The following is a 70,267-nucleotide window of genomic DNA, read 5'->3' on the forward strand; positions in this document are numbered from 1 at the left end:
GAACGCCGAGGTGCCCAAGAGGTTCGCGCAACCAAGATTCGAGAGGTATGATGGGAAGGGCGATCCGGCGGACCACTTGCACCATTTTAGGCAGCAGATGCCGTTATGGCAAGAGAGCAAATATGACGGACTCCGATGCATGATGTTTCCAGCCAGCCTAAAGGATGGAGCGTCGGACTGGTACTATCGGTTGGCATCGCAGAGTATAACTAAGTTAGAGGAGTTGGAGCAGGCATTCGTGGACCATTTTATCCACCAGAAGAGGAGGGTAGTGGATATCTGTTTAACGTCAAATAGAAGTCCAGTGAGACGCTCAGGGAATTCCTGTGTAGATTCAAGGAGGAGACTTTGAGGGTGGAAAGTTTGGACGAGCATACCGCAGTCATTGCTTTCCAACATGGGTTGAAGCAAGGAACCAGAGTCCACGAATCTGTATCCAAGATCGAAGTCACAACTTTGCATGCGTTGTATCCGAAAGTTGAGAAATACATCCGTTATGAGGATATTTTACAGAGGAATGCTAAGGAGCCGAGAAAGATAGATAAGTCGATACAGAATGTAGAACAGGAGGGACGGAAAGACAAAGGTAAGACTGCGACAAGAGAGGAAGGATCTTATAAGGAAGAGTCACGGAGATCAGAGAGAGGCAGAGACCAAGTTAGGAGGGAGGTTCGCGAACGTAAACCATATCGCGACGTCAAGTCCACACCGTTGAATAAACCATTGGATGAAATCTTGCCACTGATTAAAGAGATGCAACACTACGAAGGTCCGCGAAACATACCCAGGGAATTAGAAGATAAGCCATTCTGTGCTTATCACCAGATCAGAAATCATACTACCAATGAGTGTTTCACGTTGCGATGGTTGATCGAGAGGATGATAGAGAAAGGGTCTTTGAGGGAGTTTATGAAGGAGATACGTCCAGTGGAAAGGGCACCAGCCGTGGCCAGAATTTTAGGTACAATCAATGTCATATTTAGTGGGGAGACAATGGGGAGGAATGCCCATTGGGACAAAATAAAAAGAACTGTCAACTTACAGCAGATAAACGAGGTTACGTGTGTTCCGCGACCAGTATTAGGGTCCGTCATGGGAGACGGAAGGATAGAGTTCACCCCGAAGGATTTGGAAGCAGTAACTGCGCCTCACGAAGATGCATTGGTGATTACGGTAGCAATGGGTAATTATATGGTGAAGAGGGCTTTGATAGACTGTGGGAGTTCGGTGGATTTGTTGTTTAGGGGCGCGATGGAGGAAATGTGCATCGAACAGAGGCAAATGAAGCCACCGAGGACTAATTTGTTTGGGATCAATGGCAACATGACCGAACCTATTGGGGAGTTATTGTTACCCGTAACTGCGGGACCAGTGACTGTGTTTACTCGTTTCATAATAGTAGACGCCGCCTCACAGTACAATGTGATCTTGGGAAGAAGGTGGATCCACGAAATGAAAGCAGTTCCATCCACATACTATCAGGTGATCCGCTTTCCGACTAATGGGGGAACCTATGAGATAAGAGGGGACCAGGTCGTAGCTCAAAACATTCACCAGGTGGTGGTTAGAGAATTGGTCCGCGCACCAGAGGAGGGAGTGCATGGGGAAGGCAAGACGACGGCATAGCAATTAAAGTCTGCGGCGTCTGAGGAAGACAGGTCGGTGGGGGGAAAGACACTGGATGAGACTGAGATCGTGAATCTGGGTGAGGGGGAAGAAGAGAGGCTGGTGTCTGTTGGGGCTGAGCTGCCGGAGGGTTGGAAGGCAGAGTTAGTTGCTTTGTTAACAGAGAACAACGATGTGTTTGCATGGTCGATTGAGGATTTGATTGGGTTGGATCCAGAGTTCGCCTGTCACAGGTTGCATATGCGAGAAGGGGCCAAACCCATTAGGCAGAAGATGAGAGGGGTAAGACCGCAGTATGCAGAAGGGATAAGAGAGGAGGTGCAAAAGTTGAAGGCCGTAGGAATAATACGCGAATGTCAGTTTACTAAATGGCTTTCAAACATCGTCGCAGTACCCAAGAAAAATGGGAAGGTGAGGATGTGTGTCGATTTCACCGATGTCAACCAGCAGTACCCGAAGGATTGTTACCCAATGCCGCGGATAGATGAACTGGTGGACCGAACAACAAAATTCAAGTTTTTTTCCTTCATGGACGCCTTGGGGTATAATCAAGTGGTAATGTACGAACCGGACCAGGAGAAGACCGCGTTCATAGTAGAGGGAGGGGTGTATTGTTATACCCGAATGCCTTTCGGACTGAAGAACGCAGGGGCAACTTTTCAAAGGCAAAATCAGGAGGAGTATGGAAATATACATAGATGATATGGTAAAGAAGAGCATGACTGAAGAGGAGAATCTGGAGGGATTGAGGGAGACTTTCGCGATACTGCGCAAATACAAGCTGAGATTGAACCCTGAGAAGTGCACATTTGGGGTGACATCTGGAAAGTTTTTGGGATATATCGTCACGTACCGCGGCATATAAGCTAACCCGGACCAGATCAGGGCGTTGGTGGAAATGCAGTCACCACAAAATGTGAAGGAGGTTCAGAGGTTAGCGGGAAGAATCGCGGCACTCAACCGGTTCATTTCCAAGTCTTCGGACAAATGTAGACCTCTGTATCTACTCTTAAGGAAAATAGCCGACTTTCAGTGGACCGAGGCATGTGAACTAGCTTTCCAAGAGTTGAAGGTGTATTTAGGAAAGGCTCCGATCCTGTCACGACCAGGGCAAGGGGAAAAGTTGTATTTATATTTAGGGGTGTCAGAATACGCAATCAGTTCGGTGTTGATAAGGGTGGTGGACAAGGCAGAGAGGCTGGTGTACTTCCAGAGTAAAACAATGTTAGATGCAGAAACCAAATACAGCAAGATCGAGAAGTTTGCGTTGGCCTTGGTGTTTTCAGCATTGAAATTGAAGCCTTACTTCGAGGCTCACGCTGTGGTCGTGGTAACCAACTTGCCTCTCAAGCAAGCGTTGAAGGCTGACAAATTAGGGAGAATACTGAAATGGGCCGTGATGTTAAGTGCATACGACATTGAGTATCAAATCCGAACTACGAAAAAAGCACAAGCTATGGCAGAGATTTTGGTAGAGTTCCCTGTCGAAAACCCAACTTGGGGGGAAGAAATGATTATGGAACGGGAGGGCGAGGTCAGCCGGGATTTGTTAGACCCTTGGGACATGAGGAATGGATGGAGGGTTTTCGCAGATGGGTCCGCAACTGACACTGGGAACAGAATTGGAGTGGTATTAGTTACCCCATATAATAATTGCCTCGAATTGTCGATGAAGTTGGGTTTCGCGGCTTCAAACAATGAATCAGAATATGAAGCGGTGATTGCTGGGCTAGAATTAGCCGTGGACCTTGGGGTAAGAGAGCTGACAGTGTATTTCGATTCCAACTTGGTGATTTGTCAGATGAATAGAGAATTCGTTGCCCGATGCCCCAGGATGGCGAAGTATCTGGAGGTATTACAGAGGAAAGCGAGTAAGTTTGACAACATCCGATTCGCTCATTTAGGACGCGGCGAAAATAGACATGCTGATGTATTGGCATATGTAGCCGCAGTACTTTCCGGATCCGAGGGCAGATCCATTGAGGTCAGGGTGTTGAACAAGCCCAGTACCGCTGAAATTGCAGAGGTATGGGTGACCGCGGAGGAAGAACTGGGATGGATAGAGCCCATAAGGAATTTCTTGTTGGGGATAGAGATCGAAGATAAATGAGAAAGAAGGAGAATGGAACAAGTATCTCAAATATACACTTTGATGGATGGAGACCTGTACCGATGGAACATTAGTGGACCTTTGTTGAGATGTCTAGGGTCGCGGCAGGCGCAAGAGATATTGGGAGAGGCTCATGAGGGGGACTGTGGGAGCCATTTGGCTGGAAGAACGACTGCGCATTGGGTGTTGTCCCAAGGGTATTTCTGGCCACACATGAAGAGAGAAGCAACCGAGTATGCCAAGAGGTGCGAGAAATGCTAAAGATTCGCGCCACTGATACATGCACCAGCTAAGTCCGTGCATAAGGTGTGTAATCCTTGGCCATTCACGATGTGGGCACTGGATATTGTAGGACCGCTACCGATGGCCAGCGGTAAACGAAGGTATATGCTAGCAGCGACAGATTATTTTACCAAGTGGATAGAAGGTGTGGCGCTCCAACATATCAAGGAGGAACAGGTGAAGAAATTCTTGTGGGAGAATATAATATGCCGGTTCGGGTTGCCTCACACCATAATTGCAGATAATGGCACTCAGTTTACCGGTGGGAAGGTGCGAGATTTCCTCCAGGCATTCAAAGTGAAACAAGGATTCGTGGCTCCTTATAACCCAGAAGGGAATGGGCAGGAGAATCCTCCAACAAGACAATTATGGATAATCTGAAGAAGAAATTAGAGGATAAAAAGGGAGCGTGGGCAGACGAGTTAAATCATGTGTTGTGGGCATATCGTACCACTCCGCGAACCTCCACTCATGAATCACCGTTTGCCATGGCATGTGGGGTAGAGGCGGTGATTCCATTGGAGATGGTGGCGGCCACAACCAGAACCAGAGCGGTGGAAGAGGGGGTCAATGAGATTATCTTGGCCGCAGACTTGAATCTCACAGAGGAGCGGAGAGACACAGCTCACATTAAAATTCCTTAGTGGTGTTATTAACAATGCTGCTTATCTTGTTCTTTGTGCTGATTATATGAAGCGTCTTTTCCCAATTCTCAAAAGTGGTATGCTTCGAACACTCTCAATCACGGGATCAACATTGGTATTATCTTTTTTTAAGAAAAGTGATTTGACTATATATATAAAAGATTATTTGATTTGTACTTGACATGTTATATCAGTAATGGCCATGTTAGAAATTCATCAAAGCTCATTCTGCTAATTGGATATTTATTCAAATGGATTTTAGGTTTTTGAGTCTTTAGCTATCTATGTAGCAAGTCCGGCCATAGGTCGGGCCAAATGGCTAGTAACAACCAAACAACCGAACATATTTTTGTTAAATGAGTTCTTTGAATTCAATTCCAGTTGTTTTTTATTTCCACTTAAAACAAAATTCTGCGAACCAAACACAGCCAGTTCAATTACAAGTTTTCAATCATATGACTTTGTCGTCAGTTTTAAATCATCCGTGAATCCAGGATGAGCGTTTGTGAACCTACACGTTAATTTCTCAATATGTGAGGCGGCACTTTATAGGAAAACTTGTGGGAGTAATTATACAATTTCTAGTTGTACAGGATCCCTCTTACTAAGTCTATTGACTATTTCAGTAATTCTCTATACAAGACAGAAACGCGTTACGTAACTCCCACATTCACAACAAGAGAAACAGCGCAAAATCTAGTAAGTTTGATTAGTCAGGCGTCAAACAAAAGGCCAGGTGAGTAGGTGACATGGCTAAATTCGTAGTGCTATATAAACACAACAAAACTGCTTATTCCTCAAAACAATCTCAGCATACATTTCTGTCTCTCCTTCAACAACTAGCAAGCATAAATAAAATCATTTTGATTCAAGTCTCTTCAATTTCTCCAAGTATCATTCTTACCTCCAATGGGATCTTATGATCAGAAACCTACATATGGCTATGCATATGGATATGGTTATTGGAATGGCTATGAAGTAGCATCACAATTTGAAGAGGCCAGTAGTACTGCCACGGCTACTCCATACCAAGTCTTCTCACAAGAGCAGAAGCAGGATTCAAACTATATGCCATTTCAAACGGCGCAGATTAATTCAGGTGGTGAATATGCTCCAAGGCCTTGGGAGGACCTTCACAGTGATTACAATGGAGACTCCACAAATGAAGATTCAGAGATTGGCATTCTTCTAGAGTTTTTGGACGATCTCTATTTTGAAAGTCATGACTTGTTCAAGAAAGTTGTTTCGGAACTTCAAGAAAAGTATCTGTCCAAGAAATCCAATAAGAAAGAAGAAAAAGATGCTAGAGCAAAAGCTTTCTCAAAGTTCATCAAGAAATTGCCTAGGCGATTACACAAGAAAAAGTTGAATGAAACGAGAGCCCAAACAATGAGAAGAAGTTTAAGTCTCGGTTCACCTCGAACTCCTAAATCGGGAGATGATGATCAGTCTACGTTGAAGCTATTCCGCTTCAAGGTTAAGACTCTACATTTAGGAGGAAGCGTGATTCGACCACCAGTTGAGCAGGGTGCTCCTAAATTCCAAAATTAGGGAATTAAACTTTGTTAGATATACTCAAGTTAAAATTTTAGTTTTTGATTTTCAGTATATAGTCTTGCTTCAACTGTCTTAGACCTTTGGGTGGATGAGTTGTGTATCTTAGCTTAATTTTTATGGTGCGACTGTTGCACAGTATCTTTCCTATAGAAAAGAACAAAAGTCAAAATAAAAGAAAAGAGAGAATTATATCCTTCCAAAACTGACAACGCATGACTGTTAGTAAACTTTTTCATTAACCCCCCACTCATTAATACACCTCCAAGTTAGGGGCGGATGCAGGATTCAACAATAGGGGGGGCTACTAACACTAATTCTCACTACTTTTTTTTTTTTTTTTTTTTTTTTTTTGGAGTGAATAGTTACCACTATACTTTTGGGTTTTGAGCAAAGTTTGGGGGGGCTACAGCCCGGGTCAGCCAACTCATAGATCCGCCCTTGCCTCCAACGTCACACCTTCACTTTCTAAACTTTTACTCTTTTCTCTGCTCTCACCGCTTAACCAAATGGAGTGAGAGAGAGAGAGGAGAGGAGAGGGTTATAAGTTTCCCATAAGTTTTATAGGGTTTATTAGGGCATCTCCAATGGGGAGTGTAAAATTACACCTCCACCTAGGCTCCACATAGGTGCCATTAGGATTTTACACCTCTAATTGTATAGTATTGTATGACTCATAAATATCCACACTCTATACTCTCCAATGGAAGAGTGTAAAAAAAATTGATTTTAAACTCGGACGTCACTCCAAGTGACGTCCCTCTTTAATTTAAAACCTGGGGCGTCACTTGGGTGGCGTCCGAAGTTAAAAATAAAGCTTCAAAACGTGTGTTGAAGTGGCGTCCGAAGTTTTTAAGTTAAGCAGGCGTTATTTTAAGTGGCGTCCGGGCTTTTTATTAACTAATAGCGAGAGGGGATTCCCCACCCTCTCTATTAGCTAATACACTATTACCTACGGTTTAGCACCCCCATTGGAGAGAGTTTTTTGATATTTGAGGTGTAAAATTTCCACTCTATACGGTTTACACCTCCCATTGGAGATGCCCTTAAGAATTAGTAGGTAGAAAGTAAAGAGGGAAATAATGTTTAGTTCAGGGGTAAATTGGGTAATGACAGCAATAGGATTTGCAGTGAGTACTATATGTCCCTCTGGCAGACTGCCTGAAGCTGTTCCAGCTTAGGGTCAGTAGTGTGAAGAAGTTATTTATCTATGGGAGAAACATTGAGCATATCTAACTCCTGTGTTCTTGATTTGAAGTTGTAATTATTGTAATATGTCCAGCTTTTAATAAAGCATTCAAGGTAGTGGTGCAGAGACCCAGGTATCTTATGGTTTGCCACTATAAATAGTTTTCTAAAACAAGTTATTTCGTTATGATTTTTTTTTTCACATACATCCTACTTTTATCTATCCAGCTTTTAATAAAGCATTCAAGGTAGTGGTGCAGAGACCCAGGTATCTTATGGTTTGCCACTATAAATAGTTTTCTAAAACAAGTTATTTCGTTATGATTTTTTTTTTCACATACATCCTACTTTTATCTATCCCTTGATATAGTATTATGAAGAATTCGGTAAAATGAGGTATTGGTGTCTTCAAGTTTTGAAGTAGGATGCTTGCAGATATTAGACTCATGTATATTGCTCTGTGTTCGATTCGACATAAATTATTCAATTCGAAGAGTATATGATAAAAAAGGATTAAGAATGATTCTGACAAAAAGCATGGAGCAAATCAACTATTAATGTAGCATAAACACTTATAATAGGTAGGAGCAAGTCAACTATTAATGTAGTAAGCCGGTCACTGGCCGGCATATTGGCTAGTTATTATCAAACAATTGAGAAAATTGATACTAAGGATATTTTTAATCTCGATATTTATAAACAAATCAACTCATCCAATCAAAACATATAAGATTCAACCACGGCAATAAATTTACTTCTTTTAAAATTAAATATAAATCAAAATTTTAGTAAAAATATCAACGGAAATAAATTAAAAAAAAATCATGTATCATCTAATAAAAAAAAAATTGCTTGAATTTGAAACTTTGGCATATTGTTTTGATTGGATGGAACTGAATAAAGTAATACTAAATTGGCCCATACTGAATTTGAAACTTTGGTTTTTGCCAGAATTTGTGTTACTTTATCATGCATATAAGATTCAACCACGGCAATAAATTTACTTCTTTTAAAATTAAATATAAATCAAAATTTTAGTAAAAATATCAACGGAAATAAATTAAAAAAAAATCATGTATCATCTAATAAAAAAAAAATTGCTTGAATTTGGATTAGAGAATAGAAATCAAGAAGAAAAACAATAGTAAGTCCCCCTCGGATCAACTGCGCAAAACCAAAATAATCTCTCTTAACCATGTGATTGCATTGGTATAATGTGGTAATAGTGGAAATATTCTTTGGTATAATGTAACCTTTAGCTAGTCTAGCACCAAGCTTTGCTACAAAGTCTGCTGTAGAATTCCTATTTTTAGATGCCCTAATTGATGCAAAAGCAGCGGACATTATTGACGGCATAAGGATTCTCTTTTCCTTCTTTGAAGATGTATCTCTCATACACATCTACATAGACATTTTAGCCTCTTATGGCATTGTAATAGCCACAAACATGGCATAGTAGACTAGGGGTGGAATTCGAGCTAATCGAGCCGAGTTTCACTAAGCTCGGCTCAACTCGTTTATTTAAACGAGCTTTAATATAGGCTCAAGCTTAGCTCATATATTATATGAGAACGAGTCCGAGCCGAAATTAAATGAGCGAGCTGAGCCAAACCCGAAGTAGCTTGGCTATTTTTTAATCGCGGATGAAGGTATTTGAGCTTATTGAGCCGAGCTTCACCCTGCTCGTTTATTAAGCGAGCTATAATATGGGCTCAAGCTTGGCTCATTTAGTTAAATGAACGAACTTGAGCCAAGCCCGAGCCAAGCCCAAGCTACTCGGCTCAAATTCCACCCCTATAGTAGACCACCAGATTTCCTTCGTAAAAACCTGTACTTAGACTCTATGGGTGTTTCCAGTTTCCACAACACGTTTAGTATAAATAATATTGCAAACCTTTGAAGAAGAAAAAAATTGATGCTACTAGATCCTATTTCTAGGCGTTTCGGCAGACGCGCAGTCATCTAGACAAGTTTTCCCTTCTTCGTTTTCTTTTCTTTAATTTCTTAAGCGTATTGACTGGAAATATCCACTAAGAAATCGATCTGACAGTAACAGTTTTAGCTTGTCTAGCGCAAAGCGACAAGGTCTGCTCCAGAATTGCACTACCTCCATGTATGCTCTCTTGGCTTATTAGATAGACTTCTTGTACCCTCTGCTAGTTATGAATGTTTTATATGAAGTAACATTAAAAAAAATATGAAAATAGCATATAAAAGCAGCAGATTCTGTCAAAATTTGAAGTAAATAATATAGCATACATAAACATGCTTCAGAAACGACAGTTAGAATCCCCTGAAGCAGCACTTGTTGACCCTGTACAAACTGAGCTGAAAAGAACCAACATGATAAACAGGGAACAACAACATTAAGATGAGTTAAGTCAATCCGCCACTTCAATTGCAGATGACTTGAGTAGGCAAGGAGAATCGAGACAGCACTCAACATTTTGCAACTCCCAGCACTCAACATTTTGCAACTCCTTTTCTGCACCACTTCCACCACCAATCAGCTTGTAAAGCTTCAGACAGGTGAGACCAGCAGCCACGGTACAACTAGTTGATAATGGCGGAGGAAAGCAACATCCTAAAACCTCCTTGGCGCGATGCTCGTTAACTTTGAAGTCATGTTGTGAACTTGCAAGAAATAAGTCAAACAAAGGCATTGCAAATGCCATATTGTAATTGTCATCCTGCACATAAGTTTTTGAAAGGGTAAACAAATCAAAGAGTGATAAGAGATAAGTGATTAAGTGAATGTAAACTTGCTCCAAGTTGGCATGGTCAACTCCTTTGCCTTGGGGAAGGAGCAAGAAGAGTTGCAACATGAACAAAAAGTTATTTTTTTGAGAAAACTATTTGTGAAAAATAACTTCCCTAGGAATTTGCAGAACAACAATATGAAGGACAAAATTGTAGTCTATCCAAACCAGCTGATTACCGACCACATCAAAAGGCACAGGCACCATCTGAAATCCAGAGGGAAGCTTTTCCACAAGTTCTTCTACTCTACAGAGTAAAAATTCAAGAGTAGTAATATCAGAGGCCTCCTGCTCGTCCACAACTTTGTTGCGAGAAAGGTCTTGTACACTTTCCACCTCCTTAACCCAATCCACACTAATGGGTATGTTGATCCCAAATGTTTTCGCCCTCAAAACTGCAGCCGACTTCAAAAACTTCAGGTGCTCTGCATTACTGGCAGAAAATACTAGAGGTTTTGGGGTTCTCATTCTGCCGCTACCCAGGTCAAAAATTCTATCTTTCTTCTGACTTTCAATATTTAGCTCCTCAACAGACTTTAGAAAGTAATTAACAAGCTCGACAAAGTAGACGTCAAACCTGCACCATATAACAGAAGTTGTTAGGCTAATGAAGAAAGATTAAGAGCACTATATATATTTGTATGCACCTATTTTTATTTAATTATAATAGAGTATTAACTCTGTAATGAAAGATTAAGAGCACTATATATATATTTGTATGCACCTATTTTTATTTAATTACTAGGTATAACCCGTGCCTTCGGCACGGTTGTCTTTAGGTTTCTTAAAAAAACAAAGTTAATATATATAATTACTCAATATAATTTGTTTAATGTTCACAAAAAAAAACATATATTCCTATAAGATATGTCAACTTTAACATGTGTAGTTGCAGTTTTTTACTTAATTGAATAATTTTTAATTATATTAATATGAGCTCTTATGGTCAACACAGTACATATTTTTATTTAGATACTTTAGCAGGATTTATTTTAAATAAAAAAAATATAGCTAATTGTTAATGATGTTATTATATCCAATTGATCTACATCTCTAGTGGCCATGCTTATTGGTATAGTTTTTTAAATCATGGAATATGTCTAGAAACTTGACAATGGTATATGTATTTTGCAAAATAGACCTCTTTAATTAAATATATTGCATACAAAGACACAATATATGGTTAAGGAGCTACTTAATGCTTACAATTTGCAAGCAATGCAGCTTGTACAACTATGACTCCCACCAAATATCACCTTCAATAAACTTCATTAAAGATGTGTCTACTCTTTGTACAGATAAAAGTAAAAAACTTTGATAAAATAAAATACACAACAATACAATATTAACCAAATGTGCATTAAGTTAAACCCACTCAATTTCCACAATCCACTTGTATTTGATGGACTATAAGGTTGGTGGTACCTTGTTGTCAAGCCAATGCAAACACCTTATACTAATTTCTCTTGGGCATTCTTGACTGAGACGTGTGTTCGATTCAACTGGGTGAATGCCCATTCCAATATATGCATTAGCTAGGTGTTGCAGTCATGTGGAAAAGAATAATGTTAGACTTTAGGAGGCTAAATTTCTCATCTAGGATTATCCGGAAAAAAAGAGCAATTTAACATCGCTCGACTTTAAGCTCGATCAAGTCGACTCAGCTTAGTGAAATTTCCACTATTTGAAAGTACTTATAAAACCAGATCTAGCCATCAACAATAGTGTTGTCTTTGTTCCTAGCCATCAACTTAGTCAAATCTCAAAAAGTCTGCACTACAATAATAACTGTTTTTGTTCCCAGTTGATTCAAAATTGTATCGATTTCAAATACCATAAGAATTCTATAATTCATAGATTTTTTTCCCGGCTTTCTTGAGAAGAGTCATAGGGATTCTTATTGTATTGTGAAAAAGAGATGCAAATGTGTACCTTTAGTCCCAAATTAGGTATGGGGATTGTGAAAACCTATTTACGCTACCTTCTGAAAATTTTGGTTCTACATGACACCACTCATGAAACCATTTAATCCAACAATGGAGGATGAGTAACGACAACAACACAAAAATGAAATCCTTTCAACAAATTAGTTAGCATATACGATAAAAAAAAAACACATTCATTCTATTTCAAAATCTATAAAGAAAAGAAAATGACCCTTATCTTGGAAACCACTATTGTGGAAGTCACAAACTTACCTTTAAAAAAAAAAAAAAAAAAAAAAACTGACTTCAAATGGTGAAGAGTGACTACAATGAATACACACAAATCATTCCCGAACCAAAAATTGGTTTTATAGACATGTTGCCATTTCTAGCTTCTTATATACCTCTGGTCCATATAATATTCTACTACTCAAAAAACCCTAGCAAGAATCATTAACACCTACCATGCTAGCCACTACTTCTTCCACGAACAAATTCTAACTAAATCAGGGCAAACCATTATGCTTTTATGATGACCCTCAATGCAATTAAAATTGAAAACGTGCTAACAAAGAAAACAAAAGTGCTTCCTACCATTTTCTTGGATACATGCTATATAAAAACAAAGTCAAAACATTTTCAATTAATTTAGGATCATAACCCTATTCATCAATAATAGGTTGGTGCTAACCTCGACCAAACACGGTATGTCAGCACTCAATGCATGAACACTTCGCGATTGTAATCTTAAGCGCATACATAAACTATTATTCTTAAAGATGTGGACCTGAAAGTATAAGATTCAACAAAAGTTTAGAATGAACATCCACACATAAAAAAATGCTAAACCACAAACACACGAAGTACAAAATTGGTCATATTATGAATAAACAAATTCATTCTTCAACCATATATGAACCACATGAAACAAACTAATATAAATGACACCCAAGTGCCTCAACCCCACTAAGCTATATGTATATTAGAAAATAACATATTGAGATAAGGAACATGAGTATTTCTATCCAATATTATCAGGTGAAAGGGAATGCCTGGAGCTCTAGGCTCCCCAAATTGTGTTTTTGATAACAATTTGCCTACGGAGACCAACCGGTTTAAACATGAAACAATGGCCACTACAATTATTAGGAGATGAGATTGAGTATCCCTTGTACAACAATACTCCTCTCCTATTATCTTCCTGCTCACCCTGCTTAAGCTATTATTGTTTTAAGGTTACCACCCCATGCTTTGTGTTGCCCGCCTCTACTTAGGTAGTATCGCTTGTATGTTTGCCAACCTTTTCAACTACCCACTTGCCTCTCATGAATACACAATTCAGTATGCAAACACGACCACTATATACTATGGCAACCCAAAGGGCATAGTTCTTTTAGTTCAAACCATACTATTTTGCAAACAGATATAATTAAGAAAATCTGACCCATGTAGAAACAACATGACAAACCATGGAAAGTATAGTCTTAAGCATACTGGAAAAGAAAAATAAATATGAAACATAACAAAGTCTATGTAAGGATCAAACAACTGCCGGTTGCAAGACTTTGAGTGTACGTGTGATTGGAACAATTAAAATTAGAAATAGGATGCCCATACCATTTCTATGGAATAAAATAAAACCTAGAAGCCTATGTTTTCTTACAATGCTTCTTGTCTCGTTTTAAGGCTCACTCAACCAACTTCTTGTGTTTTGCGTTCTTTCACGGCTCTTTCCTAAATATATGAAGTCAAACCAATAAATTAAGGAGGAACATCTAAAATTAATGTCATCTTTCACTTTTGTTTTTTTTTTCCAAATCTTTTGGTAAAGTAAAGGCTATATAGTATGTAATTTTTTTCATGAGTAGTATACCTTGTTTAGAAAAAACCAAAGTTTAGAAAAATACTACAAAAATAAAAAGAAAAAGAAAAACATAATTAAGAAACCGTAACTTAAAATGAGCAAGTATGACACTTCACCCCAAAGAAATCTGAGATCCATGAGAACTGATGAAGTGGGATAAGACGTGCTTCAACTCAAATAAAGTACAGTAAGAAACAAAAGTATATTGTCCAATTCATGCCGACGAAACATTAAAAATCTACCGAGCTTAGTCCTTTCAGAAAGAAAAAATAAAAGAAACAGAAAATTAGTGGTTTAGTAACTATGCAAGGGCTTGTAACGTGTGTTTTGAGTTTATTATCCTTGATAATGCTACTTTTCAAGATAACACTATAAACTCATTCCCAATTCATATTGTCTTCTACTCAGTCACCTACACCATCAACATTCATAACTACTCTGAAAATTAGCATGTACTAATTTTTTTAGCTAGATCAAATAATTGCTTATGGATAGTGATGTAAAATAAGTCGTCACTATCACTATCTGAACAATGATGATAAAGATATTCTTAATAGATAAATTCAAACATGCACGATCTAATAAAATTTCATGTGATGTAAGCGAGATACCTCGACAAACGATAGGAACAAAATCGCAAACTACATATTCAAAATTGATATGGCAAAACAATACAACAAAAACTCTATTTAATATCAAACCTGGGTGGATATAAATTATTTGCCATGGAGAGAATACCAGCACCAGTATGTTTCAACTTGGGTTTTATCTCATCTTCAAATTTCGAACCATATATTGATTCGCCACCACGACCTGTACTAGTAGGATCTCCACCTTGCACAACAAAATCCTCAATAATGTGGTGGAATTTGACATTGTCGTAATAACCTCTTTGAGATAGCTCAATGAAGTTTCTACAAGTTCTTGGAGCATGTTTGTAGTACAACTCGATAGTGAATGGACCCATGGAAGTTTCTAGTGTGACCTCAGGTGGTCCACCTTCTACACATGTTGACTGTACTCAATCCCAACGTGTTAAGATCCAGTCCACAAATGCATGGTTCTGCTAGAGTATAAGTTGACCAACAATGGATGACCTCTTAAGCTTATCAATAGTTTCTACACAATGTAGCACTTGTACTAAAATAAATAGCATAATACGACAAAAAAAATGGAAAAAATACAATTGGTAAAGTACACACTTTTATATCAAAAAAAGAGAGAATGGGTTAGAGTAGTTAGTTAGGTAACTAAATTGATGCATATTTCATCGGTGTCGTTGCTTGAAAAATTGTCCCTATGTAACATTTTAGAAAGACATGTAATAAAAGGATGAATCATAGTCCAGATTGCACAAAGTCTGTATAAATAATTGAAGATCAATTTCATCAAATTGATACTAATCAAAGCAAAGGAAGGACTCAAAGACACCATAGTGCTAACCCACAATGATCGCAAAAATCAGAAGAGAGAAAGCACAAGTGCTAGTATTCAACACAAACTAATTAGCCCATCTCTCATTTCTCTCTACCTTACTCTTTCTTTCCTTAAGTTTCTAGTTCCAACCAAACCTCAAGAAAAGGCCACTGATTTCTTGTGTTTTTCTACCAATTTTGTTCCTAATTAAACATACATTTATGTCTCTTTTACTTCTTGTCGTTCTTATCTTTCCCTGTCTAGCTATTTAGGTAACTTCTCTTAGCATATTTCTTTTCTCAATGAGTGCTACATCAAATTATGGCAGAGTGGAAGAAAAAAATATTCGCATTCAGCCCACAAACCACAAAAATAATAAAAATCACATGAATCGCAACCAATACGCACCCAAAAAAAATATATTAAAATGTCAGCCCAAAAGTTATGTGCAATGTAGGAACAAAAATACCTAAATCTATCTGTACACCAGGTTCCCCAGAAAATCGTGTGCAAACATAAAGGCTTATGTTTCTTCTAGAACATCACTACGCATACCAAAAGCAATGGACAGAGGTGACAAATTGCCACAGTGATTTAATCTTCGATGTACAATCCAAGGACTTCCCTGATGTAACTCTCCTTTCCTCCATTAGAACTGAAATTGTTCGGTAAAGGGAATAATGAAATTCCTACTTAATTAGAACAACAAAAAATATAAAAAGGATCAATCATGGAAACGCGTACATTGAAAAACAGTTTTCACATTTATAGTTATGTACTATCTTGAAACTCATTAGAATTTAGAAAGAGCTATGTACCAAAGAAATTCTGAAATTTGGACGAAAATAAAACAAAATCACAATAATTATATCAAATCCCATAATATTGAACTACTTAAATTTAGGGAATACTTTCGCAATTCGTACCTTTTGAAGACCTTTCATGAGATGGTTACAGCAAGTAACTTTTTGGAAATCAAGAACAGATGAAATATCTCACTAAACATGAGAGTGATTGTGTAGAGGCTTATATTTATAGTGGGAGAGTTAAGAGACTCCATTAGAGGCATTTTCGGTTTTCAAGTCAATAAAGAAGAAGTGAATAGAGATTAGAGAGGGAGTTACGGCAAAGAGAGTTTAATTGCCCACGAAGTTCGCGGGTCTTTAAAATTGGGCGTCGGGGTTTCTTTTCTAAAATACATGTTTTACTCTTATCCAAGCCCAAGCCCAAGACGTTCATCTCACTTGAATCTTCCATCATATCTTAGGCCTAAATCCTAATACAATCTTGGCCACCCATTTTTGGAGAAGGTAGTGGGAGAGATGAACAATTTTGGGGCTTTAAACTTGACCTCACCAACTGACCATAGTAATTAGATGGAAAGCATTAAGGGTTCAAAATATATTGTTTGAGAGAAAACTTTTAGATTTCAAAAGCCATTCAATTCATCCACCCAAAAAATTCCATTGTATTATGGTGGAAATGGACATTTCAAAATTTCTTAAATGGTGTAGAAATTTAAATATAACTATTAATACAGTTGTATTTTTTTTAGTAATTGATTAACTTTTTTTAATACAATCCTTAAAAGCACTTAATAAATGTCATTAATACTTTTAAATGGCATTGAATAGGAGTTTCAAAATGTTCTAGATCGTACATCTGCCCCAATTCAACTCAGATCCCCACGCCATCCCGACCTCTCTTTGTCTTGCCATTGTGTTTTATTATAATAGATAATAGAGTATTAACTCTGTAATGCTTAATGCCTTAATTTAAATATTGACTCAGTCATTGTAAGTCAAGGTTGTAAGAACAGGTGTCAATGTAAGAAGGTATCCTATAAATACTTGTAATTAGACAGAACAAACTAATGAAAATTTTCTATTTCTTCATTTCTTGTTTTCATTCTATTATGGTATCGGAGCCCTTTTAGTCTCACGGCGAAAGCGATCCTTCATCATCAGAGATAAGATTTTTTTTAGATCCATCCTCTTTTCTTCAATTACTTGATTGATTTGTTCCACTTGACTGTTGTTCATATGTTGTTGTTGATAAATTTGATCGATTATAGATTTCTTTTCAATTTCTTGATTCAGAAACCCTAATTTTTCATCATCATCAATTTTTTTTATTATCATGGCTTAAAACATCACTTTCCACAACATCAATAACTTCATCTCTATCAAATTAACCAAAGACAATTACATTGTATGGAAGTCATTATTCATTCCTATCCTTTCTAGCTTTGATATGCTCGGTTTTATCGATGGATCTAATGTTTGTCCTGCTCAGTATATTGAGACAACCACTGAAAACAATACAACTCGAGTTGTTAATGATAAGTATCTCGATTGGAAGAAGAAGGATCAATAGGTGTTAATTTGGTTGAATGCTACCATTTCAGAGTCTCTTTTACCTTATGTTGTGGGTATAAGATCATCTTTTGAACTATGGAGTGTTTTGGAAAGGCGTTTCTCTGCCACAGTCACTAGAACTCATGTGTTGCAGCTTAAAAACACACTTCACAACATCAAAAAGGGTTCTTCTACTATGGCAAAGTATCTTCAAACTATTAAAGAGACCTGTGATTTACTTGCTGCTTCTGGAGAAATAGTTTCTGATAGTGATATCATCTACTATACTTTAAAAGGATTACCAAATGAGTACAAGCCTTTTGCAACATCAATTAAATTAGAGAGAGCCACCTATTGTACCTGATGAGCTTTATAGTCTACTCATGAGTGAAGAACTTACTACAAATGAAGAAGGTTCAAGTATGTTTCAAGCTGATTCATCTAGTCCAGCTCAAGCCTTTGCTGCTACCTCAAATCAATTATATTCTAATTCTAACAGAGGAGGAAGAGCTCCATTTCGTGGAAAAGGTCGTGGCAGATCATTCTACAGAGGTTCTAATGGTTTTCATACAAATGGTTCTGCAAGTTCAAATGGTCAAAGTTCAACTCAATATTCTGCAAGTTCTTCAAGACCTATCTGTCAGATATGTAATAAGCCCGACATCCGCTATTGATTGCTTTCAAAGAATGAATCATGCATACATTGGAAGGCATCCTCCAGCCAAACTACAAGCAATGGTTGCAAATAAATCCTCTTTCTCAGATGGCTACACCAACACTTCATCACTTGGTCACACTGGTTATAATCATTATGATGCTGATGTTGATTACAATGGTTATCATGGCTTTACTGATTACAATGGCTCTAATCATTATGATGCTGGCTCTACTTCTTATCACACCTCATCTTCACCTTGGATTGCGATCTGAGGGCTACAAATCATGTAACTCCTCATGTTTCGAATCTCAACACTTATTCTGACTATGATGGCAATGAGAAGATTTCTATTGGCAATGGCCAAGGTCTCAATATAGCTCACACTGGTAACTCTACCCTCTTAACTCCATCTACTATTTTCCAGTTGAAAAATATCTTACATGTTCCTCATATATCCCATAATTTGCTTTCTGTACATAAATTCGCAACAGATAATAATTGCTCATTAACTTTTACATCAAATACCTTTTTTGTAAAGGACAACTTCTCGGGAGGATTCTTTTCCAAGGACATCCCGAGAATGGTTTGTACCCTTTTCATCCTAAAAAATCTTCATCACATCATTCATCTCAACATCCTCATGGTCTCTCACCTTCGCTTTCAAGCCTCCACTTTATATTCTATCGCATTCATTGGAGAGAGAACAACCCCGACTCTCGGCATCAAAGATTGGGACATCCCTCTCTTTCAACTTTGACTTTTGTTTTGAATAAATGCAATTTACTGTTTCATGTAAGGCCGATGTATCTCATTTCTTACATCAATCATGTAAACTTGGTAAAAGTGCAAAACTTCCTTTTAAATCTAATACATGTCATTCCAATCGCTCCTCTTCAACTTATACACATTGATTTATGGGGTCCGCACCTTGCTATTCCATTTCGGATATAGATACTATGTCGATCTTGTTGATGACTATACCAAGTATACTTGGATTTACCCTCTTCAGACTAAATCTCAATTTTATAATGCTTTTCTGGTTTTTACTTCTTTGGTTGAAAACATGTTAAGCACCACCATCAAAACAGTGAGAACTGATGCAGGGGGTGAATTCATTAGTCATGTCTTTAGAAATTTCTTGAAATCTAAAGGCATTTTTCACCAGTTTTCCTGCCCTCATACTCCAGAGCAAAACTCCATTGTTGAAAGAAAACATAGACACATCCTTGATCTAAAGCGAGAACACTTTTGCACAAAGCAATGTCCCTTTTGTGTCTTGGGTTGAAGTCTTTTTACACTTCAGGTCTTTCTCATTAACGGACTTCCCTCTAAACTTCTTTCAAATTCTTCTCTTTTTGAAAAACTCTTTAACCAAAACCTGATTCATGTTTTCTCAAATCTTTTGGTCTGCTCTTGTTATCCATGGATTAAACCATACATTTCAAATAAACTCCAAAACGAAGTCTCAGATTGTATTTTCATTGGATATAGCCATAACCATAAGGGATATATATAGGTGTCTTGACCTTAAAACTGGCAAAGTCTACATATCAAGACATGTAGTCTTTCATGAAAATAATTTTCCCTGTCACACTTCTTCAAGTCCTTCTACAGTTCCAAATTCTTCTACTTCAGTCCCTGTTGTTGTTCCTATTTTTCAACACGTCACCACTCCTCCTACACCCATGGTTCCTACTACACATTCTATTCCCGTTGAAGTATTACAACCTATTATTCCTCAAATTTCAGACCAACCTATTCTTAATAACAGTCCCCAATCTTCATTAAACCCCCTCCTCCTCATCAAATGCATTAACTTCAAACTCCAACTCAAGTCATTCAAACAACAATTTAGTTCAATCATTTGCTCACACCATGCAAACACGAGCTAAAAAATAATATTACCAAACCAACTACAAAATACCCTCTCACCATTATGTGATGAACACCACTCTCACTACTATCTCAACTCCAACTTGTTATACACAAGCCATCAAAGACCCAAACCGGAGAAATGCTATGGCCGAGGAGTTTAGTGCTTTACAAAAATAACAACACTTGGATTCTTGTACCATATGATCCTTCCATGAATCTGTTGGAGCAAAATGGGTTTTAGAGTCAAATACAAGCCAACTGGTGCTATTGATAAATTTAAAGCTAGGCTAGTGGCAAAAGGTTATCACCAGCAGTATGGCTTTGATTATCTTGACACTTTCAGCCAAGTAGCCAAGCCTGCCACAATCAGATTCATTCTCTCAATTGCCCTAAATAATGATTGGTCAATCAAACAATTGGATGTAAGTAATGCTTTTCTTCATGGCTCTTTAAAAGAGCAAGTTTATATGATTCAACCCCCAGGTTTTGTTGATCCTCAAAAACCTTCCTATGTCTGTAAACTACAAAAATCCTTGTATGGCTTAAAACAAGCTCCTCGAGCCTGGTACCAAGAACTTTTCTCTGCATTACTGGAACTTGGATTCATTGCTTCTCAAGCTGACACCTCATTGTTCACAAGGAGGGATTCCAAGTGTACTACTTATGTCCTCATCTATGTAGATGACATTTTAATAACTGGCAGTTCTTCTTCAGTAATCTCTGAAATAATTCAACAGTTAAGTTTGAAATTCCCAATGAAAGATCTAGGACAGCTACATTTCTTCTTAGGCTTGGAAGTAAAGAGAACCTCTCAAGCAATGTTTCTTACTCAGTCAAAGTACATTCTTGACCTGTTGAAGAAAGCAAACATGGAGGGAGCTAAACCATGCTCTACACCAATCTCTACAAGCCAAAAGCTCAATAATTCTAATGGTGATCCATTACAATGTAACTGAATATAGGTCATTGGTTGGTGCTCTTCAGTATCTCTGTTGGACAAGACCTGACATCACTTTTTCTGTAAATCAAGTTTGTCAATTTCTTCACAGTCCAAGAACTATTCATCTTCTTTGCGGTGAAGAGAATCATAAGATATTTGAAAGGGACTATTGATCATGGTCTCAAATTTACAAAAGGATCTCCTCGCTATCATCGCATTCGTGATGCGATCGGCAGTCATTCATCCAATTGAAAAGGTCTACTAATGGCTTTATCATCTTCTCGGGTACAAATCCTATTAGTTGGAGTGCAAAAAGCAAAATCTTGTCTCCGCGGTCTTCTCTTGAAGTCGAGTCTGAGCCTTAGCTCACACTTCTTTATGCTGAATTGTATTGGCTCTGTAAAATCTTGCAAGATCTTGGTATTCCATTACATAATCACACCTATTCTATGGTGTGATAATATTGGGGCACTTGCTTTGGCTTCCAATCCCGCCTTCCATCGCGCGCACAAAACACATTGAAGTTGACTACCATTACACAAGGGAATTGGTAACTAGCGGCACTCTTCAACTCAAGTACATATGCACTCAAGACCAAGTGGCGGATGTCTTCACCAAAGGTCTTTCCAAGATTACAAGGTTTAATTTCACGAAGTCCAAGCTTTCTATTCTTTGCTCAACCAAAAGCTTGAGGGGTGTAATAGAGTATTAACTCAGTAATGCTTAATGCCTTAATTTAAATATTGACTCGATCATTGTAAGTCAAGGTTGTAAGAACAGTGTCAATGTAAGAAGGTATCCTATAAATACTTGTAATTAGACAGAACAAACTAATGAAAATTTTCTATTTCTTCATTTCTTGTTTTCATTCTATTAAATTATAGTTAGTAATATCTTTTCGCAATATTGGAAGCTACCTCCTTCCTATTTCACCTCCTATGATTTATGATTAGGATTTTCCAAGTGTCATGGTTTTTTCATGAAATTTTCCATTTTTTAGAAAATCTTATGAGAATAGGTGCTTAGCGATTTCTACTATTTATAAAGTGCGTGGGTGAGTTAGCCCGATTGAGCTGTCGCTCGGTGCTGCAGTTCTGCCTATGTAATTTTGTGACACGCGGTTTTTTTTTTTTTATTTGACAAACAAAGGTAGGAGAGGAGAGAGAGAGAGGCGCGTGGGATAAAAAAAAAAAAAAAAAAAAAGAGAGAGTACCTACGTAGGAACCACGTGTGCTAAGGCTAGTGACTAATTGACTATATAATGGATGTGTCCAGATGTGATGTATCTTCCGTGTCAAGTAATTGAAATATATAGAAATATCGGAAATGTCCAGTACAAGTGTCATAAATTTAAATATTTTCAATTATATCGCCGATATTTTATGGGCTCCACTAACTTATCCATCCATGGCTGAACGAGTTCTTGCTTTTGCCCTCTGATCAGTCCAATCAAAATTTTAATAATTTGATTGCCTTTGGAGTAAATGGGTGTTCTTACTCTTCTGTTAATTCTCATTTTCACCGTTTCTTCTAATGCATTTCATGAACAGTTCAGTGAGAACTACTCAGTACAACTTATGAACACAGCAAAGGAAGATAAAGAATGGTTGGTTTCAATAAGAAGACAGATACATGAATACCCAGAGCTCAAATTTGAAGAGTTTAATACTAGTGCTCTTATTAGAAGAGAACTAGATAAGCTTGGTATCTCTTACACTTACCCTGTAGCTAAAACTGGTGTAGTTGCTCAAATTGGCAATGGTTCTCGCCCTGTTGTCGCGCTTCGTGCTGATATGGATGCTCTACCTTTGCAGGTATAATAAAGACCATTTGCTTAATTTTACTTGAATTGCTATTTTGTTTGTTTTGAAGTTTTTATTTATAGGAGCTGGTTGAGTGGGAGCATAAGAGTAAAGTGAATGGTAAAATGCATGGTTGTGGACACGATGCTCATGTGGCGATGTTACTTGGTGCGGCGAAATTGCTTAATCAACGGAGAGATTATCTTAAGGTCATTATTTGATTAAGGGTTTTATACTGTTTTATTGATTGGTTGAAACAAATAGAAATGTATTCTTTGCTTTTGTTTTGAGTTGTAGGCACTTGTGATGTTTAGGGATCTAAGGAGTTCCAACAAAGTAACATGCGTGAATGTTGAAATGTAGCATTTATGAATTGTATGATTCTCTTGCAATAATTTTCGGAGTGGTTTCGTTATAAGTTTTGATTATGCTCTTCTTTGTTTCCAATAAGTTAACTTAGTTGCAGGTAGCCTCAGTCAGTTCGATTTGTCTAGCCCTCCAAGAGACTTGCATCTCCCCTGTGTAGCTTATTTAGAGTCTTTGCATATCTGTGGTTGAGTTATATATAACAATGGTGCAACCTTGTATGTAGAATACTCAGAGCATCTTCGGTTAAAAGCATAATATTGAATCCTTATTGTATAGATCTGTCACAGCCATATATATAAGGTTACTCTGTTTCTACATTAAAAAGCTCCCAGTGTGAAGTTTAATTAAAGAGGAAGAAGGATTGAAATTCTTGGTAGGACATACACTTGATCACGTTTTGTCCTAGTGCAACCTTCCTTCACCTGAGATAAAATTGACACTGTATAGTTTGCATTTATGTAGTATAAATTGGCCTTTTCTATATTGCCCGGTCTATTAGAATCCTCAACTTGTTATATTATTTGATGAAGGGAACTGTGAGACTTCTTTTCCAACCTGCAGAGGAGGGTGGTGCTGGAGCGTCTTATATGGTAAGGGAAGGTGCCCTTGGGGATTCTGAAGCAATATTTGGAATGCATGTCGACAACACAAAGCCAATTGGGAGCATAGCTTCCATAGCAGGACCTGCATTAGCTGCTGGATGTATCTTTGAAGTTACGATAGAAGGAATAGGTGGGCATGCTGCCAAGCCCCACTTAAACGTGGACCCAGTACTTGCTGCATCCTCTGCAATTTTGGCACTGCAACAACTCATCTCAAGAGAAATGGATCCCCTCAATAGTGAAGTATGGACATGCAACCAAGTACTTTGAATTTAATGCCATATTTATGTTTTCTGCAACTAATTTATGTGAGAACGCTGTTGGTGCGGTCCAAAAGTTGGTGTCAACGTGACATCATTCTTATTAGCTTAACCTATTTATCCCTTTTTACCACTGAAGAGAAAAATATGGAACTACGTAATTGATTTTACCATGCGTTTACGTAGAAGAAACTAGAAAGACGTTAAAAACCTCTACAGCATGTTGAATATTTGGTCCCAAAGTTTTGAGGAAATGCATAGTAATCATAGTTTATTCTTATGCAGGCTCTTGGCATTCCCCTATTTATTGTACTAACCTGTCGGTGACATTCTGAATACAGCTTCTGTACCACTTCATTGCACAAAAGGACCAACTCTTGGGACCCCTATACTACAAATCTAGAAGACAGATAGAAAATTATCATGATAAAACCTCTCGTAAACTTCTTACTTTGCTCCGCATCGGGATCTGTATTACAATATTTTCTTATAGGCGAGATTGGTGAGTATGTTCCTATGTCCTAGCTTAACGACAATCCTTTGCATACAATTTTGGTTTACTTAGTTTATAAAAGCTTCTAACGTCTTTAATAACCTGCAAATTGGAAATAATGATGCATTGATGCTTATATGAATTGGTTAGTGATAGTCCGGTTTCTTGCCTATATTGGTATGTTTGAAGCCTACTTGTTTAGAGGCCCGAAGCTTAACATTTTTTTTTTTTTTTTCCTTCCATAGGTTCTCTCACATTTACCTACTTTTCGAGGTGGGGATGCAATGAATGTGATTCCCCAATCTGCTCAATTTGGGGCACTTTGAGGTGTCTTACAAAAATGGCCTACACCGACTCGGTGGAGACTGAAAAGAGGTAACTATCATCCATAATTGACCTTTCTATTTAAACCTTAAACACATCTTGATTGATCAAGCCTGTGATGCTTATGAAATATTAGTGTATGACGTTTGCGAAGATATTTGTGGATTCTCTTAGAACGGGATAAACTTGCTTAAAGTTAGTAGTATATTTCTCTCCATTACGTGTTTGTTCTATATAATTGTAAGAAACAACTTCGCATGAAATAAAATTATGTATTAATCATGTTGATATGCATGGAGTTTGGATCGCAGTGGTCACAAAACAGGGCTTGATTACCACGGATGTAAGGCTATTATTGACATGAAGGTGAAGGAGCGTCCAGTCTACCCAGCTCATAAATGGTGAAACCTTGCATGAACATGTGGAAAGGGTTGGCAGGCACTTACTCGGTTCCGAGAATGTCAAGTTGTGTAACAAGGTGTTGGCAAGTGAAGACTTTGCTTTCTATCAAGAAGTGATTCTTGGTGTAATGTTTAGTATTGGAATCAGAAATGAGGAGTTGGGTTCAGTTCACTCGCCACACTCCCCTTATTTTTCCCTTGATGAAGATGCCCTTCCCATCGGGGCTGCTGTCCACACTGCGGTTGCAGAGATTTATCTTGATGAACAACATAATTTGTTGACCAAAAATATCGTTTAGTTGTGGGAGATCAATACAAAACTTCATAATTACTTTTTTCTTTGTGCAATTCTGTTAATCAATACAAAACTTGGTAATTTTTTTCTTGTAATCAAGTTAGCGGAGAGAGCATTCTGGGCCTGGGATATGTGGGGGTTGGTTTCTGTCTGTACTCATTCTTTCTCTTCGTCAGTAATTCCTCTATCTCCCTCTCCACTTTCCACGCCTTTTCAATCTCTCCCTCTCCCCTCCTCCCTCTCCCTCTCCCTCTCCACTCTCCATGCCTTTCCAATTCTTTGCTCACTTTCCCACTGCTATGCAGTATACTAGTGTAACAAGTATACAAACCTTACAACGCATCGGTTTTTTTAAGTTTTAAGTCTTGAAACCGTCCCTCCAGGTCGATAGTTAGTATGGTTTCTTTGGATTCTAATTGTAAATGGTAATTGTAATTATATAGGAGAGGCTGATTTATTTATTTTTTTAAAACAAAATGGGAGATAATTATGTTATTTGAATGAGATTAGTTCTTTTAAATTATCAATAATAAAATAGGACTTGTTTTAATTTCAATGTGGAAAATGAGGTAATTATTTGATTTAAGTGATATTAGAGAGGTGTTTCTAAATTATTAATAAATGAAAGGACCTTATTCAAATTATATTAATAAAAGTAGGACTTATTCTAAATTTAGGGAGGGAGTTCTAATTGTAAATAGTAATTGTAATTATATAGGAGAGGCTCATTTATTTATTTTTTTTAAACAAAATTGGAGATAATTATGTTATTTGAGTGAGATTAGTTCTTTTAAATTATCAATAATAAAATAGGACTTGTTTTAATTTCAATGTGGAAAATGGGGTAATTATTTGATTTAAATGACATTAGAGAGGTGTTTCTAAATTATTAATAAATGAAAAGACCTTATTTAAATTATATTAATAAAAGTATGACTTATTCTAAATTTAGTGAGGGAGGTATTTCTAAATTAAGTAAATAAGAAGATTTAAATTTGCCTATAACCCGGCTTAGGGGTGATAATTTGGCCCTCAGGCCCTCAACCCGGCCCGACCCGGCTCTAAAAAATGCGCGTCAAAACCCTCAAAAGTTGGCCCTCACAGATTTGAGGGGCGGGCTGGCCCGGCCCTCATGCTTGTTAGGGGCGGGCTAGGGTCTAGGTTACGGAGCATAGGCCCGGCAAGATTTAACCCTTCCAAGCCCTCACTTGGCCCTCAGTATTTTTTTTTTCGATAAGATATATTTTATTTTTTTACATTATATATGACTATATGTAAGGTACCACAATTATCCCTATTTGAACTAAATATTTTCACTACAAATAATGTTTAATAATAGTAGTTTACCACATATCATATGAGGTATTTTGTAATTTGAGTAAAATAGTTCAAATATAAAAAGAAAAGTGAATTATGATTATTTTGTGTAAACCCAAAATAGAGGTGATAATTTATGTATTATACTATATATTTGTGTAAACCCTAAAAAGAAAACCATATTTTCTTGTTATTTTTACATTATATTTATGTATTATACTATAATTATCTAAATTGTATAAAAAATTATTAAATTAGTTTTCAATAGGGGATAAATTATAACATAATATAATATATGCACTTTTGTAATTGATTTAATGATATGTATATAAGTCATACATAAAAGCAAATCCAACCTAACAACATAGTTAAGTATTAAAAATATAGATATTTTAAGAATATCATCTCTTCCACCATCTCTATCTATTTTTTTTCTAAAGATATAAGAATTAGTTTTGTATACTTATATACATATCATTAAATCAATTACAAAAAAAAAAAAAAAAAAAAAGTGAAAAATAAATTAGAATAAACAGGGTCCGACCCGCCCTCATTCATTTGGCTCAAAAATGAGGGCGGGGAGTTAAGGGCTTGAGTTTTCATGCTTGACCCTACTCGACCCGGCCCTCAATATCAAATAGGGGCGGGCTGACCCGGCCCTCAATCATGAGGGCTTTTATGGTTTGAGGGCCGGGCTAGCCCATTATTACCCCTTTTCACCCCCCTAACCTGGCTATCATATAGTGTAGAGATATACTAATATGTATGACTAGTTTGCTGATTTGTCATGTTGAGCTGTCACATTCTTCTACTGAATTGGCTGGTGATTGTGTAATTGATCGTTACATTGAGCAACTAATAAGGCCTATATTTCTAAAGCCTATAAAAAAGCCCAACAAAGACGTGTTCTTGTTTCAATTTAAAAATGTTTCACAAACAGAGTCAAAGCAATCTTTTTTTTTTTTTTTAATAGTTCTTGGTATAAAATTCATGCTTCCCATTCAAAATTATTCAATTTGGAGTAATGGGTATTGTTTTAATTCTCTTTTTGCATCTCTTTGCTGTTTGTTGTGTTGCATTTCATGGACAGTTCAGTGAGAACTACTCACTGCAACTTATGAACACAGCAAAGGAAGAAAAAGAATGGTTAGTTTCAGTAAGAAGACAAATTCATGAATACCCAGAGCTTAAATTTGAAGAATTTAAGACTAGTGCACTTATTAGAAGTGAACTAGATAAGCTTGGCATCTCTTACACTTACCCTTTAGCTAAAACTGGTCTAGTTGCTCAAATTGGCAATGGTTCTCGTCCTGTTGTTGCACTTCGTGCTGATATGGATGCTCTTCCTTTGCAGGTATAATAAAGAACCTTTTTTTTTTTATAATCTTGTTGAGTTGTATGTTAGTTTGTTGAATTTTGAGTTTTGGAGTGTTTGTTGATTTTTAGGAGCTTGTAGAGTGGGAACATAAGAGTAAAGTTGATGGTAAAATGCATGGTTGCGGACACGATGCTCATGTGACTATGCTACTTGGAGCTGCGAAATTGCTTAATGAACGGAGAGATTATCTTAAGGTGACTACTATGGACAATGCTTGTATCTTTTCCAGTGCCATTGTTTATGTCATTTAAGTTACATTTCATGATAAATGTGTAGTTAACACACGTTTCTTTTGACCGTATTTGTATGAAATTGTCCCATTGTTGTTCCAAATGTAAGAATGGTCAGTGGCATGTATAGATTTTATATGCAATAATGGACCACTTTCCTTTACTGAGAAAGAGGTTCTGAATTGAAAATAGCAATATTGACAGAAAAAATGGTGGAACTTAAATGAAATGAGGGGATTGTGTTGGTTATGGGAATGTAGGCTTGAGATATGCAAATTCTGCTGTTAGAGTATAAGTAAATAGGTGTGTTGGGTTTTAGAGAAAACTGAAGTATGGGTACTACTAGACTACTAGAAAAACGGAGTTGCTCTTAGTCGTGATAATTGTCAAGCTGTAGGCTGAAATAAAATTACTGAATTTCATGAATCCATGGTGTACAGATTGATCAACCCTCTCCTAGGATGAAAAACACCACCAAAGAAGGCCTTGTTGTCCAACTGCTTCTATCTTGATCTACCTTCTGTTGAGGCATCATTGGATATTTGTTCAATTGGATTGCGACATTATTTTAGAAAACAACTTCAACTGTCATTGAACTTTTAGCACACTCTTTCCTCATGTCTAAATGCCAAAAATCATGCACATTGTTTTCCTCAAAGGTGCGACACTAGTACATGATAGGTCATTACCATATATCCAGGATCTAGGACAGCTTCCTAGCTGATGTGTGACTAAAATTGGCACTACCATACCTCTTGCGGGTTAGGTGCCTTTCCAACACACTGGTCAGAGAGAAGGAACAATGCTGCCAACATGTTGACAAAGAAGCGACACAATTGATCGACTTCCATGTGCAGCATAGTTTCTCTTACAGAAATCATGGTTTCTTAATAAGCGTGCATTGCATTTTGGAGATCATATTGTTCCTTCTCAACTGGTCAGTGCATATTATATATAGAGTGCTTTGAGGGTACTTCAGTAATTTACTACTTTTTACTTCTTTTAGATAAAAGTTAGGATTATATTCAATCTCTCTTTCACCTTGGAGGGAAATCTTTCTACTTTTGAATGGGTTGACGGATCATTACGGTCGTTGATGGAGCCCTTCAGGGCTTCTTCTCTGGTTAAACTTTTACTGTTATAGTGTTAGTGGAAAAGTCTATGTCTTTTTTGCCTTTGGGGTTTCCTAGACGGTAAGAATTGCAACAAGCTATAGCAGAACTCAGTATTATTGGAGGTGTTTTGCTGGAGAAGTATTTGGGGATGTCTGTATGTCAAGGAAAGGAAAGGTCACTAGAATGATGGTTTGTCCAGTGTTGGACAAAATCAAGAAGAAACTCTCTTGCTGGAAGGGTAAAAGCTTCTCTTTTCAAGGAATAAGTATTCACTTCAAATCTGTGATGTGGTATGCCCACAGGTGCATTTACAACCTGGCTGTTTACAAATGGCCTATGTCTGTCATAAATGAATCGGAAAGCATCACGAGGAACTTTCTTTGGACTGGTGATCCTACCAAAAGAAGAACTGCTACTGTGAGCTGGGAGAAAACATGCAAACCACTATAAGGAGGCCTCGAAATTATAAAATTGAGAGAAATCAATCTCTCTATGCTAATGAAATTGGCTTGGTCTGTGCTAGTGGGTAATGATGATTTTGCTCTCCTAATGAGACACAAATTCATGGATATAGATGGAAGTTTCATTCAATATTACAAACCATCCACCATATGGCCGACCAGGTTTAAGGGCGGCACGATTTGAAGTTACTACTACGTACTAACAGCCAATGGATTATTGGCAATGGTAACACAAAAGACTTTTAGAGAGACAACTGGTTGGAGCCCAACTCATCAACAACAGCTCATACACCTAACTTAATTACAATGATCTCAAGGGATGCAGATCCAAGCTCTCAGCGATTATCACAGGTAACATAATTACTATACCTCAGATCCTCGCATATTTTGGAAACAATAGGAGTCAGACCTAGTTATGCTATTAAATGCAACACTCAATGTGAAGCCACTAGAATATGGGGTCCTGACAATGAAGGCACTTTCTCTGTGAAGTCGGCTTTTGAAAGCATACAAAAGGAAAATCAGAAGGTGGGATGGCATAAAAAGGTCTGGAACTCTTATATACACCCAAGGACTGCTGCCAGTGCTTGGAAGCTGTTACATGGTTGTGCTGCCACTGATGCTTACATTCAAAAATCAGGCATAAGACTTGCTTCCTCTTGCAGACTGTGTAAAGCTTTAGAGGAATCACTGCACCGTCTCTTATGGCAATGCCCACTAGCTGTTGAACTTTGGACCTGGTTGTCCACACACTTCAATGTTCAACAACCTTTACAAGGATTCACTGATGCCATACTTATGTCGAAGAATTGGAGTCCTTTGCTAAAACAAATTTGGAATTCTGGTCTTCTTATAGGGATGGCTAGTCTTTAGAAGTTGAGGAACTCGGTATTCTTTGAAGACAAAGCTCCTAACTTCAATGTGTGCAAACCATTCATCAAATTTTAGATTCTCTGTCCCAACTGGTTGAATTGTGCCACCATGTACAACTTGGAATTACAGATTATAAACTTCTGGAATGTAACCCCTAGACGTAAGCAAGCGCCTCAGATTAAGTTTTGGTTTTGGATCCCACAAGAACTCAACACCTCTAAACTTAACACTGATCCTGGAATTTTGAGTATAGGCGTATGTTGCAGAGACTCTGAAGGAGCTTGTCTTTTCACTTTCTGCAAAATTTGGGCATTGGTACTAATGATATAGCTGAATGTCACGCTGTCATGGAAGGTGTGGACTTGGACATCAGCAAAAATAGGCTTCATCTCTGGGTAGAAGCTGATTCAACATCAACAATCTACTCTTACACTTCTGACAATGTCCCTTGGGAGATTCAGGCAAGATGGAAAGAATGCAAACAAAAGCTTTCTTCTATCAGATTTTCTCATGTATGGAGGGAGGTGAATATCTCGGCAGACACACTGGCTAAGGCAGGACCTGCTTTATATTTATATGAATCATTGGTGTTTGAGGGGAGGCCACCATGGCTACATAAATTGGAGGCCCCCGATGAGAAGTTCTCTAGATTTTCATAGTTGTGTTCTTCACTGGAATGTTGTCCATGAGGATACAATGTAAACGAGGATTTGCTTTGGCAACTCCTCATACCAAATTATTTTTTTCACCTTTTTCCCTTTTTAGTACATCTAAACCTTACCAAGCAAAAACAAACAGGTATTTCAGCTTCCCTTCACTTTTTATTATTTTTTTTCATAACGAAATTTACAAACAATTAGGACAAGCGCGCTACAAATTGTGCTGCAATTCCTTTCTAGATAGCAATTTCTATCCTCCTAAATATAAACTCATTAGAGCTAGCAGTCATCATGTTGTTGTCCATGACTTTCTGCAATCTTTTGAGAAGTTCAACAGATTTTGATGCCAAAAACCCGAAAATTTCAACAGATTGTGATGCATTCTTTTATCTTTTTACTTATTTTTATTTTTTTTGCTATCTATTTTTCCAGCGTATGGTTTGGTTGCTTACTTTGACGTTGGATATAGGGTTATTTGTTTCATTCATCTGCTTTAAGCTCCAACTAACGTTTGACCACGTTTGCATCACATGTGCCTAAAAGTCTAGATAAGCCTGTCCTAGAAGGCTTGTGTCAGTCCACCTTTGACGACCTCACAAAAATCATTAGAGTAGTTGTTATGTCCATTTCATATTCACTTTCATTGAATTTTCTGACTTATTTCTTGGTAAAACATGATGGTATTGAGCTTTTAATTTTACTTGTATGGTATTGGCTTAATTGACTGCTATCTTGTAATTTGTTTCCTGTGAATCTTTGCAGCCTTAGTTTACACTTCCTTCGTTTTAGTAATTTTTTTCCCAGCTTGGACATTTATACATAGATGAATCAAATGAAATCCTCATCTTCGTATATTATTTGATGAAGGGGACCGTGAGACTTATTTTCCAGCCTGCAGAGGAGGGTGGTGCTGGAGCATCATACATGATAAGGGAAGGTGCTCTTGGCGATTCTGAAGCAATCTTTGGAATGCACATTGACTACCAAAACCCTACAGGAAGCATAGAGTCCCTTGCAGGACCTGCACTAGCTGCTGTATGTTTCTTTAAAGTCAAGATAGAAGGAAAAGGTGGACATGCTGCAAATCCCCATTTAAATGTCGATCCAGTACTTGCTGCATCATTTGCCATTTTGGCCCTGCAACAAATCATCTCAAGAGAAACGGACCCCCTTCAGAGCAATGTATGTCCTTAATGTATGTGTTTATGGTACTTGTAGCTTTATCTAGCTATCTAGTTTAACTTCAGCAGTGTCTTGTATTTGACGATGCAGAACAAAGTTACTAATGATTGTACTAAAATCAGTATAATTGGTTCCCTATATCTCCTCCTTTTTGGAGGTAGAATCCAATGACGCCATTTCGAAAAATAAAAATAAAAATAGGAAGTTTTGTTTTAACATTCCAACTTTCAGTGGTGTTGCAAAGCCATTTGAAGAGTCATATATTATACCAGGACTTTTCAATGTGTTGGTTTGGCTCTCTAAAAGTAAATTTGCCCTGGTTTAGCTGGAGTATTCTGTCTCAGCTTTAGAAAAATGAGTTTGCTGGCCACTTAAGCATGAAGGATATTTGGCCCCGAACCTTTCAACTCAGTCTTCCTGGACTATTGGCATTTCCATAAATTTCATACCACACTGTTTGATGATATCATTGAACTAGCTCACATTGGAGCAAGCTACTACTTTAGGTGACAAAGGACTGGCATTGATGTTCGCTGCTTCCCCTTAACTTGTTGAACATTGCTTGATTTATGAAAGTCTGTATAATTGGACGCCTGTCTGAAAGTCTGTATCGTCTCTGAGGTTTCTGACACCCTTAATACCCTATACATTTTTATGCATTGTTATAAATAGCTACGGTTTTATAACTGAATTTCGATGTTTAGGATAGACAAGTACAGATGGAGAGTAAGAGAATAGCACTAAACACAATTGTTGATGATAGAATTTTCTGTAGCCTTATATCGGTGTTTCTAAGCCTACTTTATCTGCAATATAGATTAAATATTAACTTATGCAGTTTATTACTGAAGCTTAATTTCTTTATGTAGGTTCTCTCTGTCACTTACTTTCATGGTGGAACAGTAATGAACGTAATTCCGCAGTCTGCTGAACTTGGGGGCACTTTGAGAAGTCTTACCACAGATGGTCTGCACTTACTCCAGAGGAGAGTGAAAGAGGTAAGCAAGATCCAGAATACCTGGGATCTTTCTCTGCTTATATATCTTTGTGGGTGGTGAAAGGCACCAAAGTTGCCGTTAAATACATAAGTCGGAGAACACCATACTTAGAACAAGTGCTATATGCTATAGCACTTTCTGTATATTGGCTTCACTAAACGAATTTGGACTGCCTCCCTTCTTAAATGAAGGAAATGCCTACATGAGATAGCCCCATCTTTTCTACGTTCTTCTTGATATCTATGGAGCTCATTGCAGGTCATAAAGGGACAGGCAGCTGTACACAGATGTAAGGCTGACATTGACTTCCTGGAAGAGGAGTATCCAGCCTACCCTGCTACTATCAATGATGAGATCTTGCATGAACATGTGGAGAGGGTTGGCAAGCTCTTACTTGGTCCGAAGAATGTCACAGCGGCTAACAAGGTGATGGCAGGCGAGGATTTTGGTTTCTATCAAGAAGTTATTCCTGGTGTAATGTTCGGAATTGGAATTAGAAATGAGGACTTGGGTTCAGTTCACTCACCGCATTCCCCACACTTCTTTTTAGATGAAGATGTCCTTCCACTTGGGGCCGCACTTCATACTGCACTTGCAGAGATATATCTTAACGATCAATGGGAATCAGTTGATCAAAAAGATCTTCGTATTGAAACTCAAGGAGCTTTGTAATGAAACATAGTCCACAGTAACTTTTTTGTATATATTATGTAAGATATCTCAAATGAGGCTTTAACTACTTAAAGCCTAATGTAAATTTTCACTACATGACTTGCTCTTTTTTCTTGGTTGGGTGAGTTATTACTTGATAAGAACTGCAACTCTTCCATAATTCCTGTGACGTTTAGGCTAAACATACTAAAACGAAAGCATTTGTGTCTTCCACGAATCAGCTAGTGATAATGAGATGCTGAAAGTATTTGAGTTGGCAAAGTGTATTATTATATAGCGATTAAAATGTTGTATCTGTTATACATTCTTTTATCTTAAAACGCCAGGGAAAAAATCAGAAAAAAACAAAGGAAAAAACTCACTTGTTTTGTTGTTTCCGGCTTCTTGATGCAGTTTTATGGTCGCGCTATAATAAAGTCACATGAGTAAACATTTTGAAAGTTACAAGTGAAACAGGAACAGGTTTTCAGAAAAGAATAACTTAAGGAACAAGTTTCAAGGTAACTACAACACTAAGCAATTATCCTCTGCTTTTGACTTTACTTTGCAATGCATAATTCTCCGGACTGCGCTTGGTATGAAGTACTTATAGCAGAAGTTTGTTAGTTTAGATAAATTTTTTTTGTCATTTTTTTTGGGTTGGTAGTTAGCTCCACAAACCTAACCGTGTTGCCACTTGCCACATTCTAGCTGAAAACACTTTTTTTTTAATTAGCTAGTCTGTTTTAAATGAGATCAGTAATTCTTTGATGCTAGCGGGATTCGACCCCAACAGTTAAACAATAGTTTGCATCGACATTAAAGCGTGAGATAAAGAAAATTGTAACTAATACATTCATAAAGGTGAGTATGGTCACAATCTGAGTACTTTCATGTTGATACCGAAAGGACCTAAAAAAATTATGACTATATTCAGCGGAAAGGCAAAATCAGGATAAGGTTGGATGAGCTAGAAAGGAGAAATGACTGTTACAAAAAAGGAAATGACTGTTCCAGACATCAAGTTTTCGTAGGAAAAACTTTAATTCGACACACAAAAACATTTCTACGTTAAGGCTACCAACCCATGTGAGCTTAAGCTTTCGAACCTCCATACTTTGAAGTCCCCACGCTATATCTAATCCCCATAAACAGACAAAAAAAAAACGTCCATTCAAAATGTGTCACTGCATTCCATGCATTGATGCTGACATTGTTTTGGTGTCTTAAGCCTTAAGGTATACTCTAATTAGTCTCTTTAATCTTCATTATCTAGTTAATCTCTTTAATCACGGCCATGGCATGCATAACAGACATGAGATGTTAAACATAATCTATGATGACATTTGAAGGCATTGTTTTGAAACCATAAATCATATCCGATTTCAGATCAGCCTTTAGATATGTATCTATTACATTACACATTTTCTTTTCGACTTGTGTACTTGTTAACAATGTCGCCAATGCTGTGTGATATGAAGTGGATTACAGTGGAAGAGTGGATGACCTTCAGATGCATGTCAGCATCTAAAATTGACCCCTTCGCGACCACATTTTTGCATAAACAAGAGAAGATGGAAGATTAGTGTACGTGTGTCGGTCAATTTTTACAAAGGGTCATTTTCCATCTATCTACTTATTGTTGCGTAGTTAATAAACAGAAAAGAACCCATAGGCCATATCTGCTATGAAAACATTTTGATTTTCTACAAGTTTCGCGAACATCAAAATGCTACTCCAAGTGGTTGCATAACAAAGCACTACTTATCTCTGTGGCTACAACATTGCATAACTAGCATGTCTCGTGCAGTTGTACCTATAACAGAAACTGTTGTGCAAGAGCAGAAGCACAACCGCGCAGGAGAATCATATGACCATAACTAGTAATTATGCAACTGCAGGAAACAGGGAGATGAAGGTGTTGGAGTTATCCCTCACATGAGGAGAGAAACCGAGCCGGACGAAACGGCAAACTTCGACATCCGAGTCGAGATCCAAGCGCCAGCGGCTCGAAGAAGGCCAGCATCTCGAACTCGATAACATAGAGGCGACCAGCGCTCAAAGTGGCGCGCCAGCGTCCGATGTCAGGAGGTCTTGGTAGCGACTTCGCTCGAGTGGCGCCCGTCTATTTTTTTTCGGGGCTTTGCTCAGATTCCGCGAATTTGGTTTTGGAGATAAAACCAAAATCAAGGTTTTTGAAAACCTAACCTAACCAGAGAGAACCAAACAAGTCGGAAGGATTGGAATCGGACTAAAACAAAGAGAGAACCTTTACGGAGATACAACCACTGTAAAGAGATAAAGAGTGATCTAGTAAGGTGAGAGGCCCGAAAGGAGAGATTGTAATCTTCCTTCCCATTTTATTAAGAAGCGGCTCTTGTGGAAGTAGGCATCATTGGCGAACCACGGTAAATCTTTGTGTTGTGGTTTGCTTTTCTTTGCTTTACATTATTATCATTTTAATAATAGTTGTTTAGCGAGTTGGGCATGTTAGTATAGGTTGTAGTTGATATTTAGATTTTATCCCGAGTTGAATTGTGTTCATACAAGTTATCGTGTAGTGGGGAACCGATTGGTATTGGTGTAATCCCCAACAAGTGGTATCGAGCCTTGGTTAGAATAGCTGGGGTGTTATCGAATCTTTGTCGGAAAGGTGTTTGATGAAAATTCACGAGAGAAGATTTGAGGTTAAATAACTTGTAGAGATGGACCATTCCGTGAACACTTTCGTATGATGAGTCCGAATAGGAAGAACTACACCATCCGGAAAGCCAAGATGGAAGACTTGCTATCTTTGCAAGGACTTGGCACTTCCCATTGAGAATGAGGGGAGTAAAACCGAAAAAAAGGCCCGATGAAATTTGAGTGGAAAAAAGCTTGTGACGAAAAGCTATTGGGTACATTCGACAATGGATAGGCGGCGATGTCTTTCACCATGTGGCCCCGAAGAGACTACGACCTTGATCTATGGAAGAAACTTCGAAGACCTTTATGAGAGGAAGTCGGGTGGAAACAAAGTGCTAGTCGTTAAGAAGTTTGCGAACCACGAAGTACCAAGAAAGGTTCTTCAATGTCGAGCATCTTAATGAAGTACGAATATCATCAATCGATGCATTTGATGAAGATCAATTTGGGAGGCGAAGTTGAGGCTTTGTTTCTATTAGGCTCTCTACCCGAAGTTGGGAGACATTAGCGGTTTCTACATGGAGCGACCAAAGGATGGAATTGTTACCATGGAGATGGCTACCACGTCTTTGTTGAATGAGGAGACTAGAAGGAGTGCAAGAAGCGCTCTTCTTCTTCGAGAGGTCCTTTTCCGCAGAAACGGGGAGAGGTCGGCGAAAAACCATCTCGTTCTAGAGGTGATGGCGAAGTAAATCTAGGGGTGAAGCTAGAACTCCTAAAGCGGAGAGGCAATGTTACTATTGTGCCACCAAAGGCCACTTCCGGATATGAGTCGCGAGAACAACGAAGAGGATAAGAAGAATAACCGTACATGAAGACATGGTGCGGAGGAACTAAACACACAGGCGGAGATACTACCGCACTAGTCGATGACCTAGTGGGAATTGTGTCGGTGTGGTGTGTCTTTGTCGAAAGTACCTCATGTCGGGATCTGAGTGGGTGATAGATCTGAGGAGCATCCTATCCGTCACACCGCGATACGGGATTCTTCACTACCTACGGTATGTGGTGAATATGGTGAAGTGAGGATGGAGTAACGATGGCGTCTCGAAGATTGTAGGCATTGGAGATGTTCATATAGAAACCAATGTCGGCTACACCTTGACACTCAAGGATGTAAGACATGTCCCCGACATACGGTTAAGCCTAATTTCGGTTTGGGAAATTAGATGACGATGGCTTTGTAAACTTCGTTTGGTAGCGGGGTATGGAAACCCGACCGAGGGTTCCATTGTAGCGGCGGAGGGAAAGAAAACTTGCTCTCTTTACAAAACCACGGCTAGTTTGTAAAGCGAAGCGAATCTGTGCGAAAGAAGAAGCTTCATCTGAGCTGTGGCACAAGAGGCGTGTCACATGGGCATAAAAGGGATGGAAGTTCTTGCTAAGCAAAAGGCCATGCCGGACATTAAAGGTACACATTTAAATACATGTACTCATTGTTTGGTAGGAAAGCAACCGCGGGGTGTCTTTCCAAAGATTCCGTCTCCACGAAAGGACAACGTCCTTGAACTAGTGCACCACCGGACTTATGTGGTCCTATGAGAGTGAAGTCCCACCGGGGAGCCGTGCTTCTTGACATTCATTGATGATCGTCAAGAAAGATATGGGTCTATAGTCCGAAGACCAAGGATGAAGTACTTGGCGTGTTTGAGAAATTCCACAAACATGGTGGAAAGAGAGGGAAGTTGTTGAAGTGTATTCGCTCGGATAATGGGGGTGAGTACATTGGGCCATTTGAAGAGTATTGCCCGAGTCATGGGATTAAGTCATGAGCGGACCGTTCCCAAGACACCGCAATGAGAATGGAATAGCGAGAGAAATGAACCGCACCATTGTAGAGAGGATAAGATGCATGCTATCTCACTCTAAGCTACCTAGAAACTCTTGGGTAGAAGCAATGCGTCTGCAGCATGTGATCAACTTTGTCACCAAAGAAAGCCTCGAATAGTGATTATCCGGAGAGTATGGTCGGCCGAGATGTTGATTATGGATACTTGAGGGTATTTGGGTGCGGGGCATTTGTGCATATTCCGAAGGATGAGAGATCAAGCTTGATGACAAAGCCAAGCGGTGCATTTTTACGGGTTATGGAGATGAAAAGTTTGGTTACAAACTCTATGATCCGATTAACAAGAAGGTAATCCGAAGTCGAGATGTTGTGTTCTTAGAAGACCAAACCATAGCGGAGACTTTGAGGAGGGTGAAAGCTACGAGGCTTTCACCAATGATCTTGTTGATTGAAACGAAAGTTCCTACTATGGAACGTCGCGAAGGCATTGAGAATGCAGAGAACCATGAGTTTGAAGCTCATGATGAGAATCCTATTGCTCATGATGGGATAGAACCTATTGGTATAGAAGATGCGGATGAGATGCATGAACCACCACCGAGCAAGCGAAGTGCATCCTCCCCGGCACCGGCCGGATGGGGCAAGGAGGTCCGGACAGAGAGAGACTAGCTTCAACCGGTATCCACCACATGCGTGCGTCTTTACTATCGGATGGTGGAGAACCTATGTACTATCAAGAGGCACTTGAAGGTACGCAGACAAAGAAAAGTGGTTGAAGGCCATGCATGGCGAGATGGATTCTTTGCATAAGAATCACACTTATGAGTTAGTTGAGAAACCCACGGGAGAAAAATTCTCAAGAATAAGTGGATATACAAAGTCAAGCATGAGGGAGAACAATCCTCACCCAAGGCACAAAGCTCGCCTTGTTGTGAAGGGGATTCGGTCAAAGGAAAGGGATTGACTTTGATGAGATTTTCTCTCTGTAGTGAAGATGACTTCTATCCCGGTGGTATTGGGTATGGCCGCAAGTATGAACCTAGAGGTTGAAGCGACTAGATGTTAAGGCGACTTTTTCTTCATGGAGACCTTGAAGAAGATGTCTACATGGACCCGACCCGAGGGGTTTGAGGTCAAAGGCAAGGAGCACCTAGTATGCAAGGCGATAAAAGAGCTTGTATGGGTTGAAACAAGCACCGAGGCGATTGGTACATAAAGTTTGATTCCTTTATGGTGAAGCAAGGATACAAAGTCCGCTTCCGATCATTGTGCGTTTGTTCGAGATTTCGGATAGGGGATTTCATAGTGCTATTCTTTGTATGTGGATGATATGTTGATAGTTGGCCCAAACATCAACAAGATATCAAATTTGAAGAAAGACTTGAGTAAGTCCTTTGAGATGAAGGATTTGGGTCAAGCAAAAGCGGATACTTGGGATCTGGGATCACTCGTCGTGATGAAAAGAGTGGGAAGTTGTGGCTTTCTCAAAAGCTACATTGAAAGGTGTTGAAGAGATTCAACATGGATCAAAAGCGAAGCCCGATCGGTTAATCCGCTTGGTGGCGGTTCAGCATGACCAAAGAGATGTGTCCTAAGGGTGAGCATGAGCGAGTCGGATGGAAAAGATTCCTTATGCATCCGCGATGGGCGGTTTGATGTATGCCATGGTGTGTACTAGGCCGGACATTGCTTTTCGCCCGTTGGGGTGGTAAGCGATTTACATCAAATCGGGTAAAAGAAACATTGGGAAGGTGTTAAGTGGATATTGAGATATCTCAAAGGCACTTCCAAATCATGTTTGTGCTTTGGTGGAAGTAAGCCCTTACTTGAAGGCTACATCGATCACGAGACATGGCGGTGATGTTGACTTCGATGAAGTCCACCTCCGGTTATCACGGTTACTTTTGCGGGGGGAGCGGTTTCTTGGCAATCTAAGTTGCAAAAGTGTGTTGCCCTCTCCCTTCTGAAGCGAAAGTATATTGCGACCACTGAGTGTTGCAAAAGAGTTGCTATGGATGAAGAGGTTCTTCGACGAACTAGGGCTAAAGCGAAAACGGTTTGTAGTTAAATGTGACGGTCGAGGCGCCATCCACTTGAGCAAGAATCCGAGTTTTCATTCTAGATCCAAGCACATACGTCGCGTTATCATTGGATTAGAAAGTACTTTCGAGACAAGCATTTGTGTATCGAGAAGATCCATACCGACAAGAACGGGTCGGATATGATGACCAAAGTCTTACCGAAAGGTAAGTTTGATGTTTGTTGTCTTATTGCGGAATGACAAACACACTCCTCCCGCTGATTTGGCAATTGCATGGAGGTAGCCCCCCTCACCGTTCGGAGGGGGGAGATTGTTGAGTTATCCCTCACATGAGGAGAGAAACCGAGGACGAAACGGGCAAACTCGACATCCGAAGTCGAGGCCAGCGCTCGAAGAAGCGCCAGCTTCGAGCTCGGTAACATAGAGGCGACCAGCTCAAAGTGAAGCGCCAGCGCTCGATGTCAGTCTTGGTTCGACTTCGGCGCTCAGAGGCGAGCGCCAGCCAGTCTATTTTTCGTGGGCTTTGCTTCTGATACCCGCGAATTTGGTTTTGGAGATAAAAACAAAATCAAGGTTTTGGAAAACCTAACCTAACGAGAACCAAACAAGTCGGAAGGATTGGAATCCGGACTAAAACAAAGAGAGAACCTTCTGAGAGATACAACCACAGTAAAGAGATAAGAGTGATCTAGTAAGGTGAGAGACCGAAAGGAGAGATTGTAATCTTCCTTCCCATTTTATTAAGAAGCGGCTCTTGTGGAAGTAGGCATCATTGGCGAACCACGGTAAATCTTTGTGTTGTGGTTTTGCTTTTACTTGCTTTTTACATTATTATCTCATTGTTAATAGTTGTTTAGCGAGTTGGGCATGTTAGTATAGGTTGTAGTTGATATTTAGATTTTATCCGGAGTTGAATTGTGTTCATACAAGTTATCTGTGTAGTGGGGGAACCGATTGGTATTGGTGTAATCCCCAACAGAAGGATGAAAATGCAACATATTGTTACTAATCTCTGATTGATGAACTGAATGCAGAAGCCAATAAAGAAAAGGACCATTAGAATCTAAGGACCAAAGTATAACCAATCAGACTGCAATTAGTGCTGCTCACATGGCAGGTGATTTGTGCTGTTTAGATCTACATTCTACAGAAAGTAATCCACACACGGATTAATTAAAAGCACAACGCACCTCAAATAGTGTGCCACGTGGCATCATTAGGACATTTGTATTGAAATTCTCTCACTTTGTTTGGCTTCATAACCATCCCACTTTCCTATAAATCTGCCTAACCCTCCTATTTATTCTTCCCCCACCTATCTAATTCTCTCACTCACAGCCTTAGGAAGAAAACAAAAAAGATAGATTTAAGTATAGGAGAAACAGATTCCATAGGGCGTTAGTTGCATTGCATGTGCTTGTGAATCACTGAGCCACTTTAAATCATATAATTAGAGCACCGACCTTCAACTACCAGTAAACTTCTGTATAAATAAAACATTCTTTCCTTCTAGCTGAGTCTCCCACTTAATTCATTCTCTTGTTGACTAAGAGAACTCTTGATCTTATTCTTGTTGTGCTAATTAAGAAGTATAATGGGTGAAGAAGCTAAACAGGTGAGTGAGCTGTTATTATTGCATAGTTCATCTTGTTATTGCTTTTGTTAAGGTTTTGTATTGTTTAAGTGATCATGAGGTTGTGTTATGTTGATATGTGCAGGAGGAAGTTGAACCAGAAACTAAGCCAGAAGAGAAACCAGGAGAGAAGAAAGAAGAGAAAGCAGAAGAGAAGAAAGATGATGAAAAAGCAGAAGAAAAGAAAGAAGAACCAAAACCACCTTCCCCCGTTGTCTTGTATGTAGACTTACATTGTGTAGGTTGTGCAAAGAAGATAGAGAGATCTCTTATGAGAATCAGAGGTATGTGCTCTTGTCGCCCTTGTAGTAAGGATTTGTGTGTCTCATATATAGTTCATTTGATATTAAGGCTTTTTCCTTTGTTGTTGGTTTACAGGAGTTGAAGCTGTTGCTATAGATATGGCACAGAACCATATAACAGTAAAGGGTGTAGTAGATCCTCAAGCTCTGTGTACGAAGATACAAAAAAAAACAAATAAAAGAGCTACTATCTTGTCTCCATTGCCAGCTGCAGAGGGAGAACCTACACCCCAATTGGTTCCATCACAGGTCTCTTATTCCATCAATTAAACAGAAAAACAAAAATAAAATGAAAAACGCTATGTAGTAATTAATTATGGCTTTATCTGAGACTAATCTTTGTTTGCTTTTATTGTTTTCAGGTTAATGGATTAATCACTATAGAACTGAATGTAAATATGCATTGTGAGGCTTGTGCTCAACAACTCAAAAGGAAGATACTAAAGATGAGAGGTACAATCAAAGTATCCTCCTTTCGTACTTTGTTACCTAACGGTTTTATCTAATGTCTGGAGTACTTGACGAGATCCATTTTCAATAATTCCATATACATAATTGCTTAGTTATAGTTGCTTCATGCATGAATGGTTAATCTGATTATATATGTTTTTGTAACTCATTCATGATGATATTACATTAGTTCTAGCTTCTAATAATCACAACTGGTTACACAACCAAGATTGGGACATGCTAATAGTCTTATAACACGCATTATATATCCACTATACATGAAGTTACAAATTTTAGTGTACTGGAGCTTAATAGTAACCAATTAACCATGTTTTGTATCTTAATTAATCTAGTTGTGACTAAAGGTTTCATATATGTTTGTCCACCAGGTGTCCAAACAGCCGAGGCGGATTCATACACAAGCAAGGTGACAGTTACAGGGACTATGGACGCTCAACGCCTTGTTGATTATGTCTATAGACGCACTAAAAAGCAAGCCCGGATTGTTCCTCAACCCCAACCAAACCCTGAGCCCAAGCCTGAACCAGAGAAGGGGGAAGAGAAGAAAGAAGAAGGTGAAAAGCCGGCAGAGGAGCCCCCAAAGCCTGAAGAGAAGAAAGAAGAAAATGCCGAGAAAAAGGAAGACAAGGAACCAGAAGAAGAAAAGAAGAATGAGGAAAGTGCTGAAAGTAAAGAGGGAAATGCTAAAGAAGAAAAGGTCGAAGAAAGCAAGGAAGAGCACAAATTGGATGAGCTCAACATTGAAGAAAGAAATGCAAGAATGATGTATTACTATCCACCTCTTTATGTGATTGAGAGAATCCCACCACCTCAGATCTTCAGTGATGAAAATCCCAATGCATGTTGCATCTCATGACCAGCTTTAGAATGAAAGTTAATATATATAATAACTTAGAAGGTAGGTAACAACCTTCATTCTCTTGTATGAAAAGAATAGATTCTAGTTTCTAAATTTGTTTTAGAATACACTTTTCCTAAACTTATACTACAATCTATTGTTAGTTGTATAAAGAAATAGTACTTGTATCACTGTAATAACGATCTCTTTCCGAAAATGATGAGCATGAGCACAATTTGGTCAACCGAAAAAGACAGAATTCCTTCCCTCCCCGAATCAGCGTATGAGCATGGTGCTAACTGCTAAATCATTGGATTTGATAAGCAAGTAAAACTGCGGAATAATGTTGAGATTATTCTACTCCAATTTCTAAGTGTGTCCTACAATTTAACAAGTTAAATGAACATTTTCAGGAATCAGGTTGCATCGGCTGTTGACTTAACTAGAAACCTTACTGGACTATATTGATCATTACATTTCCTAATAAACTCAAAAAAGAACTAAATTATATATTTTTGAATATCAGAAGTTACTAATACACAATTGCGAAATTGAGGGTACGTTCAGTGGTGAACTTCATATTCTGTTACAAGATAAAAGTAAGTCAAGACATGCAGTTAGACGAGTTTAATTTGTCAGTTGGCAGCAGTCCTATACGCAACTCCGAAGAGCGAAGACATAAAATTGTGGTGAATTGCTGATTCTTTCATAATCATTTTGATGGCACGAAGCCACAAACAATGTGGACAGCCATAGTGCCTGACAGTTCTCAATTGTCCTCTGTATGTATGACACCTTAGCTCTCTATCTTTAGGGAGCCCATCTATAAAACAATACAGACGTCTAATCCTACTCTGTAGTTCACACTCCATATCCTTACGTTACATACTGCCCGACTCTGTACCTACTTGAACATATAGGCATACAACAATCTTGTCGGTTTTCCATTGAGGTGCCTAATAGCCAACGCGCTTGAGAAGTTGCATGCAAGCCAAAGCCATATATGGCCTATATGTTAGAATTAACATCATAGAGGCGGATATAGGGGTGCGTGTGCAGAGGCCACAGAAAAACTTCATTTTCACGTAACTAATTATTTAGAAAAATTTTCAAATTATAAAGACTTGCACTTTACTTTTTTTAGCAAAATTCCACTATTACATTTCCAAAATTTTCACAACTATAGTAAGAATATTATCAAAAAAAAAAAAATAGTATGAAAAAAAATTAATAAAAAACATTCCAATAAACTATTTTTTTTTTACTTTTCTTTTTGCGCTTACAAAATTATCATTTATCATTTATTTTGAGTTCAAAACCATTAAAGATGGACAAATGTGTCTTTGAATATTTAATGAGTTGATGATACTAAGAGTTTAAAACAAATAGCAAAAGCCCAAAGCCCAACCACTCAGTTTGTATAATTCTAATCACCCATAACAAACTCGTATGCTCTCATTCTTTTCTTTCAGTCTCAATTCTTAAACAAACGGTCAGACCTCAATCCAAAATAAAATAAAAATAAATAAATAAAACAAAAAACCAAAAACAAAAAACAAAATTTCATAAAGGACTTGCGGTGCAACGCAGCTTGTTACATGCTTGTCCTAATTATTTATAAAACTCATTATCATTATCAATAAAATTTCAACTTAAAAAAAAAACAAAAAACAAAACAAGGTATTTTTTATTTTCAAATGTTAATATTTTATAAGTCTATATAACATAACATTATAAGTCTATATAATATTATATAGACTTATAACATTATAGGAAGTTAATAATTTGTTGAATTGTTGTAGACTTGTGTACTAGATTATGCAGATATATATAGACATAGTAGTATAAATTAATGAGTTAAGTGTTTAAGTAGTTAATTTTATCAGTCCATATTAAATTCTTAGTAGTCAACGCACTCTAGTTTTGTGAATTGAAATAAATGTATAATTTTGTTGATCTTTATTATTTAGACTTCTGACAAAAAAATAAAAAAATTACATACGGTTTTTTTTTTTGTGTGGTGGGGTGTGCACATAATCTCGCACTCCTTGATTAGAATTCTGGCTCCGTCCCTAATTAACATTAATGACGAGGTTCACTTCCGCATCTGGTGGAGATTCCTTTTTCCTCTTGTGAAACTAGCTCATAAACAAAATAATAACACCGAGACCGATGATATCGAGACCAGTTCCTTCGTAAAATGATTTCAACTTTTCCTCTCTCAATTTCGTTGGTGAAATAGTGAGATCTGATTGGGGTGGACCTGATGATGATTGTTGTGGGCAAATATCGTTTAGATTCCCTTTCAAGAACAACGCGTGCATCCCCAACAAATTCCCATAACTTCTCAATCCCTTTATCTCCCACATAATTTCCTAAATGAGTAGGACTATTAATGACTAGCTCAACCATCTCCATTGGAGCTCTTAGGCTGAGTCCAATAGCTCCCTATCCCCTTAAAATTATAGCTAAAGTCAACATATTTTACTCTCTATCATTAATTTTCTCTGTATATATACAAAAGATTTTACTCTCTATTTTTAATTTACAGACTAAAATAAGGATAGAGAGTAAAATCTTTTGTATATATACAGATAAAATTAACGATAGAGAGTAAAATCTGTTGACTTTAGCTCTACTTTTAAGGGGATAGGGAGCCATTGGACTCAGCCTTAGAGAATTCCTAGGTGGAGGCATCAATTGCATATTTGTTTCTATCATTTTTGTAATTTCGCCAAAAACCATTTTTAAATGGAGGTAAATGTGGAGGTATCAAATTTGCAGTTTCAGATGCAGATGCAGTAGTGACAATATTGCACACCATGGCCAATATTAAGTGATTTATTATTATTATTATTATTATTATTATTATTATTATTATTATTATTTCAATTTGGGACGACATTCCCAATCTGGCGCGATAAAGTAGTGTCGCAGATAGTAAGTCTTACTCCAAATTTACAACTGTTATTTGTTTCCATCTAAAATTGGTTAAATTTTGTGAATACTTGCCTCAAATTTTAGCCTGAAACATACCGTTAATACCTCCACCACCTAGAAATGCTCATAAGACAAAAAATGTGTTATATACTCATGCAACTCACACCTTAGCGTGCTTTGCCTGTTAGCATTTCCACTTGACTATGTCTTCATTCCAGCGATAGATTTACAAAAAGTTCTATAAAGAGTGGGAAATTAGAAAATAGTATCACGTGAATGTTTTACTTAAAGCTTAAAACGTATGGATTAGTTGACAATGACCCTCCTTTGTGCGTGGGTACTGGGTACCGGGCAGTGTAATGTGTATGGTTTAAAGAAGCATATCCACGTTAGCAGTGTTGGGCGTTTTGGGAGTCCTTATAAGTTGAGTCAGATCCAATAGAATGAAGGACCCACAAAACATGTGAACCAAACGTGGCTAATCACTTTTCAAAGACTGGAAAGTACCATTTATCTTACCATAGTACCATGGCGCAGCCCACGTGATATACAGGAAAGGCACAAAGGCAGAAACCAAAAGAACAATTGACAGTGTTAAGTGTTAGAGTTCTTGTAATCCGCGACGGTGGGGCATAGAGCCAAAGAAGGCTGACGAAGTGTCCCCCCGGTTTGCGGAGATCTATTAATTCACAAGAACCGAATTTTTTTAGGTTTTCTATACTATAAACATACTATTTTCATATATAAATAAAATATGAAAATGTTGAAACCTAACTAAGCCGTTATCTTTCCTTTTCAACTTTTTTTTGATTAGCTATTATTAAATTTCGCTCATAGCAAAAACAATTTTGTGTAATAGTTAGGCTCGGTTTTTAATTTTGTTGAAGTATGTAAAATATCCCACGTTTCTATAAATGTGGATACGTATTTAGGATTAGTTTCTGTTTTGAGTAGTTTGACACCCAAGTAAGTCAAGTATAAATAGATAAAACTATGGGTAAAATATTAGGCTAAATCTACTGTGCGCGAGGTGTAGGCTACGCCCTCACATCTCGGCCACTCATCACAAGGGGGGTGCGTGTGTATTGTATCAAGAAGTAGTGATCCACGGCCCTCAGTTCCTGCGCACGATACATCTCGCGCACCGAAGTAGTGCTCAAAATATTAACAACTCTTTTTATTCTAGCCTCCATTCTTTTCTATTATTTTCCTTCTTGGTTTTCCCATTACAAGCATATTTAAACTCTCCTAGTATCACCACTAATATGGTATCGGAGCATCAGGTTCAAATCTAAGTTTAGTGGTATACTAGGAGAGGTAACCCTCAAAATAAGTATACAAGAAAAAAAATCAATTCTTTTTAAGTTTTTCAGTATAGTATTCAATTCAAGTTTTAATCTTTCTCACAAGAAGTTTTTGCTGGTGTTTAAAGTTTGTTTGAAGAATGCTAGGAGAGAGATCTGAAGTTTCTCAGTATTAGTTTCTTAGTATTGTTTCGCTTCTGCAGTCTCCTTATTCCACAATCTCTATATCTCGTAGTATCTGAAGTTAGTATTAGACGAGGCGCGCACGCGCTCGGTTTAGCCTTCTGATAGGCGTGCACGCGCTCTGGGCTTTGTATCTCGCAGTTTCTAGTGGAAGGCGCCGCAGCGGTAGGTCGATCTCTCAGATCTCGCAGATTCTTTGGGTTCAGATTGTTTGAAGTTCTCCACTTTGGTATCTTGATTGGAGACTTCTATTTCATCTTGGTTTTCTCGACAACTTGCACGTTTCAGACACTTTATTACAATCATTGGGTTTCTTGATTGAAAGTATTGGTTTGCAATATTGATTTCGACGGCACGGAGATTGCCATCACGTCCTTGTAAGTTCCACATCTTTAAAGAAATTGTTAGTTGTTGCTATGTGCTTGAAATCAGTAGTTGGATTGTTTGATGAGAAGTTTGAAAAGATTATTTGTTTTGTTTTTATTGGATTTCTCTAGAGCCGTATGGGCATCATGCAAGTGCAAGGCCCCACACTCTTGCAAGAGCCTTTACGTGGGTCACCACCTACTTCCTCAAGCACTTTCGAATTTTTTTTCTCCCAGCATGATTGGAGGGGTGGTATTGTTTGTATGTCGCTATGAATGTTTGAGTTTCTAGCTTCGCGAGCTTGGTATTGATAAACGAGTATTAGTTGGGTATTGGCTAGTTGGGTATTGGTTGGTTGCATAACTTTAGGGATAATTAGTTTATTTATTGGGTTGGTATTTGGGTTTCTCTGTTTCAAGTTTAAGTCGGAATAGACAAGTCTTTGTATGTTCTAACTCAGACTTGTATATTCCAACTTGAGGGGAATAGGGAGATATGAAGACATTCAGTAGTATATGAGGCAAGGAGAATATGGAGACGTATGAGGAAGAGTACTCATGTCTCCATATTCCATCATGCCTTAGCAAACTCACTTCATGAGGGCATACGCCCCTCATACAGGCATATCCAAGGGCTTGCTCCCCCTTTGCATCTCAACAGTATGACATCCCCACTATTCAGTCTTCAGTATTCAGATAACAGTCAAGCCTAAATTGCACGTATGTTTCAGGTAGCAGTCAAGCCTAAAGCCTAAACTGCACGTATGTTTCAGGTAGCAATCATGCCTAAACCTGCAGCTTATCGATTCGTAGCGATCAAGCCTAAAACCGCATTATGTTTCTTCGATAGTAGTCATGCCTAAACTGCAATCTTTCGTATGTTTCAGGTAGCAGTCAAGCCTAAACTGCACTCTTCAGTATTCAGATAACAGTCAAGCCTAAACTACACGTATGTTTCAGATAGCAGTCACGCCTAAATTGCACGTATGTTTCAGTATGTTTCAGGTAGCAGTCAAGCCTAAGCTGCACTTTTTAGTATTCAGGTAGCAGTCAAGCCAAAACTGCACTCATGGTTTTCAGTATTTAGGAGTACCTAGAACAGTATTTTGTTGACTTAAATAGTGATATTGATAGTAGCAGCCAAGAAGCGCATATCAAATCACTGTTATTGTTTGCAATTTATTATGACAGCCATAACAGCGAATGGAGTGAACAACAACCAAGTAGCGTGCCATCAAACCGGTGTTATGGTTTCAGTATGTGACTGTGGTACCTTCAGTATTCAGGTTAGGCCATTGCATACACCGACAGTTTCACTTTCTAGAACGTCTCAACAGTTGTTCGAGTTCTTCAACTAAAGACAGTTCTATGCGAAAAGGGGAGGAGTATTCTTATAGTATTCTTATCGTTTATTTTTGCAATCCAATCTGTAATTTGCATAGTTTGCGTAATTACAGCTTGAGGGGGAGTGTTGAAGTATATAAAGTATCCCACGTTTCTATAAGTGTGGATACGTATTTTGGAGTTTCTGTTTTGAGTAGTTTGACACCCGAGTAAGTCAAGTATAAATAGATAAAACAATGGGTAGAGTATTAACAACTCTCTAACCCTATTATTCTAGCCTCCATTCTTCTCTATTCTTTTCCTTCTTGGTTTCCCCATTACAAACATGTTTAAACTCTTCTAGCATCACCACTAACAAATTTGCTTATTTGAGCGTTGAGACTATTACTCTGAACACTTCATCTATCAAGTATCAATGGCTTAATCGAACCACCTAATCACATATGCAAGAGTGTGTGTGGTTGTTGATACGGGTTGGATTTCCAACATCCACTACTGTTAAACTAGGAGAAGGGAATGATGCTGACATTGGTTTGGATTATGATTGGGTTCTGGAGAAGTGTGAAGCCTGCAATATTTTTGGGGATTTTTGGTAAAAGTCACCCTTGAACTTGCCCCTGATAACCACTTACCCCACTAAACTTTTTTCTAAGCGAAAAAAACCCTCAACTTGCTAATGCCAAACACAACTGTTAGCTGGGTTGCTACCATTAGTAAGATATGACGTATTTCGTTATGTGGATGATGTCATATTTAATTTTTCTGGAGTGGTGCGTGCCCCTTGACGAGTTGGATAGTCAATGCCAACTCAGATTAGTCAAGTCAAAATCCCCAAATTGAAACCCTAGTTCTCATTTCTCAAGTCAAAATTCCCACACCCACAAAATTAAAACAAAGCCCACCCCAATAGCCAATAGCTTCAGACGAACTCTTCTCTTCTCCAACTCCAAACCCTATCACAAATTCCAAACCCTAGTTCAATCAAAATCCAAAATCCAAAATCGACTATGAACACCTAAACCCACAAATTAAAAACCTTGGTTCCATGGAGAAATTATACCTTTTACAGATATACCATGGGGGGGTCGGTTTGAGAGTAGTCCTAGCTTATAGTATATTGGGGGTGGTGTGTGAAAAGCGATTATGGAAATTTTCCAAATAGTTTGAATGTTTTCACTCTGAAGGAAATGGTAAAATGACTGGGGTATAATGTCAACAGCTGTAAGTTGTACTATAACAGTCCTGGTTTATGTCTTGAAGAGGGTTTGAGAATGATTTTGAAAGATAACGATGTTAATGAGATGTTAAAACTAACGGATATTTTTGCACGCATTGATGTTTATGTTGAACACATAGAACCTGGTGAGAGTGGGAGTGAAGAAGACAGTGATGAGTATAATGACTCTGATAGTGATGTGGCTAGCTTAAACCATGTCAGTGATGATGATGAACTAATTGAGGTGAGGAAGAAATTTATTGAACTGAGGAATGCTAAAGATAAGAAGAGAATCAGTCCTGGTGAAGGTGTTAGTGGTGGTGATGGCCTGGTGAAGGTGAAGGTGTTAGTGGTGGTGGTGGTGGTGAAGGTGTTAGTGGTGGTGTTGGTGAAGATGTTAGTGGTGTTGGTGAAGGTGTTAGTGGTGGTGTCGGTGAAGAGGAAGAAGTTTTGGAAGGTAACAACATTGGTGACTTTGAATATAGTGATTATAGAGACTCAGATGACTATGATAGCCCTGTGGAGACTGATGATGATGGTGATAGGGTGTGCATTAAGAGAAAGAAAGCTAGTTGGCCTGTGTTTGATTCAAATATAGATATGAAATTGATTGAACCTGTTTTGGGGATGAGGTTTTCTAATAGAGATGAGTTGAAGAACTGTCTCAAGGACTATGGAGTTGCAAATGGCCATCCCATATTCTTTAAGAAAAATGAAAGTAGGAGATTAACAGCTAAGTCTGCTGGATGTAATTGGAGATTGCATGCCAGTCCTATGCAATGTGAGAATAACTATCAGATAAAGTCCTGCAAGAGTGTGCACACATGTGTCAGAGATTTCAATGCAAAAGTTTGTAATTCTAGATGGCTTGTAAGGAAATATCGTCAGGATATACTTAACAATCCAAAGTGGAAGTTGGCTGACTTTAAGCAAAATGTGTTGAACACGTACGCAACAATCGTTTCAATGAGTTAGTGTTTTAGAGCTAGGAGGATGACATTGGGGGAGATCGACTCAGTGATGCTTAAGCACTATGCCAAGCTTTGGGACTATGCTCATGAGATATTGTGCAGAAATCCAGGGAGTAATGTTAAAATTCATTGTGAAAATCCCCATATTTTCCAAAGAATGTATGTTTGTATTGATGTTTTGAAAAAAGGTTAGAAGAAAAGTTGTAGACCTGTGGTTGGGCTTGATGGATGCTTTTTGAAGGGTTATATTAAAGGTGAACTGTTGACAGCTGTGGGTAGATATGTGAATAATCAAATGTACCCAATTGCATGGGCTGTGATTGAAGGTTAGAACACAAAATCTTGGGTTTAGTTTCTGAAATTGCTGCTTCAGGACATTGGGGAGGTAGATGGGCTTGGGTGGACTGTGATCTCAGACCAACAGAATGGTCTCATAGCTGCAGTGGATACACAATTGCCTTTGGCGTAACAGTCTTTGTGCAAGACATATATATCACGAACTTTAGGAAGACCTTTAGCGGTACTTTGTTGAGGGCATTGTTTTGGAAAGCTAGTAAGAGTCCTACTGAAGAAGAATTTGCAAGTGTAATGACTGAAATTAAGGCTGCTACGAAAGATGCTGAAGATTACTTGCGAAAGAAGCAAAACCCAAAGCAATGGTGTAGAGTATATTTCCTTAACATGTCTAGTTGTGATGCAGTAGAAAACAACATGAGTGAATGCTTTAATGGACAAATCATTGAAGCAAGAAGGAAACCAATCATTCATATGCTGGAGGACATTAGAATTTATTTGATGACTAGGATACAAAAGAAAAACACGAAAATTCAGAGATGGACTGACAAGTTGGCACCAAGAATTAGGAAACTTTTAGAGGAGAACAAATTGGAGAGTAGAAAGTGGACTAGTATTTACTCTGGGGGTAATATGTTTGAAATAAGAAAGCCAAACTATGATTCGTATGTTGTTGACACAGGAAAGAGGACTTATTCTTGCAAAAGGTGGGACTTAAATGGCATTCCATGTGCTCATGCAATATCAGCCATTTTTTGTAGAAAAGAGAATCCTGACAACTATGTGGTATTATGGTATACAGCTGATTCGGTGTCCAAGGCTTATGAAGAGTTCATACTTCCTTTGTGTGGCGAAAGACAATGGAAAAAAACACAATTCCCTAAGTTATTACCTCCAAAAAAGATAAGAATGCCTGGAAGACCAGCAAGGAATAGGAGGAAGGATCCACATGAGAATTTGGACAAGTCAGGAAAACTATCAAGGAGAGGAAAGCAAATGTGATGCTCCAATTATAAGGAGTATGGGCATAACAAAGCAGGGTGTAAAGAACCACTTGCTGAACCACCTGTAGAACCAATAAGTATGTCTATTTTGTTTATTTGATGTATATATAACAATAAATTGTCTAATTTAATTTGTGCTCGAACAATTTTAGGTCACTGACGTAGAGAATGCAATACCAAGCAATAATGATGTACCAGCCAGTGTACCAACCAATGAAGTACGTGCCGAACAATGATGTACCAGCTAGTGTACCAGCCAATGAAGTGTCGAGCAATGATGTACTAGCTAGTGTACTAGCCAATGAAGTGCCGAGCAATGATGTACCAGCCAATGTACCTGTTCAACAAAGAAAAATTAAAGAAAAGGCACCTATTGGATTTGGAGTGCATACATCCGAAATAACTGGGAGGACTTTTGTGAAGGTATCATATAAGTTTTGATATACAAGCGTAAAAGAGTTATTTTGTGAAATATGTAGTTGGATTTAATTTGGAAATTATATTCTTCATTTGTGCAGCTTATGGGGGCAGAAAAGGGGCAAATGGTATAAGCCAGGTATGTACGACCCAAGTATGGTGCCAAAAAAGAGGAAACCACCTAAGAAAAACATTGATTTGCAGACATCTACAAATGCTAGCAGTGCAGCACCGTTAGGCACACAATCATCAAGTGCTTCCAGTCCATCTCAGGTTGCCGCAGTTTCGAAAGATGGAGCAACATTAGGGACACAGTCATCTAGTGTTGGTAGCCCTTCTAAGAGTACAAGATCACAAATTGTTGCAGGGACGAAGAGCTTGTGTGCCATGACTAACAAGAAGGGATAGACATAATATTGGATTTATTTCTTATGTTTTGGGGTTTGTTTTGTTTTTTACTTATGTTTTTGGGTATGTTTGTTGGTCTAAGATAATGTATGAACCATGTTTGATTAATGCAAAGTGTGTTATCAGATGGCTGTATAATCTAGCAAAGAGCTTGTGTGCTTTTGCCAATTTTTTTATTAATGCAAAGAGTTTGTGTCCTTTTGCCAATTTTTTATTAATGCAAAGAGTTTGTGTGCTTTTGTCAATTTTTTTTTTTAATGCAAAGAGCTTGTGTACTTTTGCCAATTTTCTGACCAGGTTGCAGATAATAGTGGCTGACAGGTTTATACAGGTAAGATATTTGCATTTTCTGACAGGTTTTATATCAAGTGCATTTTCTAACAGATTGCATTTTCAGCTTTGAGTCTTTAACACAATTACTTCGCCTGCAATTGCACTCTAAAGCTTTACCTTTCTCATTTCAATCACAAGCCAGTGTTGTGGGAGGAGCCATAGGGCCAATAAACCAAAATCGCATTCAAGCCCCTCCACTCTCACTCGGTTTCTTCAATATCAATAGTAATAATAAGAATCATTAGGGGCTTATAAGTATAATCAACAGCCAAAACAGAAGTAGAAGAAGAAGCGCGCTGAGGGAAGGAGGAGAAGGAGCTATGACAATTGAGATTGAGGAAAAGATGGGAATAAAGATACAAAGCAACCCACCCGAATCTAAACTCACTCAACTCGGTGTTCGTACTTGGCCCAAGGGTAAGGTGAAGGTGTATCCTGATGGACATAATGAGTTCGTTGAGTTTGGGGCTGGTGACTTGGTCGAGTTTCCTAAAGGTATGAGCTGCACTTGGGATGTATCCGAGGCCGTGGACAAGCACTACAACTTCGAAAGGAGCAATACCAGAAATCCTTGTACTCTCTCAACTCATAATAATGTAAATATTGATTTCATGTCTTATGACTCATGTCTATTACCACCGGATGTGTAATAGGAACTAATTCATCCACTGTTAAGTCCACTCCACCTTTGTACTATGATGATGAACATTTAGAAGCAGGGGTTAACAAAACTCAAACTTCTATACTAGTTGTTTTCTGCTTACATTATTCAAGTTCTTAAAAAAAAACTAACTACTGATTAGACAAGTAAGAAATTTTAGGCATCTTCAAGGTTCGAAAGTTCCAATAAATTTTTTTGAAGTCTTTGTTAAGATGATCACCTAGCTAGTCTTTGTTAAGATGATCACATATTCAACCTTTCTCTAAACAACTAGAAAGTACTACGGATCGAAATGTCAAAGGAGATCGAGCTACATGCAAGGATGTGAGTTTCCAATCTAACGAATGGAGATAAACAGGAAGTGACCCAAAGACAAAACAATGTATGAAAAAAGGTTTATTAAAAAAAGGAATCCTTCAAAATCCAAAAACATATATAGAGTAGTCATGAAATCATACAAATATCAAACAAGAACTGAGAGCATTCATGCCCAAGTATGTATTTATCATCATCAAGGAAGTGCATTGCCATTTGGTGGTCTTTCAAAACCAAGTAACATTGTCACAACATCTAAATAGCACAGTCTCAATGTAATAATGTACAACTCAAATTTCTTCCTTACAGATAACAGAGATATTTGAATCCACCACGTTACCGAAACTGTAAACAATGAGACTCGAATACAATCAACTGAACTGAACAAAGTTATTCACAAATTCAAGGAACATTTCATCCATTCATTGTAAGTATTCGAATACAAATTCCAACAACATTTCATTAATGAAACTCCACTACAGCACTACTACAACACCACTACAGTACCATTACAATCACTTACAACACTCCATTACCACATTTTAGACTAAAACTCCATTACATCACTCCATTACAGTCACTTAAACAAATAAAAGCATATGAAACAAACAAAAATAACAATGACCATTTTCTTCATTTCATTCGCCTTCTTCAGCTCAGAAACTTGGCTATCCAAATTTCATTTTTCTGTCTTAAGTGCTTTGATCTTTTCTTTCTCTAGATCATCCTCCCAAGTGAAGAATTCACACCTTTTCGGATAGTATCTACACCGATGAATTTTCTTCCTAGATTTTTTCGTGTATTTGACATTCTTATTTTTGTCTCAACCCCACATAAATAAGAACCAACTGAATTCACCGATGCAGATGACATGATGTAGTTGAATTCAAAAGTGTTAAGAAAATGGAACGAAATTGATAAGAATTTGGGAGATTTTGATTGAACTAGGGTTTGGAATTTGTGATAGGGTTTGGAGTTGGAGAAGAGAAGAGTTCGTCTGAAGCTATTGGCTATTGGGCTGGGCTTGGTTTTAATTTTGTGGGCGTGGGAATTTTGACTTGAGAAATGAGAACTAGGGTTTCAATTTGGGGATTTTGACTTGACTAATCTGAGTTGGCATTGACTATCCAACTCATCAAGGGGCACGCACCACTCCAGAAAAATTAAATATGACATCATCTACATAACGAAATACGTCATATCTTACTAACGGTAGTAACCCAACTAACAGCTGCGTTTGGCATTAGCAAGTTGAGGGTTTTTTTCACTTAGAAAAAAGTTTAGAGTGGTAAGTGGTTATCGGGGGCAAGTTCACGGGTGACTTTTGCCAAAAATCCTATTTTTGGTCATTCAGATGAAAAGTGCTTGAAGAACAAAGACAATGCAACACAGGAAATAGCAATAAACACACATTCGGCAAAGCCACCAATGACTCAAAGAGGCAAACAAAAACAACAATAACAACAGAGATATATGAACACCTAAGAAGAAAGGGCAACAAGAGCAAACCAGCTGTCTGAGAGATGATTATGGGAAAGATATCACAGATGGGGTCAATAAGGACACACCTGTGATTATCAGTGAGGAAACAACACAAGTTGAGGCTAGTGATCTGATAAGGGATACCAATACTAAAGAACAACCTGTGGGTCTTGCTAAAATCACTAGTGTGGCTTAGTGAGGTTGAGGATGGTTCTCTTATGGTTGTTATTCCAACTCAAGTTAATGTACTGTGGTTGCTAGCATCGATGTTGATACTGCTAGAGCTTTAGTTGCTGAGGTTGTAGTTGGTACACATATAGATGTGGCATCAGCTAAAGATACTCATCGAGATGTTGACGTGGATGTTGTGGTTCAAGTGGATACTACTTTAGCACAAGTGGATGCTGCTGTGGTTACAAATGATTCCCAGAACATCTTGATTGGTGAGCAGGCTTGTGCTCCTATGAACCAACAAACGAGATATAAAGTACAACCTATCTCTCTACCTAGTACAAGGCCAAGAGTTCAGAAAGAAACTCAAGCTGATGAGGAATTAATGGACTACGGTTAGGTCAAAGAGAACTAGGAAAAAACTCTCTCCAAGTGTGGTCAAGGGGCGTTTAGCCAGTGAAATTAGTCATACCTTAGCTATGATTAAGCAAGATTCCAAGGCAAGAAATAAAGGTAAAAATCTTGATGGATACATTAAAGAGATTTCGGATGATACTCTTGGTTTAACATACGCTTGCGGTGAATGTGGGACTTTTTTCTATAACTTCGAGTATGCACAAAAACATCTAAGAAATGATCATCCAGTCTTAAGGGATAAATTTTTGTTTGGTGGCACACGACATTAGATGATTTTATGTTGTTAATTCTTTGTGTGTGTTCCCAAATGGGCCCGCTATGTTCCTGAGTTTCTCATGATTGTAAGGCTTAGAGCCTAGTATTGTTGTAGTGGTGATTCTCCCTCTTATGATCACACTCTTAGGGAGATATGTAACTCTTTGAAGTTTAATCAACATGTAAGGTCTGTCTCAACCCCATAACCTTTTCAAAAAAAAAACATATCAACCACTTCTCATGTAATACAATCATTAACATGCAATTTTTTCTTCGTCTATCAAGTATCAACCACTTCTCATGTAATACAATCATTAACAATTTTTTGTGAAGTCCGTGGACTTTATATGCTTTCTCTATGACTCTGTGACTCTGTTCTATCTCGAGTATAAATTAAATGGCACTACTTAATTCCTTAGAGCATGCATGTGGGTATTGGAAGTAGATTTTCATGCAATTCATAAGTTACGTGGGAGTTGGGGGATCTTCCATGAAATAATTAGCAAGCCAACACAGAGTAGCGCAATGTAGATGAAGTTGAAAAACCTACCTTTGCACTCCTGTATTCAGGGCCGTCCCTGAGTTTTCAATGGCCCCGTGCAAACAGTGAAATGTAGCCCTCTTCCAATACTCTTCCATCGACACAAAGGATCATCGAAATATTTCCCTTCTCGCATTTTTGGTACCAAAATGAGGGTTTTTTTCATTTTTTGTATTTGAGTAATTGACTAATTTAGGCAAATAATTAATAAGGTATCTAGTCGTTGAGAGAGATATCTAGTCGTTGAGAAGAGATATGTTTTTCTTTTTTTCGATACTGATCATTTATTATATATCTTATTTTCTATTTTTACGAAAATAATTAATGAGGAAAGAAAATATGAGGGAATATTTCCGTTGTTTATTGTGATTTGTGAAATTTCCAATTTTTTGGGCTTTTGATTGGTTTGGGCTTGTGATTTGCCAAATAGGCATTTTCTACAAATATTATTTTTTGGGGGCCTTGTATATTGGGGGCCCTGTGCGGTCGCCCACATTGCACCTGCTCAGGGCCGGCCCTGCCTGTATTTATACTGTTTCAACTCTAAGGAATTGGATGTCTTTGTTCAAGATTTTGAACTGAACCACATAGAGTTGGCTCTTGGCTCCACCTAATCTGCTTCTTTTAAACCTTTTCAGTTTTCACCCTAAATCTTTAAAACAAATAACAGGGGGGAAAGTAAAAGGAAAAAAAATGCTGATGAGGAAATCATCATGATGTCAAAAAACAAACTACATTTCAACAAGTACGTCCTTTCTTGTTAATAAAATAAAAAGAAAGAAATTTCCCACATCAGATGACTATATACATCAGATAAAATTTCCCACATGTGAGCCACGCACACTAGCTAGCTTCCTAAAAGCAAGTAGGCAAGCAAAAAGTTTATGATGAACGATGACTCATTTTTACATCCTCCGAGTCACTACCCATAACCATCTTTAAATACTGACCACTAGAAGAATATAGAAAACAAACCACAAACTATACCATCCTCCTTTTCCAACAGAAAAGCATAACAAAGAGCAAAAGAAATGTCAAACTCCAATAGATGGAGATTTAGTCATGCATGCATGTACATAGCTTACTTTACTAGAGAATCTTTGTCAACCGGACGGCCTGGATCATGTTGCTTAATGAAGCTGCTTATGTCAATTATATTACTCAAATAAAAGGGCTATATATATAAATTCTCCTCTATAGTACTATGGTATCAAACAAGTTAGAAACTATACAGAGAAGCCAAATATATATACTTAGCAAGAGTTGTCGAAACACAGTATAGTTTAGGCTACTATAGGCTAGAGCTTGAATGGAAAACTTGCAAATTGTGCCGGCATACAAGAATGTCGAAGCACAATATGTGGAAATGATGGTGCCTTTGTATTCTCATGGCTGCGAGAGGAAAGTAAAGAAGGCCTTATCCAATTTCAAAGGTACGTGCACTTGAATGTTTGAATCGTATGGTACTGTGGCATGTAAAAATATGTTGATTTGTGAATTTTCTTCTCACCTATCTGAGAAGTTCATTAGGATTTAGATCGGGATTAAATTTATGCTTATTCGGCCTGGGCTTTACTTGAGGTCCATAGTACTGTGTTTACAAATTACCCCATGCTTACATTTTCAGGGATTTACTCTGTAAGCGTGGATTATAAGCTGCAAAAGGTGACAATTTGGGGCATATGCAACAAATTCGACGTGTTAGCAACTATCAGAAGCAAGAGAAAGGAAGCTTGTTTTTGGAATTCTGAGGATATTGATAATGGGCCGTGTATTACTCATCAGCCCACCAAGCCAGCGTTCGCTCCATTACTTAGGTCCCTGAGCTGGAAAGCATGGAAGAATGCTATCATCAGATCTAGTTTCAGACAAAAAACACTTTCATTTTGACTTAAATAACTATGTAGCTCAATGTTTGCTGTTTACTTCGATGTATATATAGAGTTTCTCGGAATCATAATGACATATTGTTCATTTGTTCATGAATTCATGCAACTTTGCAAGAATCGAAGTACTTCTCATATCAACAACTTAAAACATAAAAGTGATAAAACTAGCTTTCTAATCACAACTCACAACTCACAACTCAAAACTAGGGGTGTCTTTTTTTGCCGAATTTCCGATTTTTCCGAAATCCGACCCGAAATTGGTCTGGCTCTGGGTGTAGTTTTCATGGGCCGATTTTCCGATTTTCCGATTTCCGAAAATTCCGAAAAAAAATTGGATCGGATTTGGATATAATTCTAAAATCCGATCCGATCCGAAAATTCCGAAATTTCCGATATTATTGCCAATTTATTCAGAAAATATATACTTCTCTCACTATCCACTTGATTAGATCTCGACCATCATTCATTTTCTAGTTTTTTACTTCCAAAAATAAAACAAAAATATAACCTAGCTGCTACTTCCCCACTTGAATTAGACCACTCTATTGTCATTACAATCGCCTGCCATAACAACTTGATGATATGAAAAAAAAATGTCATTGAGTCATACAATAACTTCCGGACCAATCCAAAAGCCAAATTCCAATAGATAATATTATGTAAAAGCTACTTAGAGTCAATACCATAATCCATTATTTATCGCGGACACTTCACGCCAATTTTCACACACAAAAAAAAGATTGAAACATTACAAATACCCGGACCTCAACGAGAATGCAATGCTTGCTATTAGTGGTCGCGGGGTTATTTTTCCGTTTTTTCTTGGATCACTTGTTTGAATGAAAATGGGTTTTCTCGAAAACAAGTCGCGTATTGTTGTTGGTACATTGGTGTTGTGGACATGGTTTTCTCTCCCTACAATGAACATTGGTATGATATTCCAAAAAATAATTAAAAGTAAAGAGATCTTTGAAAATTTACCAAGTATTCGAAATTTCCGAAGTTATTCCGAAATTTCCGAAAGTTCCGAAATTGGAAATATATTTTGAATCCGAAAAAAAATTGGATCGGATTTGGCTAGCATATTAGGTTCCGAAATTTTTTTGGAAAAATTCCGAAAGAGGTTAATCCGATCCGATCCGATCCGAAGTCACCCCTACTCAAAACACAAGTGCATGTTAGTTATACATCACCCAATTATCCACGGCCCACTTCCCCACAATAGGCCTACTCTTACGGGCCAGAAAACAGGACGCCCACTGTATAGTGAAATTCAAAAGGACCAGTCCAGTGGAGCATGTGTTACCAGTAAGCAAGTGATCCAAGTCAGCCATACATGATTAGTCTATTGATCATTAGCTTGCGTACTTGCGTACACATCCATGATCCAAGGCTTGGCAGTTGGCTCATCTCTACTCAACAAGTATCACTGTTGTACCGAGATATTTCACTAAGAGACTGTGGGTGGGGGTTATGTACTTATGTTGAGACATTGCCACATTGGCTATCACGACGGATAAAAAACCATCATATATTCATATAGTCCAAAAGTCTTGGATAAGAAGTAAGTATCGTGAATGTAACAACAAAACTTGCGAGTGTCTGTTAGCAAATCAACTAAACAGATTACAAATAAAACCGTATCATGATTAACTAATAATTGATCATTTCTGGAATGATCAGTGTAGTTAAACTAGGGGTGTGCACGGGTGGGTTTGGGTTTAAACCGACAACCGAATCAATTTTATCGGTTTATAATTTTTTGGAATCGAACCGGATGTATTATACTAACCGAACCAAATTAATTTTCAGCCAAATTAATATCCGAACCGAACCAATTGGGTTATGGTTTAACCGATATTAACCGACCGATTTTCATATATTTTAAAATTAAATCAATTAAATATATATATTTTAATATATATTATGTATGTAACTACTCTCCGTTCTACACTACAGTTTACATGTCCATATACTAGGTCGTCCACCTTCAGCTCGTCCCACACCATCAGATCGTATCCACGACCCAGCTCTCAAGACGTCCTAGCATCAGTTACAGTTATTTATGGAAGCAAATCCACTAGCACAATCTCAAAGCTTAATCAACGCCACAATTCAGGAGACATTAACTTTGTAACAGCATAATAATGACGAATCATCAAGATAGTACACAAAGTGAATCTACACTTCATAACAGTTCAAAGCAAATATGGAAGGTCAGTTCAAATATCTATAAATAGAAAGAGATGAACTACATAAGATTTGATTCAAATTTATCCCAAAAAATTTGATACGTAGGCAACTCTTACCCTAAGAAGAGTGCACCATTTCCTACCAATCAGGTCATCAGGTCGTTGTCCAATAAATACAACATCAACAATATATCAGGTTAGTTTGGATCGGATTTGGAACTAAATCACCAACTTAACTAATCATATCGCTTTTCAAATATATTTAACCGAACCAAATCGACTCATAAATATAACCGACCCAAAACCAAACGGTTCGATCTGGTTTTGTCGGTTTTATGCACACCTAAATAAACTGTTGAAATGATAATAGATAAGAACGACTGGACGACAGTATCACATGACCCATCATCTGTTTTAAATTGTGAAACATCCATGTGGAAGTCAAACAGATAACCACGTTTAATACAGACTGACCCACTGAAACCAAACACAAAAAGTCTCATGCTGTGGGTGCTGGGCACTTGAATTGGTACCATAGGTTTCAGAATACACCAGAACATAGGTAAAACAGCTCTAGCAACTTCTTACATATATATATATGAGCATTTTCATACAACTTTTTGTGCAACTTATCAAAGAGAGAAACCAGACAACTGAAAAAAAGAAAGATGATATTGGTGTCAACACTGGCAGAGTTATTAGAAGAGTACACAGTGTTATTAGCAAGAGTTTTAGAGCAACTGTTCCATGATGCACCTTTTCCTAGGCGTATGCGTGTTCTTATTTTGAGGAATATTCCATTCTCTTCTACATCAACTTCTACACCTCATAGAAGAGCCATTACGAGAACTGGTTAGATATATTGAGAGATGGAGCTTGTTCTTCTTTTATTCAGCTTGACCACCTTAGAAACTAGATGTGTATATTGTGGCATATTTAAATTTTATTTTTTTTTAATATTTTTAGGAGGAATGTAAATGAGTGAGTTGTCGTTGTTATTAGTTAATTGAGAAATTTCTTGATGTTGTGCTTTGATTAATTTTGAATGCATTTTTGGTATTTCTTGTTTTCATCAATTTTGGAGTACTATTATTGAGTGGATAGTGTGATAATGATATTCTAACCAGACTATTAAATATATTCTCTGAATAGTTTTTCGATAATTATTCTGTTTGGACTATATGATCATTGATCAGTATGGATAATAGGATCAATTTAGTATTTACCTTATCTAGTTGATAAATACTAAGGAATTTTGGAGAATCGTGGAAGTTTCATTTACAATTATGAAAATGGTATTGAGTATTTGAGTTAGTGAATTTTTGTTTATATTCGAATTTTGAAAATCATGTGTCCCCAATGGCTAAAGACAATATATGGAGTACCAAGATAAGCCCAGTGTAGATTGCTGTGGAAATCTATATATAACCTTCGTTAACATTTGCATGTCGTCTCGTGCACCTTCACAGTAGAAGCACACCTCGAGGCAGACAACAGAGCCTGTCACTTGGTGGATGCAAGTAGGTTCTGCTTCAGAACGGAGGTCCATTCAATTTGCAAAAGCATCTTTGTATGAAGTATAAACCCAGACCAAGTTGCATCATTTGAGGATCAGGACGATCCACTTGATCTGTACTGCAACATAAAAACTATTCTCTTACCAAAAACATTTGAACAAACAAAGACATATAATTGAAGCACTTGCTTCAACGAAATTATATTGGGATCATATAGCGTCAACAGAGGGAGCACTAAATATTTCTGGAGACATCGCCTTTTAACTGCTCCACCAATGAACATAGCAGAACAGTACCACAAAATATACTGACCAATTAACATGTGTAGAGAAGAGTAGCATATCAAGATAGTATGGACTGTTTGAGGTTATAAGCTTGGTTCAATAATTTGCGTCAATCGCATAATCCCAACTGCTTTCTGACATCAAGATGCACATGAGTTGTGCATAAACGTAGTCTGTACTATATACACAGTATACTGGGAGGTAAGTGTTCCACATGCTTTTACAATGAGGATCATCTTCCTATGTAAATACATTTATCTTTGAACTACAAAATCGTTTTTTTCTTCTTTAGTTCTTTCACTTTTCTCTGTTTTTTTTTCTTTATGTTTTCAAAATCAGGACCTTTCCTGAGTACTTGTGTGTGACTAGCAGACTGTAGGAGAACATGGCACCCTTGCAGGTGAGAACACCACTGTCAGCCGTGCATGATCAGATAATAAGTAATCTTCAGGCCAAGTTCCTTTCTCCACTTCACTGGGGAAAAGATCTGCATTCTTAACATTAAAACCAACTGAGTGCTCCTCTGTCTCCTCAGCTCCTCCGTCTTCAAAACCTTTTTCTGTCAGCTCAAACCTTGCTGGATTCCAGATTCGCTTCTGCAATGCCAAATTCAACTTGATTGACAATCATATTCATAAAGTACATAAGTAAATATAGCTACTACATGCTCCATTTAATGCATAAAAAGCTAAACAAAAAATCCTGGAAGGAATCTTTGTTCATTAAGGTTTACAGTATTTTACGATTAATACTAACCATGTTGCCTAAGTGCATAACTAATTACGCTCAAGTGCACTAATCATAACACATCCACTGAAACATTTTCATTTCAAGAGGCTTAGAGCTTCTACCTATTGCCTACAGTAATTTTTATTTTATTTTATTTTTTGGCTAACAAACACTGATTAATTCATTAAGCAGAAAATAAAGGAGATACAGCTCATTACTCATTGAGTACAGTATACCATACAAGAATATTGTACTCGGAAATTGAATGATAGTTCACCAGTAAAATGATTGGAGAAAACATCATGTAGTGTAGTGTTACCCAAAAAAAGAAGGATATTTAAAAGTAAGTTACTTGAAATTCTTTGTAATTCACAACACCATTCCCATCTATGTCGGCTTTATTCCACAAGTCCTTTGTTTCTTCAGCACTAAGTCCATGAGGATGACCAGTCAAGCATAGCTGTAAATTTGTAATGTTAGAGTTACTTTTTATAGGAATCGATAAGTAAATCACTATAGTGGAATGTACAGTACCTGATGAAGTGCTTCACTGAAACCTGAGAAGGTAATATACTCGCCAGGGCTATCAGCCTTGAGAAAGGCAAAAGCATCAGTTTCCAACAGAGAAGCCTCACGAAGTTGGTACTGAAAGAAGAGAGAAGAGAACTTTAGGATGAGGAATAGGAAATTGAATGTGCAGTCGATTGCTACTTCCAAAAAGGGTCAAGATTAAAAAATAAAAATACAATTGATATCTCTGAATTTGACACACAAGGGTGCATGGCTATGATCCATATATAATTGAAGAAAATGTATGACTGGGGAGAAGAATCAAGAATGGACTCTTAACTTATTTTCATTTTTCTTTGTGCTGGCCGCTGAGGGAGCGAAGACCAACTAATGAACAATGTAAATATTTGAGGATGGCTGAAACTAATCAAATCCAATAATATGGGAAATCCACTGCCTACTACAGATATTCATGCTTTGAGCTAAACCTCTATAGAAGACATAAAAATAAAATAATTTTTTTGAAAAAGATCAAAAGTCTTGAATGCTCTGGACAGGAAGAGGCACCCTTCCGAGACCAGAGGTGTGTGTGCCTAAGTGTCTCTTTCTACCAAATATTGCAAAAGAACAAGTGCTTGCCATTTCCCCTAGCTGGTTTTTCATTTCACAGAGCCTTTGCTAGTGAAGGAGTCAGAACTTTCAATGTCATATTGCCAATTAAATAAGCAAATAAGTTGGCTACACGATCATTTTAACAATGGTATAGCATGTTTTTAAGACTATATAAATGCTATTTCTCTTTTTCCTTTTCAATATGCCAACTTTCTAATAGTTGACATACCTCAATTCAAATGAATCGTAGAAAAGGCAACATCCTGACACACACATCAACTATAACTGATAAACGTGTTCGAAGAAAGTGCAATATATGTAGAACCAATTGCTTACCTTAATGATACTAAACACAGCTTCACTCCAACTTGTCTTTAACGGTTTTTTGTACTTTGTAGGATTTAGAAGCCATATAAAATCTACACCACAGATGTTTCCTCGATGATTGCGGTGACTAACCCACTGTAGTCAGAAGAAACCACAATAGTTAAAATACAAATTGATAGGTCATGAGACAAAATGAAGGGATGTTCTTCAACGACCATACAAATGTGAAACCGAATATAATGACCTTGTGTGCATCTGCATCGCTGTCAGTGTACTGATGTGCAGTATCATATGATGAAACAAATCCTTGCGACCTAAGGAACTTGTAAACGTGCCCACGCTTGCTCCCATTCAAGTCACTTCAGAACAACATGTAACGGGAAAATATTAGACACCTTTGTTTCACAATATCTACAAGACAGCAACTGCAGAACTATAAATGAAAAACTCACCCGCAGAGTATGGTGGGCATGGAATTAAGCTTGTTCTCTTTTTTATATGTTTCCACATATTGCAAAATTTTATATACCTATTACACAAAATAGTAGGCGTTAAGCTAAGAACTCTGCTTTCTTGACTAGGGAAAGAAAAATGGAACTAAAACAAATGAGATAGAATAATAATATAATATATAAAGGTAAGTTTATCTACCTGATGCAGTCGTACAATAGACAGGCTAGAGTTATGAGGAAATAGCAAATGGGTATTCACAATGAGGATTTCTTGCTGAACGTCTCCATTCCAACATTGCCAAAACGGTATGACTGATTCCACGTGTAAAATCTGGGCAACGCGGTCTCCAAAGTCATTGAAGAGCAAATCTCTATAATCTACAATCCGAAAGTAATCCTTGTGTACAGCAGTAAGCAAACCTGCAATAAAAAGATATATTTCTTCAGAAAAAGGAGTGAGACACTACAGCACAAGCTTGGACTAAATAACAATGGTAAACTAGATCCTTTCCTTTTTTCTATTTTTCTTATTCTTTGGTAAAGACACAAAATGACGTATCAACAGTCACACTTTTACTGATATTCCTCTTCATCTTCATGTACCTTTCTTTGTTATTGACAAACTGAAGAAGAACGTATAGTACAAAGAATTACTGACAGCGTGGGTAGTGTGTGGAATGGGAATGCTTGAGGATGTACAGATATAAGACTTTCTAATTCACCACATATTTCGGTTTGAATCCCCAAAAAGTGTCTGTATGCAGATTAAATTTAAACGGGTTGGGTCTTTTCTAGAGAACCTAACCAGCAACAGACTCTATTCGTGGAAGTCATATATATAAAAAAAAAGTACTTACTAGCCCAGTGGCTAGGTATAAATAGACCAGACTTTCTGTTTTCAAAGTCCTAAGATAACGTCAAACAATATTCGTCAGATAATGGACTAAAGAATGTTTTGAGAGGCCTCAAAGAGATCTAGTGTTTTGAACAACACCAAAAATACATATAATTTCTCTGCATACACATATGAAAACCTTAATGCATAATGGTGGATCATGAATCAGTGAATCCTAGATCAACTTTGTCTGGCATAGCTCGATCCCAGCCACATTCAACTTTTTAAAATTGTACATGTGAAGGTAAGTCGGACATCCAACTGCACCAAAATTCCAGGTAAGAAGCAGTAGCAAGAGTTGTAAGTACGAGACAGACGGGGTATTATCATTAGATTTGAAGATTACTATTTAAGTCCTGACTTTCTTTTACTCCATTTAATGAACTTTCAAAGCATATTAGAAATAATTATCCACCCAAACCATGGGAGGTGATTGGCAGTGCCATTCTGGTCATATACTTCACCTAACACAAACAAGTGATATAGTATCTATTTTAGGTAGGAGGAAAGTAATATAGCTTGAAAATGACTTCTTTCCACCAAGATAATGTATGCATACATCTTTGTTTAGTAAACAAAACATTAATATCAAACACAAAACATCTTTGTCAAGTTTTCATGTCTTCTAAGTTTTAAAGATGTTATCAAGGTGATTAGACCAAGTCTCCTAACTTTGACGATGACACGATTTTGAATTGAACTCCTTATGAATTTGCTCACGTAATAAAAAAATAATCAGTACCACATCCTTGATTAAGCTCCAACATGGAGTATTCCAACTTTGACAGAGAATTTCAACATGATAGCCAACCAATACAAACCAATTAGAAATGGTGAAAGACCATACCATCTCCCCGATTGTTCGTCCTTGCAAGCTTGAAATTTATATAACCAGCATCCCCCAATCTTTTCTCATAAATGTCAACCAGCTCTTCATTTCCAACCCAAAATTCCTACCAACAAAAAGCCAATTCAGCATCCAAAGACCGTAAACTATACACGCCAATAAAAGACATAAATAAACAACAAAACACGAGGAATACAAAGTCTCACCTGAAGGCATATAATGGACGATCTATCGTATAACAACCTATCCAATATGCTTTGATTCCTGCTTAACCAATACACCTTATACTCGCTCTCAACAACTTTGGTTCTGTTTTTTTACATCAAACACCAATGCATCAATCCAAAGTTCCAAATACACAGATAATTCAACAAAAACTAAATGACCATTCTTTTTTTTTTTACCTCCTTGTCAAGTCTTTTGTAAATGGGGGCCAGAATGTTAAATGTAGTACAAGAAATACAAGGTTCAGCCACTAATGCATGGCTCACAATTCTGGAAATCCTTCCCTTCCTTCTACTCTCTTGAACAATAGAACCCGAAGTACTCTTCACAAAATTTGAATCTACAGCCTATTTATAAAACAGAAAACCAAATTTGAGAACAATATGATTGAAAACAATAGATGCCCATCATTTAAAAACGATGAAAGATAATAACTTTGATGCCAAATGAAGGAATGAACCAATACAAGAGTCTATGTTACAAGGCAAGGAATGAAAGTATATAAAAAAGAAGAGAAACTCACCATGAACAAAGCACTTGTTGTATTGTTGTTGTTGAAAGAATAGATAAGAATAGAAAAGAGAAAGATTCCAATGAATGTGTTTATGGTTTTTTAAGGAAGAAGCTGAAATGTGAGAAGTTTTGAAGAAGAAGAGAAGAGAGAAACGTTTGTTGTTGTATGGTTTTTGAGATGATAGAAGAATGAGAATCAAGTGAGCTGGGCCGGGTTGGGCTGGATTGTGACTGGGTCCAGCTAAGCTAATGTGAAACATGTACTCGTTTTGTGATTATGAAATTAT

General features: G+C 37.8%; 9 protein-coding genes across 9 annotated transcripts; 7 read left to right on the plus strand and 2 right to left on the minus strand.

The window, feature by feature from the left end:
* The first annotated feature begins 2,524 nt into the window (after positions 1-2,524).
* LOC147496031 (uncharacterized) lies at positions 2,525-3,736 on the plus strand. Its single transcript, XM_086568508.1, has one exon. The coding sequence runs from the start codon at positions 2,525-2,527 to the stop codon at positions 3,734-3,736; it is 1,212 nt and encodes a 403-aa protein (XP_086424634.1).
* A 6,049-nt stretch (positions 3,737-9,785) lies between these two features.
* On the minus strand, positions 9,786-10,812 carry LOC147496032 (ubiquitin-activating enzyme E1 1-like). Its single transcript, XM_086568509.1, has 2 exons — positions 10,347-10,812; positions 9,786-10,094 (listed from the first exon to the last, which is right to left on the minus strand). Exons 1-2 carry the CDS (start codon positions 10,629-10,631, stop codon positions 9,786-9,788), a joined length of 594 nt encoding a protein of 197 aa, XP_086424635.1. The 5' UTR covers positions 10,632-10,812.
* Positions 10,813-22,583: 11,771 nt separating this feature from the next.
* Positions 22,584-25,898, plus strand: LOC147496033 (IAA-amino acid hydrolase ILR1-like 3). Its single transcript, XM_086568510.1, has 5 exons — positions 22,584-23,012; positions 23,084-23,209; positions 23,900-24,214; positions 24,573-24,733; positions 25,421-25,898. The coding sequence occupies exons 1-5, from the start codon at positions 22,683-22,685 to the stop codon at positions 25,746-25,748; spliced, it is 1,260 nt and encodes a 419-aa protein (XP_086424636.1). The 5' UTR covers positions 22,584-22,682; the 3' UTR covers positions 25,749-25,898.
* A 2,062-nt stretch (positions 25,899-27,960) lies between these two features.
* On the plus strand, positions 27,961-34,789 carry LOC147496034 (IAA-amino acid hydrolase ILR1-like 5). Its single transcript, XM_086564821.1, has 5 exons — positions 27,961-28,415; positions 28,508-28,633; positions 32,645-32,959; positions 33,829-33,957; positions 34,216-34,789. The coding sequence occupies exons 1-5, from the start codon at positions 28,086-28,088 to the stop codon at positions 34,627-34,629; spliced, it is 1,314 nt and encodes a 437-aa protein (XP_086420947.1). The 5' UTR covers positions 27,961-28,085; the 3' UTR covers positions 34,630-34,789.
* Positions 34,790-42,567: 7,778 nt separating this feature from the next.
* LOC147496035 (heavy metal-associated isoprenylated plant protein 9-like) lies at positions 42,568-44,544 on the plus strand. The gene is made up of 5 exons (XM_086564822.1): positions 42,568-42,738; positions 42,842-43,040; positions 43,135-43,307; positions 43,421-43,511; positions 43,898-44,544. The coding sequence occupies exons 1-5, from the start codon at positions 42,718-42,720 to the stop codon at positions 44,383-44,385; spliced, it is 972 nt and encodes a 323-aa protein (XP_086420948.1). The 5' UTR covers positions 42,568-42,717; the 3' UTR covers positions 44,386-44,544.
* An 8,168-nt stretch (positions 44,545-52,712) lies between these two features.
* On the plus strand, positions 52,713-53,986 carry LOC147496036 (uncharacterized). Its single transcript, XM_086568511.1, has 3 exons — positions 52,713-52,878; positions 52,960-53,016; positions 53,064-53,986. Exons 1-3 carry the CDS (start codon positions 52,713-52,715, stop codon positions 53,984-53,986), a joined length of 1,146 nt encoding a protein of 381 aa, XP_086424637.1.
* A 1,302-nt stretch (positions 53,987-55,288) lies between these two features.
* On the plus strand, positions 55,289-55,892 carry LOC147496037 (uncharacterized). The gene has a single exon (XM_086567417.1). It carries the CDS (start codon positions 55,467-55,469, stop codon positions 55,794-55,796), a length of 330 nt encoding a protein of 109 aa, XP_086423543.1. The 5' UTR covers positions 55,289-55,466; the 3' UTR covers positions 55,797-55,892.
* A 7,708-nt stretch (positions 55,893-63,600) lies between these two features.
* LOC147496038 (uncharacterized) lies at positions 63,601-64,145 on the plus strand. Its single transcript, XM_086564829.1, has one exon. The coding sequence runs from the start codon at positions 63,738-63,740 to the stop codon at positions 63,924-63,926; it is 189 nt and encodes a 62-aa protein (XP_086420955.1). The 5' UTR covers positions 63,601-63,737; the 3' UTR covers positions 63,927-64,145.
* Positions 64,146-64,928: 783 nt separating this feature from the next.
* On the minus strand, positions 64,929-70,130 carry LOC147496039 (putative calcium-binding protein At1g02270). Its single transcript, XM_086564830.1, has 11 exons — positions 69,991-70,130; positions 69,629-69,814; positions 69,449-69,535; positions 69,243-69,348; positions 67,700-67,920; positions 67,501-67,577; positions 67,293-67,407; positions 67,058-67,183; positions 66,134-66,244; positions 65,952-66,059; positions 64,929-65,466 (listed from the first exon to the last, which is right to left on the minus strand). The coding sequence occupies exons 1-11, from the start codon at positions 69,991-69,993 to the stop codon at positions 65,236-65,238; spliced, it is 1,371 nt and encodes a 456-aa protein (XP_086420956.1). The 5' UTR covers positions 69,994-70,130; the 3' UTR covers positions 64,929-65,235.
* Between the last annotated feature and the right edge of the window lie 137 nt (positions 70,131-70,267).

The sequence above is a fragment of the Coptis chinensis genome, chromosome 6 (assembly GCF_015680905.1).
Source record: "Coptis chinensis isolate HL-2020 chromosome 6, ASM1568090v1, whole genome shotgun sequence".
Classification (NCBI taxonomy): domain Eukaryota; kingdom Viridiplantae; phylum Streptophyta; class Magnoliopsida; order Ranunculales; family Ranunculaceae; genus Coptis; species Coptis chinensis.

Excerpts from the sequence above, each read along its gene's own strand:
- LOC147496036 (XM_086568511.1), top strand. The coding sequence starts at position 52,713 with ATGACATTGGGGGAGATCGACTCAGTGATGCTTAAGCACTATGCCAAG. Across the intron at positions 52,879-52,959 it reads TATTGATGTTTTGAAAAAAG|CTGTGGGTAGATATGTGAAT; the intron begins GTTAGAAGAAAA and ends AACTGTTGACAG. Across the intron at positions 53,017-53,063 it reads TGCATGGGCTGTGATTGAAG|GACATTGGGGAGGTAGATGG; the intron begins GTTAGAACACAA and ends TTGCTGCTTCAG.
- LOC147496037 (XM_086567417.1), top strand. The coding sequence starts at position 55,467 with ATGACAATTGAGATTGAGGAAAAGATGGGAATAAAGATACAAAGCAAC.
- LOC147496033 (XM_086568510.1), top strand. The coding sequence starts at position 22,683 with ATGGGTGTTCTTACTCTTCTGTTAATTCTCATTTTCACCGTTTCTTCT. Across the intron at positions 24,215-24,572 it reads TGGATCCCCTCAATAGTGAA|CTTCTGTACCACTTCATTGC; the intron begins GTATGGACATGC and ends TTCTGAATACAG. Across the intron at positions 24,734-25,420 it reads TTTTCTTATAGGCGAGATTG|GAGCGTCCAGTCTACCCAGC; the intron begins GTGAGTATGTTC and ends ATGAAGGTGAAG.
- LOC147496039 (XM_086564830.1), bottom strand. Across the intron at positions 69,536-69,628 it reads AGGTAAAAAAAAAAAGAATG|AGCGAGTATAAGGTGTATTG; the intron begins GTCATTTAGTTT and ends AAAGTTGTTGAG. Across the intron at positions 66,245-67,057 it reads CTGTGTTTAGTATCATTAAG|TACCAACTTCGTGAGGCTTC; the intron begins GTAAGCAATTGG and ends CTCTTCTTTCAG.
- LOC147496031 (XM_086568508.1), top strand. The coding sequence starts at position 2,525 with ATGCAGTCACCACAAAATGTGAAGGAGGTTCAGAGGTTAGCGGGAAGA.
- LOC147496032 (XM_086568509.1), bottom strand. The coding sequence starts at position 10,631 with ATGAGAACCCCAAAACCTCTAGTATTTTCTGCCAGTAATGCAGAGCAC. Across the intron at positions 10,095-10,346 it reads TGCCTGTGCCTTTTGATGTG|GATGACAATTACAATATGGC; the intron begins GTCGGTAATCAG and ends ACTTATGTGCAG.
- LOC147496035 (XM_086564822.1), top strand. The coding sequence starts at position 42,718 with ATGGGTGAAGAAGCTAAACAG. Across the intron at positions 43,041-43,134 it reads ATCTCTTATGAGAATCAGAG|GAGTTGAAGCTGTTGCTATA; the intron begins GTATGTGCTCTT and ends GTTGGTTTACAG. Across the intron at positions 43,308-43,420 it reads CCCAATTGGTTCCATCACAG|GTTAATGGATTAATCACTAT; the intron begins GTCTCTTATTCC and ends TATTGTTTTCAG.
- LOC147496034 (XM_086564821.1), top strand. The coding sequence starts at position 28,086 with ATGGGTATTGTTTTAATTCTCTTTTTGCATCTCTTTGCTGTTTGTTGT. Across the intron at positions 28,634-32,644 it reads AACGGAGAGATTATCTTAAG|GGGACCGTGAGACTTATTTT; the intron begins GTGACTACTATG and ends TATTTGATGAAG. Across the intron at positions 33,958-34,215 it reads TCCAGAGGAGAGTGAAAGAG|GTCATAAAGGGACAGGCAGC; the intron begins GTAAGCAAGATC and ends AGCTCATTGCAG.
- LOC147496038 (XM_086564829.1), top strand. The coding sequence starts at position 63,738 with ATGATATTGGTGTCAACACTGGCAGAGTTATTAGAAGAGTACACAGTG.